We start from the raw sequence: 72,089 nt of genomic DNA, 5'->3' as shown, positions 1-72,089 counted from the left end.
CTACTTTGACGAACGATGCAAGGGAGCCACGGTGGAATTCTAAGGAGAAGTTGTAAAGCTTCTTCTACGTCTGAAGGACTACAATTGCGATGCCTCCTAAGAAAGTCCAAGGCGTAGCCGCGGGAGGGTCATCTCCCGGTATCCATGTGGATATCTCACCACAAAACCAGGTTTTTTCTTCTTGGCTTTAATTCGGTTTTAAGTCGATCATGTAAAGAGAAATTGTTAGGGATAGGATATATTTGTCCGAGTTATTTGTAATGAAGGAGTTTAGCTTATTTGAATGAATGATAATGTATAGAACTTAGTTTCCTTCGAATTGCATCAAGCATTATAAATTACGGGCAAGATTATCCATTTACTATAGTAGTATATTTTAGTTAAAACCTAAAGGTATAGAAATTATATCTTGCACCATTAGTCTTATTCCTTTCGCAAACAACGAATCATTATAAATGGTTAAATTCATGAAAGGTTTCTTTCGTTGCTCAAATTACTAGGAAGATATCATTGCTAATTGCACATCTTAGCAAGGGAAATGTTTTGTTATTTGGCATGAGTTCATCTGCAAGGAAAAAGGAAGTTTAAATTGAACTGTATTGACTAAAAAGTAAATCGTCACAAGGATAGCAAAACCGTGACAAGACGATTAATATTACCTCCCAAAAATTATCCAAACCAATCTAAACATAGAAATATTCATACCCTAAGCACTTGACTATTTTCCTTATTGTAGGGTCAAACAAATTTGTAAAAATAAAGAACTAGGGCTATCCTCGAGATCCTTAAAAAGAAACCCTAGGCCCGACATACGTCAGCTTAAAGGATTTAAAACAGATTACTCCATCACAGGACTTGCGCAGCAAGTACGAAATCATTTAGTCTTGTGATTAATTCACAAGGAGAAAGGGTAAAAACCCTCATCAAGGATGGCAGATCCCTACGCAAGTTACCTTGCAAAAGGACGTATTTTTGCATATCCTCCTAAATAAGGAAAGTTGTAAACTGGAAACTAGCATATCTAAGGAACTTAGGGTTGACCAAGTTGGGTTAATAAGGTACGCCCTACACCGGAATGTAAAAGATCTTGCCAATTTACAAGACACCCTGGGAACGAGTGCTGATACACTCAAAAGGAAAGAACACTTCCTTAGCAGTTTGCTAAACAACTCGGTTGATTAACAGAAATGTTTGTGCTTGCTAGAGATTTTAGGGCTCTGTTTGAATTATGAATTACAAATTAAATGAGTACCTATACTTCAGGTTAAAGGCTAACCCGTGTAATCCCAGCTGACAAGATTAAAGTGTTGGGCTTCCATGAGAAGTATGGATTCCAACGGAAAGGGTATCCTGAACTTCCAATGAACTATCAATTCCTAAAGATCCATGACCCAAAACCATACTATTACACAGTTCCTGTAGACAGATGCAATACAACGTTGTTCTCCCCAAACTGAATGTAATGATTGGCTTATCATCACACTAAACGTTGTATTCAAAAAGGCTATGCCCATGTAAATACAAATAAAGACTTCTTTTTATCAATATCTAGCTGTGCATAAGAGTTGTAAAAAAGTTAAGTAGCTTCATTATTTACGAGATAGCTGAACTAAAAATGAAAAATAAGCTATCATCGATTATCATATAATAACGTTAAGAAAACTTTTATCCATGTACAACCCCAGGTACAAGTTCCAAATTCGCCTCCTACATCAAGTACTGCGGTGACCCAGGAGAAGAAGTTCCTCCTCAAGTAGATAAAGCCACCCGAGTTCGACGGGAGAGGCAGATTCGTCCAGGCTGATGCTGAAATTTGGATTGAATCCATGGAGGACTACTTTGAAGCAGTTGGTACTGCACCTACCAATCAGGCCATGCTCGCCAAGTTAAAACTCACCGGTGAAGCCAGACTTTGGTGGAAGCAATGGTGCAAGGATCAAGGGACTTCAGAGGGGTCCATTACCTGGGAGAAGTTGAAGAAAGCCGTGTAGGGAAGATATTCACCACTTGCATATCGTATGCAGAAAATGAATGAGTTCTACGAGCTAAAACAACTAGGACTCACTCTTGACGCATACTACTCTAAATTCGTCTCACTTTTAAAGTATGCGCCACAGATGGACATGACGTAGCAGGTGTCCAAATTTTGTGCGGGCTTAAATCCACCCGTAAATACCTGTCTCGAATCTATGCGTCCATCAGATCTTTAGGATGCACTCATTCGAGCGGCGCCTATAATTCAGGAGGTGCAAGCTAGACCAAGGGATAACAAAACTTGGTCCTATAGTGACCCGAACAGAGGAGCATTAAGACCTCAAATGAAGAGGGTTCAGGGTCACAATCAGGGACAAGGGAAGAAAGCAAGGACAAATAGCGTCAACAACTTTGTTCCTACTCAAAGTAATGGCCAAAACCTTCGTTGTTTCCACTGCAACGAACCCGGTCACTTCAAGAGGCAATGTCTCAAGCTCAGCGGAGGACATCGTCAAACGCCTTTTCAAGGTGCAAGCCACGGTCAAGGAGCCGTTACCCGTGGAAGAGGAAGAACCGCTTGCATTGCCAATAGGCAAAGATGCGAAGAAGAAGAAGAGGAAGATCCGACTATGGAAGCTGAATTCGAAAAAGCGACAGTCCATGCCACTTTACACAAGAAAGGTCGAATCGCCAGTTTTCGGTGATTCAGACACCATCAGACTATCAAGGTAAAGGTTTCAAAACCTTGATTGATTGTGGTAGTACACATTCCTTTATCTCACCAGCATGTGCAAAAAGTTTAGGAATAACCACAGTAGAAGCACCTACCCTGCTTGTGGAGTTGGCAAACGGTCGTGAGGTAACTTGTACCAGGTAAACTGCTAAGGTGGAATTCTTTCTGGGAGGAAAGAAGACTTCAGTCAAATTCAGAGTCATGAATTTAGGTATCCATGATTGTCTACTCGAGATGGATTGGCTTAAGCCCAACGATGCCCACATCCACTGTGGAAAGGGTCAAGTTTCTTTTCGAAACTCTGAAAGGGAATTTGTCACAACTCAAGGTGAGGTAGGAGTGCCAAGAATCCAATTAGCCAAAGTATCTCGGATCATAAAAGGAGTCAGAAAAGGATTACCCATTTACCTAATGAAACTCAACAAGTTAGATCAAAAGCAAGAGTCTCATGAAGGACCTTCTTGGCTAAAGGAATACGCTGACGTATTCCCTGAGGAATTGATTGAATTTCCGCCTCAAAGAGAAGTAGATCATGAGATTAGGCTAGTACCTGGAGCTGCACCAATTGCAAAGAGACCTTATAGAATGTCCATACCGGAAGAAATTGAGTTGAAGGAACAACTCAAGCAACTGTTAGAACAGGGTTACATCCGGCCTAGCAACTGACCGTGGGGAGCTCCAGTATTATTCCAGAAAAAGAAAGATGGGACACTTCGACTATGTATTGATTACCGAGGGCTGAATCAATCAACAGTCAAGAACAAGTATCCTATTCCTAGAATAGATGAGCTTCTTGATCGTCTTCAAGGTGCAAATTTCTTCTCCAAGTTTGATCTCAGGTCAGGTTAGTATCAGATAAGGATCAAGGAAGAAGATATTCCAAAGACGGCTTTCAATACAAGATTTGGGCACTTTGAGTTCCTGGTTATGTCATTCGGGCTTACAAATGCACCTGCCACCTTCAATAGATTAATGCAAGATATCTTTAGACCATATCTTGATGATTTCGTACTTGTCTTCTTCGATGACACTCTAGTCTATTCTAAACAGGAAGAAGATCATGAACCTCAACTTCGGATTGTCCTTGAGACAATGAGGTCTCATAAGCTGTATGCAAAAATGAAGAAGTGTGCATTCTTCAAGCGTCAGATTGAATATCTGGGATTCATAGTATCATCAGAAGGAATATCAGTAGACCCAGCCAAGGTCAGAGATGTGCTTGAATGGCCAATACCAGTATCCGTCAAAGAGATACGTAGCTTTCTTGGATTGACAGGATGGTATAGGGTCTTCATAAAAAACTATGCTTTGATTGCAGCACCTCTTACAGATTTACTAAAGAAGCAGACTTCCATTACATGGTCAACTTCCGAACAAAATAGCTTCGACAAATTGAAGCAAAGTTTGGTATCAGCACCTATTCTAAAACTTCCTGACCTCAATAAGGAGTTCGAGGTAGTAACTGATGCTATCATTCTTGCCTTGGGGTGTGTACTTATGCAGGAAGGTCATCCAGTAGCATACTCTTCAATAAAATTGAAGAGTCATGAAAAGAATTATGCCACGCATGATCTGGAATTACTAGCTATCATCCATGCTCTAAAGCTTTGGAGACACTACCTGTTGGGTAACAAGTTTACTCTAGTAACCGATCATAAGAGTCTCAAATGGATTTTTACCTAGAACGAGCTCAACATGAGACAACGTCGGTGGATTGAAGTATTGGAGGAATATGATTTTGAAATCAAGTACCGACCAGGGAAGGAGAATGTAGTTGCCGATGCACTCAGTCGTCGCAAGGCATTCCTAAATTCCCTAATCTTGCAGAATCCATCAACGGCCAGATCTCTAGCTACAAAGGTATCTATGCCAAACAACCCTATACTTGAACTAGCTAGAGAGGAAGCATGCCATGATTTGGCCTACCAAACAATGATAAAGGAAATATCTACCAAGGAGCAGAATTAGAAGTTGCAAGCTAAGTATCAGGAATTTTCCATTGATAATGGACTTGTCTACTACAGAACAAGGCTGTGTCTACCAACAAGCCAGTCACTTAAGCAGAAGATATTATGGGAAGCTCATGATTCTCCTTTCGTAGGACATCCAGGCTATGCTAAGACTCTTAATGTAGTTAGGAAGAGCTATCATTGGGAGAGGCTTAAAGGTGATGTTCTCAAGTATGTCACTGAGTGTTTGTCTTCCAACGTATCAAAGCCGAACATGTCATGATGCCAGGGAAACTGCAACCGCTTGACATTCCCCAAATGAAATGGGAATTCATCAGTATGGATTTTGTTGTGGGCTTACCCCAAGTCCAAGGAGGATACAATTCCATTATGGTTGTGGGTGACATGCTTACCAAGGTTGCACACCTGATTCCAGTAAAGACAAACTATAAAGCCTCCGACATTGCAAGGTTGTTTATCAAGGAGATATTCAAGCTACATGGGTTACCTAGAAGAATCATTAGTGATAGAGATTCTCTCTTCACATCACACTTCTGGAGAGCTATCTTTGAAGCTATTGGGACTCAACTCTGTTTTAGCACCGCTTACCATCCCCAAACGGATGGCCAAAACAAAGCGAGTAAATCAAATCATCGAGGATATGCTTAGGGCATACTGTTGTCGAGGAGCCGAAGAGGTGGATTCAATTCTTGCCTTTGCTTGAATTTGCCTACAATGCTTCTTACCAGTAGAGCATTCAGATGACCCCTTTTCAAGCATTATATGATCATGATTGCAGAAGTCCCCTAAACTTTTTTGATCCAACCCTAAGAGTTGAAGCGTCAAGACAGATGTTGGAAGACATGGATGATCAAATAAAGTCAATAAGACAAGATATACAAGCGGCCAAGGATAGACAAAAGGCATACGTAGATTTGAAACGTTAAGAAAGAGTTTTCGAAGCAGGAGACATGGTCTTCATTCGTGTACACCCTAAAAAGAGTTCTCTATCCCTAGGAGAATGCAAGAAGCTAAGTCCAAGGTATTGTGGGCCGTACAAAGTCCTCAAATGCCTAGGGCCCAATGCTTATAGATTGCAACTCCCTGAGAGCCTAAAGGTTCACAATGTATTCCATATCAGCCTCTTAAAAAAATATATACCGAACCCTAATCATGTACTTGATGACCAACAAATTGTAATGCCTAGTCAAGGAATCATTGAACTAAGGCCGGATAGAATCTTAGACGTTAGGGAGAGACAGTTAAGATCTAGAACCCTGAGAGAATGCCTCGTCCAGTGGAAAGATTATCCCTAAGAGGATGCCACTTGGATAGATGAAAGCTCTCTCAACCATCAATATCCCCAATTTATCTCGAGATGAGGACATCTCGATTCCTCCAAGGGGGAGAGAATGTAATGTTCCGCATGAACTGTGTCAAATAAAAAACGAATTGGATAAATGAAATTTTTTTTAATTATTCCCCCCTATTCCCCCCAGCTGACTGACGAGCTGGAGGGGGAGGGGAATAGAAGGAGTGAGTAAGCTCCTTGCTGGAGCTTCCTCATCGCTAATCGCCATGGAGTCGACAGGTAGGGAGGGAGGATCCCCCTCCCCTCCCCTACTTAAATCAGGGAGGCCGTCAGTCTGCGAAAAAAGGAAGAGAGGAGTGGATACTCTGACGTTGGGCAGCCGTGAAGTAGAGTGAGAGGCTATTAGCCCTGAGGGAGAGAGGAAGGAGGGTCGTGAGAGGTAAGAAGAAGCCATCCCTCTGCTGTGTCGTGTCGCTGCCGAGCGGAAGGAGAAAGGCCATCAAGACTCCTAGTCGCTGCTATGGAGAAGAGGAAGAGCGTGAAGCCGCCAAATTGCTGTTTGTCAGTCGCCACGAGTTCCTTCTAGAAGCTTTAGAAGCTTTTAAGGGGGGGGCTCCGTAAGCCCCCTTCCCCCCCCCGGTTTTAATCCCTCTAAACCCCCTTCTTCCCCCGGTTTTAATCCCTCTAAACCCCCTTTTTCCCCCGGTTTAATCCCTCTAAGCCCTCTTCCCCCCCCCCCCCCCCTCCCCCCCCGGGTTTTAAAAACCTTTAAACCCCATTTTACCCTCGTGCTAAAACCCCTTACTTTCACTTTGAAGTCACTCCCCCTAAAAGCACGAAGACCTTAAGGGTCTTATTACTTTTCCCCCCGTGTCTTATCACCCCTCTTATCCTTAAACCTACAACACCTCCGTGTTAGATCCTTCCCTAGCCCTTCCCTTATGGCGTATTGAAACCCCTTACCTCCAAGTTAACCCAAGGTCTTTCGACCTCACTTATAATCCTTGCGGTTACTATATTTCCTTGGAGTTCGCTTCCACACCTTGTGTCTTTTCCACACCTTTTTATTCCCGTTCGTGCGAGCTTACAAAGGCCATTAAGCTTTCCCCATGGCTTAAATGGGCCTTAGTTGTAAAAGATTCTAAAACACCCTTTCGAATTCCCGAATTCAATGGGGGAGTCTTCCAAAAACTACTTTGACGAACAGTGCAAGGGAGCAACGGTGGAATTCTAAGGATAAGTTGTAAAGCTTCTTCTACGTCTGAAGGACTACAATTGCGATGCCTCCTAAGAAAGTCCAAGGCGTAGCCGCGGGAGGGTCATCTCCCGGTATACATGTGGATATCTTACCACAAAACCAGGTTTTTTCTTCTTGGCTTTAATTCGGTTTTAAGTCGATCATGCAAAGAGAAATTGTTAGGGATAGGATATATTTGTCTGAGTTATTTGTAATGAAGGAGTTTAGCTTATTTGAATGAATGATAATGTATAGAACTTAGTTTCCTTCGAATTGCATCAAGCATGATAAATTACGAGCAAGATTATCCATTTACTATAGTAGTATATTTTAGTTAAAACCTAAAGGTATAGAAATTATATCTTGCACCATTAGTCTTATTCCTTTCGCAACGAATCATTGTAAATGGTTAAATTCATGAAAGGTTTCTTTCGTTGCTCAAATTACTAGGAAGATATCATTGCTAATTGCACATCTTAGCAAGGGAAATGTTTTGTTATTTGGCATGAGTTCATCTGCAAGGAAAAAGGAAGTTTAAATTGAACTGTATTGACTAAAAAGTAAATCGTCACAAGGATAGCAAAACCGTGACAAGATGATTAATATTACCTCCCAAAAATTATCCAAACCAATCTAAACATAGAAATATTCATACCCTAAGCACTTGACTATTTTCCTTATTGTAGGGTCAAACAAATTCGTAAAAATAAAGAACTAGGGCTATCCTCGAGATCCTTAAAAAGAAAACCTAGGCCCGACATACGTCAGCTTAAAGGATTTAAAATGGATTACTCCATCGCAGGACTTGCGCAGCAAGTACGAAATCATTTAGTCTTGTGATTAATTCACAAGGAGAAAGGGTAAAAACCCTCATCAAGGATGGCAGATCCCTACGCAAGTTATCTTGCAAAAGGACGTATTTTTGCATATCCTCCTAAATAAGGAAAGTTGTAAACTGGAAACTAGCATATCTAAGGAACTTAGGGTTGACCAAGTTGGGCTAATAAGGTACGCCCTACACCGGAATGTAAAAGATCTTGCCAATTTACAAGACACCTTGGGAACGAGTGCTGATACACTCAAAAGGAAAGAACACTTCCTTAGCAGTTTGCCAAACAACTCGGTTGATTAACGGAAATGTTTGTGCTTGCTAAAGATTTTAGGGCTCTGTTTGAATTATGAATTACAAATTAAATGAGTACCTATACTTCAGGTTAAAGGCCTGAAGGGAGAGGCAGCTTCAGTTACCCCCGACTGCTTGCTTGACCCTAACCAAGGGGGTTGTTGACCGCGCACGGAACGTGGACCGAACCCACCGTGAGAGGTCTCTCCGTTGAGTTCTACTTGGAGTAGGAGGACGCTTGGGTGCCAGGGGGGGCTCTGGCCATAAATCCCTCGCCTTCGGGGTCCTGCACAAGAGGCTAACGTGACTCAGGATTGGATCTCGAGGCCCGCATACTAGTTGATGGGCGGAAGCTTGGAATAGTGATCCCTGGGGATTACTGGATAGCCTTCGGGCGGATTATGGACAAGCCTACGGGTGGAACTCCTTGTATTTCAAAGATAAAATGATGAAATGTTAAAAGAACTTGCTTGATATTGTTTTTCTATGTCACGTGATAAGATTACGTGAAGGAACCAGTGCTTAACAGGGTTAATTAAGGAAGCTGTTTGTTATATGTCAAATTAATGTGTTAGATAATTACATAACTAAAACAAACCGAGGAAAGTGCGGAGGATGGGCCATGGGTCCGTCCTACAGTTGGGTGGTCCTGGTTAGCCGGAAACTTTTCTCAAAAATCTCGAAAAACAACGGGATGATGATCATCATCAAAACGAATAACGAGAATGATGACCTAGAGTTATGTCTTACCCGATTTACGCTGTTTTAGGGGAACGGAATGGGACTATGCCTTATGGCAGAGAGGTTGAGCTTTGCATCGCTCTCGTTTCCCATTCTCCTTGAACCAAGTGCAGCGTGAATCCGCTTCAGGCCTGGCATTTCTGCGTAAAGTAGTTCGCTCGGGTCTGACACTAGTTGCTGTTAGCTAATGACAATCAGGAAAACCCTAATTTCGGTCGATCCTAAGTGGGAACGGCCAATATACTTCTGCTACATGGCAGACACGGAAAGACCTAGATCGCAAAACCCATAACATTCCATGGGAGTGTCGGGCGGAGTTTTCTAGATATCCTTTCCGATGGACTGCTAAGACGTCTCCTGGATGATACTAGGGGACACGTTACATTGAGTTTGACCCATTCCAAAAAACCACAAGTAGGATTTAGTTTCTCTACTTAGTGAAAAACATGCATCGCCATGCAAGTAGATGTATAAGTTGAAGAGCACCCCTAGTTACCATGAACTAGTACATAAGGCCCATTTGGCCACAAAGAGTTTTAAGCAGGAAAATGTAGTTGATTTTGATGAGATATTCTCTTCCATGGACAAAATTACTCCCCTTCACTTAGTTTTGGCCCTAGTTGCATAGTTAGATTAGGACTTTATATCAGATGGATGTTAAGATGGTGTTTCTACATGGGGAACTATATGAGGATATTTATATGTAGTGGCCTAAGAATTTTGTGAAAAAGGATAGGAAACACCTAGTGTGCAAGTTGAGGAAGAGTCTCTATGGACTTAAGCAAGTACTTAGGGAATGGTATCATAAATTTGATGCCTTTATGCATTCACAATCTTATTCCTTGAGTGCTATGGATCCATGTCTCTATAGGAAGAATGCCTGTGATGGTAGGGGTTGTCTTTCATAACAATAGCAAGTTTGTAACCTTATTATTTTGGTACTCTATGTTAATGATATGCCGATTGCTAGGAGTGCTCATGATGAAGACTTATGTCGAGGAGCTTTGAGATGAAGGACATGGGGCATGCTTCTCATATACTTGGTATAAAAATTATGTGCAATCAATGTAAGGGACTTCTCTACTTATCACACAAAAGAAGTATATCCATAGGATACTTGAGGGGTTTCATATGCAAGGTGTTAAAACCATTGGCATCCCTTTAGTTCTCATGTAAAGGTCAATTAGGAATGTTGTTCCTAGTTAGATGATGAGAAGGCCAAGATAGCCAAGGTTCTGTATGCATCTACAATGGGGGCAGCTTGATGTATGCCATGGTAGCCACTAGACCTCTGACATAATATTTGTAGTGGGATTTGTGGCTCATTACATGGTGAGACTTGGCCGATGACATTATGATGCTGTGAGGGGTATCTCATGATACCTTAAGGGCACTACAAGATTGTGCCTTTGCTATGGCAATCAAGATATTGGAGTTGTGGGTTACACCGACTCAAACAAATAATGTCAGACATGTAAATAGTAGGAAGTTCATATGTGGCTATATCTTCACCTTTGTTGGAGGCACTATTTCTTGGATGTTCAAGGTACACAAATACATTGCCTTGTCTAGTACTGAGGGTAAGTACATGGCAGCCACAATTGAGGCTTGCAATGAGGCCCTATGGTTAGGCCATTTGATTTTGCAAACCTTGGTATTACTTCTATGACTCCTACCTTACATTCGGATTCTGTGAATGCCATTGAGTTGACATACAATTAGGTCTTTCATGTGAAGCCTAAGCACATTGAGATGCATTATCACTTTATCAGAGTGGTGATTGAGGACAAGCACATAGATCTTGTTAAAGTATCTACAGACAATAATCTTTCTGATTTGCTTAATAAAAGTCTCTAAGTCAAACATTATGCCTTCCTTAAGAAGTTGATGGGTGTAGGATGAAACGATGTCTTCCCTCATCCAATTGTACTCATATGTACATATTGTACTTTTCTCCTCACTTCAAGCACATTCACCTTTAAGTGGGAGGTTGTTGGGGGTTAAAGGCTACATATGCCTAGCTACCTATATTTACCTTGTACTTTATACCCACACACCTATAGATTGCTGTAGCAACCACCCATCACCTATCATCTTGATTCCTTATTCCACACATTGTTCTTGCTCTCTCTTGTTCAAACCTCCATAGCTCTTGCACTTGCTTTCGCTTTTGCACATCTCTCACTCCTACTCACCCTTTCATTTACACCTACACACAACCTTATTTCACCCATGTTCACATGCCACACCATCTCAATAAGTACATCATGCAACTCATGATCAAGTATATGGTAAAGGTTAATCCATTCTTTTAAATTTAGAAATTGAGTATCTTAGATTCAAACTTGAGACTAGAAGGAGGGCCAAGTTTAGAGAAGCAAACCTTGATTATGAGTTATTAATCATTGGGATCATTAGGCTTCTTACAGGTGGTGCATGGTTTGTGGAATTTTGGTAGCTAAGGATTTGGTTTCTTTATGGTTCATTGAGGTACAAGGTTTTTGTCACTTGATCAATTGTTTTTATCTTGTTGATTAAGATTTTTGAACCTATTTTTGGTGGTGATTAATTTTTCTTGTACATAAGCATTTGATTTGGGTGTATCTTCACCTTTTTAGTCATTCCTAATGGATTGGGATTTATATATTCACAGGTCAATCTAATTGAGATTGTCTTCCCATTTCCCTATCCCAAACATCAATGTCCTATTATTTCTTTCCAACATTTGAATATTGAGTAATCTAGGCCTAAGGAGGATTGCTCATGGCTTGTTAGAGAGAAGATTTCAGAGGCATCTCCAATTGGAACCAATAGCCCTCTTTTATAGGTTAGGCATGTAAAATCCCTCATATTCTTTCTTAGCTATAATTCAACCTAGGTCACAAAATGCCATTTTTTCTTCTAATCTTTGCATAATTGAAAATCTCAAAAACTTATCCACTAGATTGATAGAAGACACTAGGGGAGATATGGACCAAAGAGACCATCATAGATCAAAAAGTTTATGACTAATCCAAAAAATGACCAAATGAAAGGAAGGTTGGGTGCACATTGGTGGGTACCATCTATTCACAACTACTTTTTTATTTGCTAAAAATTTTCAGCTTTGCCCCATCTGGACCACCTTTAAGGGAGGGACAAGCTAGCTCTTTAAAAATGTCATTTTTGAATGAGAGTCTAATTAAACCTTCCCTCAAATTATTCATATGATAAAAATATATTTTATTACCATAGAATAGAACACCCATTGCCTATTACAATCCATACTCCTTACCTCATAGCCATATGACCTTCCTCAGCCCTCATCATCCACAACCCTTAACTCACTTGTCACCCAATTTGACTCCCCCTATGGCTTTCACTTGGCCCACATGTGGCCTACACTAACCATTAGCTTATAATTCATCTTAGTTGGCCTATGACAACTTAGCCACCACACTCTTGTACTTGACTTGCTAGCACTTGGATGCTAGCACTTAGCCATTGGATGCTTTGCAACTTAGCCCACTAGGCACCAAGCTTTGTCTATTGCAACCCTCTTGGCCCACATGAGGCCTACACTAACCATTAGCTTATAATGCATCTTAGTTGGCCTATGACAACTTAGCCACCACACTATTGTAATTGACTTGCTAGCACTTGGATGCTAGCACTTAGCCATTGGATGCTTTGAAACTTAGCCCACTAGGCACCAAGCTTTGTCTATTGCAACCCTCTTGGCCCCTAGGGCTCAAAATTGCCACATAGGCTGCTCTTGGCTGCTCACATGCCATTCTTGGCCCCTCAATTAAAGCTTGACCTCCTCAGCCGCCTTGAGGAGTCTCACAACAATGACTTAGCTAACTAGCCAATTATCTTGGATAATTGGGAGATTATGCATAAGCTGTTGAGTCAAACACTTAGGGCTCCTTGCCACTTCAACTACCACCTCATGTGGACCCATATGATCCAAGCCTACTCAAATAGATCCACTATCCATTCTTGACCCTTTGTAGGCATCCTTGTCCCAACAAAATGGGGCTCAACCACTATGTTGGTCTCTCTATAGCTTGAATGTGCTTTGGACACCCTAGCTGAACCTCTCACAATGTCCTCAACCACTAAAGGCTACCACCTAAAAATACTACTTTATCTGCAACTTGCTCCACTCATGCCTCATGTAAAGTTTATCTATTGAATTGACATATATTTGGACCTCAAAGGCTTGTAATAGCTCTCAATCATTGCATGTTGAGCCTTAGATGCCCTCTAGGCAAAGGGACAGTGTGTATCACTTCATAGTAGTATTCTTAGCACTATTGGATCTTGTCAATTGCATAACTTCCATCTTTTCTATGGTTGCTCTCAAATTTTCAGCCTTAAAGGTAGTCCTAAGCACCTCAAAGGTATGTAGAGCCTAAAGACCTCAAGGGAAATATCAACATGGCCATATCTTTCCTTATTGAACCCTATGTGAGCATGAAAGTCTAGAAAAACATAAAAATCATTTTCTAGGCTACCCCTTTGCCATTGCACAAGTGTGCATTGAGCCATAGTACTACGTTTCCTTGAAATATTATGCTAACTTGTGATTGATTGTTTTTCATTTTCAAAAGTCCTAAAGGAAATTCAATAGCGCACTTTTCATATTCTCCAAGTGGATAACTTGAGAACAACTTGGCATACTTCACTACATTTCTTTCATGTGCATGATAGAGTGAAACTACTGGAAACAAGAAAATGCTCCTGCACTCAAGGAAGATAAGGTACTCTTACAAACACCCACAACTGCACTAAGGAACTATCTAAAAAATGTGATAGTGAAGCTGGTAACTAGGTTAGTACATAGTGGATTGGCACACTTCTTTTATCTAGAACTCAAAAGAAACACCCCTTGGGGTTTCCATTGAAGATCCAAGAAGCACATGTTGGTTTACAAGATCAAGAATCCTAGGAGAAAAAAGTAGGCACATTGAGCATAGGAAAAGCCACTAGGATCTACTTGGAATGAGTTTTTGCTTAACAAAGAGACCCTTTTCCATGAGAAATGGTATCTCAAGAATACGACATGAACAAGTGGGAAAGAGTGTACCCCAAAGGAGCTCCAGTACCTTACTCACAATCTATTGGGGGTAAAGGTGCCTCCGCCTAGCCGCCTGTGCATTACTATATTGACAATACCCACCACTGCACATTGTAGGTGGAAGGCGCCCATCACCATCACTTTATTATTTATTCTTTTAGTGATAGTTTGAATAAAGGAAGGCCCAGTCACACATTGTGACTGTTGGAGTTTCCATTTTCTCTCTCTCTCTTTCTTGCTCTAGCTCTCCCACCATAGCTCTTCCAAGCAAGCTTCGATCCTTCTCACCTTTCAACTAGTATCAGAGCATGGATTCATGATTACAGGAGCTTGGTTCATGGATTCTTCAGCTTCCTATTGAATCCCTACATTCATTGGGTCTCCTTCCCGGTAGCCATTGCCGACTCTCTCGATCTCCCATCACTCCTCGGCTTCCCGAGCACCTACTTGCCCCTTTGGGCACCCTTAGGGCATTCCAACAAAGGTATTTCTTCATTTGCTTTTTGGTTTCATACTAGTTACAAGTCTATAGTTTGAGAAGAGAAAGGGGGCAGCACCATTGAAGCTCCCGTGCTCCATATCTTGATATAGGATTTACTAGGGCACCTCAGTCTTGTTGTGTGCCTTCTTTGGCACCCACTTGAGCTTCCTACCACTTTGACCAGCACAAAAATGTGATCAATTATTTGATCTCCTCCAACTCATTCCAATCATTGGCAGCCTCATTTGGGCACTATACACTTGGTTTATGCTTAACATTTGATTTTGAGCCTTGGCATTGAGCATTGATGTGATTTACTTCAAGTTTGGGACTATTATACATAGTTTACAAGCAGTCCACAATAGTGCTACATTAGCATTTTATGTCTTAACGACTTTGGCGTTGACATTGGTTGCTAGGTTGGTCTCGAATGCTCCTCAAATGCTAGGGGAATGTATGCCTATGATATGAGATGCTTTTGGGGATGAATTTTCTCAGTCATTGACTATTTTACATAGTCCACAGGAAACCCAAAACAGGGCAGCCCCTTGTCATTACACTTTATGCTCATGCTACCTAGTCATTTGATGCCCAATTATGCCCGGTTGGTTACATATGGGAAAGTATGCCTATGGTTTATCTATGGATTTGAGCTTGGATTGATCCATCATTTGCTTAGTTTTGGATGTTTATTTGTTGCTTCAATATTTAGAGTTGAAGCTCTTTTTCTTATGCTTGGATATGCCTATTGGATTTGGGCTATGTCTTGGATATATACATTGATGTAGTGACTCTCGACGATTGACATAGAGCTTGGATTTGCTCTCGAATCATTGGTTGATCTTGATCTCGCTTCGCATAGAATTTGGATCTTCCTCTCTGATGTACTTATGGCATGTACTTTGCTTATGTCTGACCGGTCTTGACATGCTTGGTCTATGCCACTACTACATGCCCGTTACATTGTTTGGAGTTGGATGCTACTAAGCCTTGCTTTGGCTTGTTGTATGGAGCTTACTTTGGCTATTTCTTGGCTTGCCAGAGTTATAGTTTGTATGTACTTGATGTCTATGGATGCTATGTACAGATGCTACATGGCCTATATGCTCATGAGGGCTTATTGATGCTTGATCTTGGATCTTCTGGCACTGGTGCTATCATATTCCCTTGTTGAGCTTCTTTGCTTGATATTTACGGATTTTTTGTGCCAGTGGGAGCATCTTGATATGCTTGATAGAAATTAAACAGGCGGTTTATGCTACTTGAGCATTCCGATACTTGAGATTGGGATCTTCACTTGGATGTTGCATGGTTGATATGCCGTGGTCCTTACAAATGTACTTGGGCTGATTTGGGCTTTGCACTCCCTGAGCATACACCTATTTGTGTTAGGTCTTGCCAGTGTTGTGTACACTTTGCCCTATTACATCGAGGGTGTGCCAGCTTACTAACGGATTCATTTGACATGCTTGGGTGTTTGCTCGATGTCTGTATGACTATCACTTGCTGTTGATTTATGCCCGCTTGATGATGGTTATGCTTTGATAGTTAGTGGTTGACTTGGTGCATTCATTTTACCTATAGTTTGCTCTCATTGTACCTGGCTGTAATTTATTATAGCAAGCAGTTATGCATGGATTGACGTGGAATTTTCATGTTGAATCATCCTGATTTTATGTACTTTTTATGGTACTTGGTGGGCAACATCATTAGCTATCAGTTCGTGGTCATTTTGTCTTGTTTTTGGTGGTGTTTTGGCTATTTACAGTAGACAACAACAAGCAATTTTCAATTGTTTGTTCCATTTTGGGCTGTAATATGGCATCTTCTTCCATTGATAGTGATATCTTCAACATCATTAAGCTTGATAGTATGAATTATGCCTATTGGAAGAGCCAAGTTTGGCAAGTATTGGTGTAGAAATCTCAAATCAAGCCACTAAGGATGCATGGCGAGTAGCCTAAAACTACGACTGATGACAAATGGGATGAGCTTGATGAGTTATGCAAGTCCACCGTCATCTTGTCTCTCATTGAATAAGTGCATTACAATGTGGTTGAGGAAGCATAGAGTGCTTGGAAACTTTGGGATAAGATAAAGAACCTCTATGACAAGAAAAGTCCAGCAAGTCAAATGTATTAGCTGAAGCAACTTATGGACCTGCGCATGGAGGAGAATATGACAATGTCTGCTCATTTGAGCTAGTTCTGTGCTATTTTCAAGAGCTTGACTTTGCATGGCATTACCTTTAATGATGAGGTTACTCCATTGTTTTTTCTTGGAACTCTGAGTGAGTCATGGGATGTATTCCGCACTACCTTATGTGCTCATGCTACTATTTTGAACTTGCCTTATGTGCTCATGCTACTATTCTGAACTTGCATGATGTAGAGAGTGCTCTTTTGTAGGAAGAGATCAACCGTAAGAACTTGGATGCCTCTCATGTATTGCATGCTTTGACTATTAGAGGCATAGATGGTAATGGAAAGAATGACCATGGGTATGGATGTGGCACAGACTCGCTAGGTCTAAGTCGTGTAGCAAGTCTCGTGGGAGAAATGCTAATGTGACATGTCATCATTGCGGCAAGAAGGGCCATATACGCCCACAGTGTCATGAGTTGCGCAATGAGAAGTGCAAAGAGAAGGGGAAAGACAAAGTACAGGAAAAGTCCTCTGATCGCAACATTATGCCTATGAAATCTAGTATGAAAATCAAGGAGATAAATGTCATGCAGAGGCTGATGACTCTGATGGGGAGTACATACTCGCAACTAGTTCTTGTGATGCTACGCCGTTGACCGAGGTTCACTCTATGTATGCATAATGCTAGCTTTTGAATTCTGGGGCTTCATTTCATGTTACACCATGCCATGAGTGGTTCCATTCCTATTGAACTGTCTTTGGTTCAGTTCACTTGGATGATGACAGCAGGTCACTTGCTATTGTTGGCATTGGGAATGTACAACTACAGTTCTCTACTGGCAGTACTTTTTTGTTATAGGATGCATGTCATGTACCTATGCTTACACACAATCTTATGTGTGCAGGGCAACTTGATGATGCTGGATTTCATGTTTCATTTGGGGATTCTGCCTGGAAGATCACATGTGGTAGACTTGTGTTTGCTAGAGGTGCTGAGGCTAGCAGCCTCTATCCTCTTGTAGTTGATGTGTCCTCTATTGACCATGTTTTGTCAGCCAGTTCCATCCCACTGTATCTCTTTGGCATGCCCGTTTGGGCCATATGTCATTGAAGGGAATGAAAATGCTTTCTCGTTTGCAATATTTACCACCCCTTGACTATGCATGTTTTGATTCATGTGAGCATTGTCTTTATGGTAGACAAACTAGGAATACACATAAGAAGTCTAGTAGAACATGCATGAGTGAGCCCCTGGCATTGGTACATTCGGATGCCTGTGGGCCCATGCCCTGTCAATCTATGGGTGGTGCAAAGTATTTTGTAATGTTTATTGACAATTTTTCGTGTAAAGTCTGGGCTTATCCCATTAAGCTTAAGACAGATGTCTTGGCTGTGTTTCAAAGATGGATTGCCTTGGTTGAGAACTAGACTGGGCATAGGCTAAAACACCTTAGGTCTGACAATGGGGGAGAATATGTGTCATGTGCCTTTGAGTAGCTATGTGATGAGAGGGGTATTAAGCGTCAATTGACCACCCCCTATACCCCATCCTAGAATGGTTTGGCTGAGCGGATGAATAGAACCATCTAAGAGTGTATACGCCGTGTGCTTAGCCATGCAAGTCTACCATAGAGCTTTTGGGTAGAGGCAATCAGTATAGCTGTGCATGTCATAAATAGATCACCTTCTAATGGTTTGGATTTCCAAGTTGCAAAGGAGGTATGGAACGTCTTATGCGCATCTACATGTCTTTGGATGTGAGGCATTCTACCATGTGCCCAAGGACAAGTGTAGTAAGCTGGATCCTAGAGTATCAAATGCATTTTCCTTGGCTATGGAGATGTAGGCGAGATGGGTTATCGCCTCTAGGATCCGCGGACGCAAAAAGTCATCCACAGCCATAATGTAGTCTTCCATGAAGACAAGATGCATCGGCAGTCTGAGTGTCAAAAGACATGGATCTAGAGCATGGCTATGGTGGATAGAAGATGAAGATTAAGTTCATGATGACATAGGTACAAGACTTGACCAAGTTACTCAAGTGAATTAGGTTCCAAGATGAAAGCTTGGACTCATAAACACAATCTTGAGTATAAGATTGACAATGACCAAGACACTAATTGAGATGGAAAGGCATCATGATATTGTATTCATCATATATGAAAAAGTGGTAGTCAAGTACAATGCTTTATAGTTGCTGGATGGGTAGTAGTTTTCCCTCTCTGTGCATATGGGATTCTTATAGCTTACATGTATTTAGCCCAAACTGCCTCATACAAAGAGGCTACATTAGGTGTGATTTCATTTATCTCAACATTGAGAAGATGGTAGATATTCACATGGTTATATTCTAGGAGGAGCTACGTGCTCCTGCATAGCTAGTTAGACAGCCTGTAGCAACAGTTGGTACACATGGCCAAGGTGTTGGACAGAATGCTAGACATGCAACAGAGCCTGCAGTGAGACGGTCTACTAGAGCTAAATGTCCACCTGATAGATTTGAGCCCTCGATGCGTTATGTTTTGGTTACAGATGCAGGAGAGCCTCTCACCTATGATGAGGCTATGTGTAGGGGTGACATTCACTCCTAGGAGAGGGCTATGCAGTCTGAGAGATGGATTTCCTGCATAAGAATATGACTTGGGATTTGGTTGCATTGCCTTAGGGTAAGAAGGCTTTCCCATGAAAATGGGTGTACAAGTTGAAAAGTACCCCTGGGCACCCCAAATCGGCTTATAAGGCAAGACTTGTTGCTAAGGGTTTTAAACATGAACATGGAGTTGACTTTGATGAAGTATTTTCTCTTGTGGTCAAGATGACCACCCTACACTTGGTTTTGGCCTTAGTCGCACAGCTTGACTTGGACATGTATCAGATGGATGTCAAGACTGCATTCTTGCATGGGGATTTGCATGATGAGATATACATGGAGCAGCCTAAGGGCTTTGCAGAACCTAACAGGGAGCACCTAGTGTGCAAGATGAAGAAAAGTCTTTATGGCTTGAAGCAGGCACCTAGGGAGTAGTATCATAAGTTTGATGCCTTTATGCAGTCACAGGGCTACAGTAGGAGTGCTATGGATCCATGTCCTTACATGAAGAAATCTCGTGATGGCTCATTGCTTATTTTGGTACTTTAATCACATTAATTGCAACCACTTTGGCCATGGCCTTGCTTATTACCCCAAGAAGAGTTATGTACCCTTCTCAACATATGAATGTTGGATTCCAGAATAGAATAGAGACTCTACATTGGCCTTATTAACCCCACCTAACCAAGGACCTATAGCTCCAGGTTCGAGATCAATCATTTTGGGATACTGAGACTAGCAAGGCCAAACATATTATACCCTCTTATGAACACCCCTATACACCTTGTTGAATAACCATATGAAGAGAAGGACTACATAAATGCTTACATTACCTACAATAGAAAGAGAAATGTACTCCTCATGACTATCACTTGATTCCAATCATGAGATGACCATGCAAAATGAGGAATTTCTTGGATTGTGGTGAATCTAGGCATATGATAAACAATTATTGAAGCAATAAGATCTTCCTCGAGAAGATAAAGCTAACCAAAGATGCAATGAGTGCAACATTACTCATATATATCAAGACCGCCTAAACATGAAATGTCATATGGCACCACATTTGAGTTCACAAGGCCTAACATTTCAATAAGGAAGATCAAGGCCATAGAATTGCCATGATGTTAAAGAGTTAGTACTACTTGCATTCCTTAGGGTCAAATTCATTACAGAAAGGAAGAACATCTTAGATGCTCTCATTGAAAAGGGTTTTCATTTCAATATTGTAACTTATGATGCATGGACCTAACTTGAACAATTTGAACTCATATGGATAACAAACATAACTATCATGCCTTACAAGGATCCCCATACTCCTTATTAATATTTTTTTACATGCTCTCCAAATCGCAAAGATGTGGGAAACAAAGACTTGGTTGGAAGAAATTTCAAGCATGTGACCAATTGTGATATCACTTATGAATCACAATGCATATAATTGAGCCTACCAAGTGTTAGGATCATCATGGCTTTTAATAAATGCAACCATGCTTATCCTATCATTGGGAAGGAAAGAATTTTCTTGAAAATAGCCATGGTGCTTCCTAGTGTAGAAAGTACAAAAATGTTCAAAGAGTTTCTCAAAGCCCAAGAACACAAAAAAAAACTTGGTAAAAAGAAAATGAGAAACAACACTAAAATAAGATCAATGTGATAACTCCCAAGCCTATCAAAACTAGACCTTAGATGACTTCATCAAGGACCTTTAATAGATAAAAGCCCACCATCATAGGTATCAATGAATACTAAAATCAAAGCCACATTGGATCCCCCAAAGTCCTATTGTGTGCTCAAGGCTACTATACAAGTAATAGATGGATATCATTACCCAAGCCGACATAATCACCTCCACTAATGATTTCTAAAGTCACATCCCGAGCAAGGGACATGAGTGGTAAACCTAAACACAAACCAATGCCACAAGACAAGTCAATTGAGGAGTCAAAACCAATTATGCTAAAATTTTAAAAGCTAGTGCTTGTCCATTGGAAGAAGACACCAAAGCCTACAACTACCAAAGCGCAAGGACCTAAGGTGGTGCCAAGCTATAAGACGAATCAAAGTTTTCTAAGAAGCCATAAACTGGGAGACAAGAAATAAAATAGGTGCATCTCCATGATATTTCTTAATCCGAAAGGATAGATAAAACAAGGAAAATAATAGATACATCTAGCATAGATGAGCAATAGCCTAAGATAATTGCAAGTTCATCCAAATGTCCAAAGATAGATGAGTCTAGGAAACCCATGTTACCAAAATAGAAATAAAAAACACAACAATGGAAACCCTCTAGTCCAAACTAAGAAATTGGATCCTAAAGGGAAATCAATAGAAAAACTAAAGGTTGACAATGATTATCTCAAAACACTATTGAATCCACATTTGAGATCTCTAGTCTTAAGCTACTAATGCACTCAAGATTAGGACATGAGCAAAGCTCCTATTCTTTAAAGTTTTCAACATTCTTCAAAAGATAGCTCTCATCCAGTCATTCTCCTCTCCTCTATAAACCATCAGTTTACAAGAAAATAAGCAAACTAGTGATTCCAAGATTGTAATACACATCTTGGGCTTCATATTATTGTAGTTGGTATAATTTGGAGTAAATATGGTCTCAATATCCTTGCGTAGCCCCTTTCACTTCAAGAGCTCAATCTATGCTTCAGCCCACCTCAAGCTCCAACCTCCATAGCAAGAAGAAGAAGACTTAACCTTAATCTCATCATTGCCAATCTAGGGCCCTATACATTGGCTTTGCAGATATAGGGGAACCTTGGCCTTTTGCAAGCCTTCACTTCTCTTCATAGTGACTACCCAATCCTTTTATCAATTTCATAATTGGTAAGGAATTTCGTGCACTTTTGATAGTTCAATCTACCTCCAAACTTCTCCACATATTTACCCAAGGCACACATTTCCACTAATTTCTAGGCTTTCCACCCTCCATCTATGATCTATCCTAGGATTTGAATCTATCTGTATCTTAGATTTCCCATTCCTTAGGATGTCTACATTCATATTATACTTTGCTAGTCTTCTTCTGTCAAGGGAATTTGGGGATTTCTATGCTTTTTGTAGATGACCTTCTCATCACCTTTGCCCATTTCTTAATGTATTTGTGCTAGTTCCATAACCTTGCACATTTCATTTTAGATGTTTATACACTTGTACAAAAAATGTTTGTTGCTTAAGAAGGTCAGACATGCATGCTCATTATCTTCTTCTTTTTACTCCCTCCACTTCCCTAAAAGTTTGCAATGCTTCCTAGCTTGTAGGGGGTATTATTTAAGGTTTTTTTTTAATGGCTCAAGAGTTCGTATAATATAATGAAAGAAAAGGAAATAAATGAAATGAAAATTATGGAACACAAGATATGTATAAGAAGAGTCAGATTAATTTAAGATTATAGGATCTTGCTATAGCAACCAACCATAAAAATGAGGTTTGTATTTCATAGCAGTGTAATGATCTAGTCACTTGGTCTTATGCCCACATGAGTGATATAGGTGAGGACATCTATTAGGGAATCTCCCAATCTCCATGTGACTAGAAATATGTAGTTCTCCTCACATTGTATTGGATCTAAAAATGGGTGGAGTAGAATGTAGTGCTCTAATGGTTGATTCCGTTTTATGGCTAACACTTAGAATGACATTGGGGTAGCATAAGTGGGATTTTACTCATCCAATTTTATGGCTTAACACTTTTCACAATTAGTCGTCATTTGACATCCAATTCTTTCCCATTATGCACAGAGAGTAAACCACTTTTGTGAAAATGGGGACTTGGATGAGGCTAGGCTCACTCTAAGTCTGCTATTTCTTCTCTTCTTCATTATTTCTATGTGGCTACATTTGAAGGAGATTATCAAGAGGCCATTGAGAGCTTGCTCTCTAGTTACTTGTGTTGCTATTAATTATTTGGAAATAGAAGCATGCTTGGTGAAGATGAATTTGAATTCTTCCCAAGGATAATGAAAGCTTCTAATTGCCATTGCTATTTCTTCATCTAACAAGCCTAAGTCAAGATGTTCATAGTTGTAAGCAAATAGGGTGAGTATTATTAAGGCATTGGATGCTATTGACTATATTGTCACCCATATTGGTAGCTATATCTATAGCAAGTTCTAATATTGAGGTTCTAAAATATGTAGGCAACAACTCCACGGGCAGTTTAAGTTTAGTGTGACATACCTTGCAAATTCTTACTTGACCTCATACAAGGATTTGCCTTTTAGGGAGGTGGATTGGTTATGCTTCCTTTAGTTGATGATTCTTGTGTGTTTCTTTGAGCTTCTAGTGGTTTCTTCTATCCTTGTTTTAGAAAGTCTCAAATAATGCCATGTCAAGCAGCTATTTTTTGTTGTATTTCTTTGTCTACATCTCAAACTTTTTCGTTTATGCCTTGGTCAATTTTTCTTCAAGAGTTGCAATATCTTGAAGTTCTATTTCTATGCTAAACTAGCAATGCTGAATTTGCATCTTCAATAGTTTAGTGATAAAGTATGGCTCCACATGTTTTGGGACACTAATGTCTCATTGAGAATGGATTACTTCCAGGGCTTTATGTACGAAGCATTATGCTTCGAGTTGATTGGAAGGAAGTGATGTCTACAATGAAGTCTAAATTCTTAAGCACTTGTGGTGGAGGGGGTTCCAAGCTCTAGCCTCTTGTCTATTGTTCTCCAGCCTACTAGAGGTGTCTAGAGTGGTGGCTATGTCTTCCTTAGAGTCATGGTAACATCTCAACTAGAGAAAATGACATCACACTTAGTACACTCAAATCAAGTTTAGACTTTAGTAGACTAGTCACAATTCTCATTAAGAGTTAATTACACTCTGCCCTTACATAGGAGATCTTGATATAAATGAGAATCTTGTAGAATTTTAATTTGTAGACACACAATGCCATGACATCCACCCCTTTAAACATGCACATCCTCTAGCATATGCTAAATGATCATTCTTCTACAAGTTCAAAACCTTCCTCATTCTCCATAAGCTTTGTATTATCTTCTTCTTCAATATCTTGTTCTAAAGGTGGTCAATTTGAATCACCTTGTAGAAAATTGTTCATAACTTTTATCCATAATTGGGATTGTCAAAAATTTTAAAGCAAAATTGTAGCCCTAGTTCGAATCTACAACTTTTGTGAAGAGACTAGGATCAAAGTCTCAACAATTCACTTTTTTTGCACACAATCCACTATAGACATTAACATTCTAGAACTTGTATCTTCCACACACAGACTCAATTAGTGACTAAACTTGGTAGGCCTATTCCTTAGGTGTAAAATCTAATTGTGGATGTGTGGCCCACCATAAAAACCTCTCTTTTTGTACCATATTTTGAAAATACCAAATCTACTTGTAATTACTAACTGCAGTAACATACAAATGTGCTTGAAGCAACTATAGATATAAAGGTCTCAAACCATGATAACTTGCTCTATATGGATTTATGGATGGAAGATTGGCCCTAGTGTGCTCAAAATTACCTCAAGCATGTGACTCTTGAGATGTGAGAATGATGAGCACTATGTCTTAAAGAAGGTCTTCGTGGTGATGCATCACCTTAGTGTGTTCTTGCCTTGGTTAAAGAGTTGCCACTCAAGTTTAAACTCAAGTATGTGGGTGGCAAGTGTATGTCTCATACTCCAATGTCAAGAGATAAGACCTTTTTGTGAAATCCAATAGGGCTCCAACCTGACTAAGATGAAAATGGTTTATCTCATGAGATTGGGGGACCCTAGAGGTGATTGCCTAAGATGAAAATGGGCTATCTCATGAGATTGGGGGACCATGGAGGTGATTGCCTAATTTTTTATGATAGTTTGCAAAGTGATATAGCTCAAGGTTGTAGTCACCAAGTGATTTCGCAATGTTGCAAGCTACCCCCTTCAGCCCTAGAGTGTAATCTCACAAATGCCTCATTGATCTCCAATGTAAGGAAGTAAATCACCAAGTCATGCACATGTCATATTATCAAGAGTTGAAAAGGTAAGCTATGTGCTAGACTATGTGTACCTTGGCACCAATCCATGTTAATCAAATAGATGATCAATTTGTTGGAAGAGAGGGAGAGAGATAGAGTGGAACAAAAGATGAGCCTCAGCTCATTGTTGTTATTCTTCCATTATACTAACTAAAAGAGACTTACACACATAGGTAATCCTAACCAAGACTAACTATGGTTGAGTCACTAACTACACTGACTTATTGAATGTCACACACGTGTACAACTGTATCCAGCTAATGTTGATTGCACACATAAAGATAGATTGACTAAAGAGTAATTGGAGCTTGATATTCTAACACTTCTCCTCAAGCTCAAACCATCTAATAAACTCCAAGTAGCTGTCTAAAGTATATGAACTTTTCTTTACCAAGAGACTTGGCTACATAGATTTCATCTTTTGTACATTCTCATGGCCAATCCGCTTATGCCATATCTCGACATCCCATATAGCACCACTATCATGTGCAAACATGGCTCCTTTCAATTATGGAGTTGACGCATCAAGAGTAAACATTCTATATCTCTTCGACCTCTAGCAATCAATTTTCAACCATTACCATATTCTTCAACAAAGCATCCATCTCTATTAAATCTCACCTACAGATTCTGTTCTGCCATCTATTCAAATAACAAAAGATTCTTGGTTATTGTAGGTACATGTAGTACATCATGTGTGCTTTTTTTCTTACCATTAGGCATCAACAAAGGTACAACTCCTTTATGCTGAATAGTATGTTGGGTGTCATCTCGAGTACAAACATATCCATGCAAACCTGCAACCATCTCATCAAACCATTCTCCATGGGGTGTCATATGATTTGAAGCCCCTGAATCAATGTACCCTCTCTCATCTCTGTTCTACCTAGATGCATTCTTAGACACATGCTGCATGGCAAACAACCTGTCACCCTGATCATTAGGAAATCCGCTAGATGAAGCATAATTTCCATGCTGTCTACCCTTAGCTTTCATTTTAGCCTGCTTCTTATGACAATCTTTGGCTATATGCCCATATCTACCACAATAATGACAGTCCTTGTCCCTGTTGGACTGATCATTTGACTGCCAGGATCCTCCTTTGCCTCTGGGGAATCTCCCCCTGTCTTGAAAACTGCCAAATCCATGTTGGCCCTGTGTATTCATGCCATGCTATTCATTCTGTTGTTGCTGTCCATAAGTGTTTCAAGTGTCTCCTTGACCTCGAAAAGAGCCATGGCCCCTGCCACATTGGCTAGAGTAAAGAACAGTGTCTCTACTTTGAGACGTACTAGAACCTCTATTTAGCCCAAGCTTAACTTCCTCATGCAGCAACAAAGCAATCAGCTCATCCCAATCAGAGGATTCAACTCTCATAGAAATAGACGTATCAAATGCTTTATACTCTTTGCCAAGTCCATTCAATGTCACTGCAATCATATCATCCTCAGACACTGAAGATCCAATGGTGGCAAGTTGATTCGTTATGTTCTTGATCTTTGTAGTGTAGGCTTGAATACTTCTACCATTCCTAGACACGTTATTGAATCATTGCTTCAGCTGAATCTTTCTTGCATGTGTTACATTTCAATAATTCTTCATGAGTATGTCCCATGCATCCTTTGGGCAACTGCATCTAGTAATCTGTATAACCATAGCATTTGATATACATAAGGAAAACCAGTGTAGCACTTTGCATGCTCTCTCAGTCCATAGCTTATGAGCCCTTTTCTGATCATTTGTTAGATTCCTTTCAGGCATTTCAGGTTCAACCTCATCTCCTGTACATAAGTCCCAATAACCTCTGCCAACCAAAAAATTCTTCATAAGGAACTTCCATAAAGCAAAATTTTTGTTGTCCAGCTTTTCTCCCACAATTTGAGTGATATTGTCAGTGCCTTGAGCATTTTTCATAGTTGCAGCTTAGGTATTCATTGATGTATACAACCTATAATAATTTGACTCCTTTTCCGACAGTTTAGGATCAGTTTCTTGCTATTCATGACACTTTCTTGCAATTCACGACCAGTTTTCTACAATTCAGGACTAGGTTTTTGCAATTCAGGACAATTTCTTGCAATTCAAGGTAGTTTCTTGCAATTCAGGACAGTTTCTTGCAATTAATTTTCTGCACCAAAGAAACAGGGTATTTCAGCCCTTTACAGCCTTAGAAACATCCACAAACATGTAGGATAACCCGTAGGTATTTAAGTCAATACATAGACTCTGTATCTTTGTCTCATGTATTCTTATTGCAGTGAAGAGGATATGCAGTCTAAAACATGCAAGCTGACATTTAGGCACCTTCCTGACATTTAGGAAATCAACTCCTTTGAGATCCTGAGTGATAAATGATGCTATTTTCTTCAAGAGTGTAGAGAGGCAATGTCGTATACTACATTTACTATAAATGACCAGCCAAGTAGATGTCAAGCCATTGTTTCATCTCCAGATTTCAATCCTCAGTTGATCCAATGCTCTCTTTAGTCTTCCAAGCATTCAACATACATATGCCAGGTTATAAAAATGACATGTAATGCTTCAGTAAGAGACAATGCTTGTTGCCTACATTCAGTGATAGCTTCTTCCAGCCATTAAAAACTTCCAAATCTAAATATTTTTCAGCATAAAATCCCAGCTCCAATGCATGACATCAAGTCCATATGATTTCCCAACATATACCTATGCTTCAATGGTACTCCTGAACAAGTTTGAGAGCTCCAAGATCATGTCAGAGATGCATACATGCTGTAGGTTGTCTGTATACAACATACCAATGTTATTTCAGATCTATAATCAGTTCTTCAAGCTCCCAGATGAGCTCTCAGTCAAGCTCTCAATCAAGCACTCAGTCAAGCAATGATATTATCACCTGCTATTTATTGCAGTAAACAACCACTCTGCACAAATCTATGTTGAATATCTCAAAATCTATGAGGAATTTGAAAAAACTTTCTTATGCAAAGTTGTAGAATACTTTGAAACGGTTAGGAATAGCAGGATTTTTCTCCAAAAACCATTTTTGTAGCAAGATATAGCTTTTGCAAAAAAAGGGATTGCAGGCACAATCTCCTTTGATGATGTTTTCTTCAGATATGATGTCTTGATGTCAAATGGCCATTGCCAAGCCTTCATGCTTCAAGCGTTTAAGCTCTGATACCATGCTGGAAGAGAGGGAGAGAGACAGAGTGGAGTAGAAGATGAGCCTCAACTCATTGTTATTCTTCTTCCATTATACTTCCATCGTACTAATTGAAAGAGACTTACACACATAGGTATGACTAACCAAGACTAACTGTGGTTGAGTCACTAACTACGCCGACTTATTGAATGTCACACACATGTCCAACTGTATCCAACTAATGTCGGTTGCATACATAAAAATAGACTGACTGAAGAGTAACTGGAGCTTGATATTCTAACACAATGATGGTTCATGACTGGTTCAAACCTACAATTTTTAGTTAAAAATGTGCAAATTTAGGTTTTCTAAGAGTTGTGGTTGTGGAAAATCAAATACGTACAAACTATGAGTTAAAGGGAGCCTGTATTAGCCCGCTAATGCCCCGAAACAAGCTTGCAGTTGGGCAAGAAGCCCCAACCAAACCAAATCACTTAAAAAGACAATAACTTTTAGGGAAATAGCTAAACTTCATATGTATGCAAAATCCTCAACCCAACCAAATTCAACCCACCAGTTATGCACCAAACTATACCCATGGAAGAGCTAGTTAGCACCTAAGAAGAAATTGTTTCTTGATCCTATAAAGCACATGGATCCAATAATTCAAATTATCTTAAAAATCAATGAGTTATAGGTTTTGGGAATTCCATCTCTACATATTTTAATGGTTGAATCAATTTCCCAAGCAAGGGTTTCATTGGCAAATAATACTACTTGCTAGTAGTCCCATGTCCTAGTAGTCAGACCTCGTCTTTCTATACTCTTTGGATATTTGTTAGCATATCAAATTTTAGAAAAAAAGTAAAAATATAAAAAATAATAGAAAATATTATCCATTGTCCAATCCTGTCAAGAGCAAACCAAATTCCCTGATGCCAGGAGGCATATTTCATGGTGGATTCTGTGCCACGGTGGATTCCGTAAACTTTGTTGACCGGGGCTCATACACAAAGTGGATTCTTTGTGCGAGAAGTTGATGGGGATGCCTATCCTTTTCGAACGTTTCATTAATTTAATGTGTACATGGGTGATTCCATAGCGGGTGATTCCGCAAAATGCATATTAAATTAATAAACTTTTATGAGTTTAGAGTGCGCACTCGTAATAAATTAAGGTTAGGATTGATTTCTAACCAGTTGATTTATTTATGTAGCTGAAGACTGCTAGGTATTCACTTTTGTCTGTTTAATTGTATTATTTTACTAACGATTGTGAATGCTTCAGTTAATGTGTAGAGATAGCAGGAGTGGTGGAGGAAAGCATTGGAGGATAGCGAGTATTCGATTTGTCACTTATATTTTGATGGGCGCATACCTTAGGCATGGTGCCTATATTTTGTCACGCCTATTTACTGAGGCATTGGATATTTATTATTATTCTGTATGCGCATGGGTGCATGATTATGTTATTTCTACTTGGACATTGTATTGGGCATGCCAGACTCTTTGGGCACCGCCCACTAGCTTTATTTCTATTTTGTGCTAAAGCAAACTCAAAAGCTAAAAGCTTGCTATTTTGTAATTTGGGCTATTATTTGAGCTTGAAGATGATTAATACATAAAATACATGCTTTGTGGAGCGCTCACACAAGGCATGGGGGGAGATTGCACCCAATTGGTCTCTTGTTCATGTCGTTCATGCTTTTTACATTGAATTTTGTGCAAAAAGTAGAGTTCTTTTGTTCTTGGGGACCTTCTGGCATTCACTACGCAAGCGTACAGCATCCGATCTGCGCACCAGTGGTATCAGAGTGAAGCTGAGATCAAGAGCTTCCAATCGCTACCCATCTTGTGCGAAGGCGGAGCTCCTGGAACGATTGAGCTCTACGGTCAATCTTGTCGTGAACGGTCGATACAGTTGGATTCCTGGAGATTAAGAACCTCTGTTTCCATCATCAGACTGCGAAGAACCAGCTTGCAGAGGCGGAGGACCACTCCTACATCCTCTTCTTCAAGTCGTCAAGAAACATAGATTTACGGTGGATTTCGTAAACTTTGTTGACCGGGGCTTGTACACAAAGTGGATTCTTTGTGCGAGAAGTTGATGGGGACGCCTGTCCTTTTCTGGCGTTTCATTAATTTAATGTGTACATGGGTGATTCCATAGCGGGTGATTCCGCAAAATGCATATTAAATTAATAAACGTTTATGAGTTTAGAGTGCGCACTTGTAATAAATTAAGGTTAGGATTGATTTCTAACCAGTTGATTTATTTATGTAGTTGAAGACTGCTAGGTATTCACTTTTGTCAGTTTAATTGTATTATTTTATTAACTATTGTAAATGCTTCAGTTGATGTGTAGAGATAGCAGGAGTGGTGGAGGAAAGCATTGGAGGATAGCGAGTATTTGATTTGTCACATATATTTTGATGGGCGCATACCTTAGGCGTGGCGCCTATATTTTGTCACGCCTATTTACTGAGGCGTTGGATATTTATTATTATTCTGTATGCGCATGGGCGCACGATTATGTTATTTCTACTTGGACATTGTATTGGGCATGCCAGACTCTTTGGGCACCGCCCACTAGCTTTATTTCTATTTTGTGCTAAAGCAAACTCAAAAGCTAAAAGCTTGCTATTTTGTAATTTGGGCTATTATTTGAGCTTGAAGATGATTAATACATAAAATACATGCTTTGTGGAGTGCTCACACAAGGCATGGGGGGAGATTGCACCCAATTGGTCTCTTGTTCATGTCGTTCATGCTTTTTAAAATTGAATTTTGTGCAAAAAGTAGAGTTCTTTTGTTCTTGGGGACCTTCCGCATTCACTACGCAAGCGTACAACATCCGATCTGCGCACCATTCCCTCTCTATAAGCTTGTTAGCACCCTTGATGACTAGCTAGTCATGGTTGAGCTATCTGCCATGAGTTTCTTAATCCAGTACATCAAAATTTTCAAAGAAAAATCAATAAATTTTCAACAATCCTCATGTAATTTTTGCTCTTCCAGATTTACCTCAACAATGTAGTTTCTTTCCGAACACAAATCAATCATGTTTTTGTGCTTATTTTAAATGCTTTTTAGTTTCAAAGATTGGTCTCAACAATACTCAAACACAATATTTTACAGGGTTGCTAGTGTTGAGTGCACCTAACTAGTTGTAGCAAAACGCTCACCATGATATGCTTGTTAATATCACGACAAAAGTAGATGAAAAATCAATACATAGTAGTAAAAACATGTTTTTTTTTCTAATTTCTTACTCTGTGAAAAGTATCAAAGCTAAAAAACACATGATAATGCCTATGTTGCAAGAGACAATAGTTGACATGTGATGATGCATTGTCTTTGTAGATTTCATTAAATTTAAATGAATCAAAAAGTAAAAATTTCTTATGTAATTAATATTTTTTGGAAATCAATCCTACTCTAAGAAAAGAAAAAAACAACATATGGCTATGAATTGGTTCCCTTCCTATATGCCTTCCTAAGCTAACCCATGTGAGGTTTCCATATCAATCTTGTCATGTGATGGGACCTAAAATGGGCCGACACTGGCTATAGCACTAGCCGGACCTCATGCTCATGACACACAAACACCCTCACGGCCTCCCGGACCAGGAGCGTCTATCTACTGCTAAAGGACAAACTGCCCTAAAGCTTAATTCATGCGTTGATAGTTCATAGTCCAACGTTTTCCTTAAACTCCTCGGAGGGAGATCCTAAAGTACATAGGCATAACACCTCGTCACACACACATAGGAGTCACTCCACCGAGCCCCACTGCAGCTCTCCTACATCGTAGGGATTGGCCCTTTGATGCGCTGCTAAACATATAACACAAACGAACACAAACTCCTCTCAAGGTACCAATATTTTACGTTCCAAGATGTATCATTCCTCACTACACTTTCCCCTTATGACCCAACGACTAACCTATAGCTTAGGACATCCTCTTACGCTCATCATTGGTCACAACCTAAGGAAGACATGCGCCATGCATCCAAGAGGTTTTTCTGATACCTTTTAATTATTATGCTTAATACAAATCGTGTATGACTATGTGATCAGACAAAAGAAAAAATCAGCATGGTGCATGGTGCATAAAGCATTATTTTCCATGAATTTTACTAGCGCATGCTGCATTGAAAGGAGGCACCGAGCCATATGCTCATGCTACCATCCTCTTTATTTAAACCGTTTCTTATATGCCAAGTGCAATGCATAAATCAAATCTTTTCTTTATCTTTCAGTGTTTCAACCCCTCTTCATCCAGCTCTTAGTATTTTGTATCATTGATCGGTTAGATAGGGTTTCTATGCATTTCTCCCTTTTAAAAGAACGATAAATACACACAAAACATAGAAACGGGGACAAACTGAGGCCAACCTCATGCTTTTCCATCGTTATACATTGCACAAACATAGATATAATTTTCCCTAATTTTCCTCAGCCCGTTTTCTATTTTTCCTAATTTTAAAATCTGTTTTTCCCATTTTTGGGTATTTTTTCCTATTTTTCTTTAATAAATAATGATTGAAAATGAAGGTTGATTGTGGGTTGTGGCCCTTAGGTTCATTGACAGCAAAAACTCAGATTTAGTTGGTGTGACATATTATATTTCTCATTTATATAGCAAAACCCCCAATTTTACCCTTAAAACGCGTGTTTTTCATGTATTTTGACACTAATTTCGGCCATATAGCCTTATATTTTCTGATTTTCGGGTTGCAAACAGTTGAAATTCATAGCAAACAATATCATACTGAACTTTCATTCCATATGAACAAGGTTTCATAAAGCAAATAGCATAAAAAGATCATTTTTCTTTATAAAAATAGCATTACCGCTTATTTTCAAGTCTCGGTTTCTTGGTCTTGATTATGGTACTGATTTCTAGCATGAATTTAATGCTCAGCATATTCAAGAATAGCACTCTTCAAGTCTTCATCCATCCGGAAGTAATCCGGTCTCATTCGGACAAGCTTTCCTCCACCATTCTTCATTGTCTTCTTCCACACAAGAACAGCCCCTTAAGGGAGAGAGAGGGAGGAGAAAGAAAGACTAAAATAAGAAATCTTCATCCAGGCCATAATTGCGTGAGCAAGAGGCGGTGATATGATCAGCATACAGGAGGGAATCAAGGGCCAATGTCGGTCAGGGGGGTTGTTTGCAGGCTGATGATCATCATCCATCAAGATGGGGCGAAAACTGCGCTAGGATGCTGCTGCTGTCTTTCACGCCATCTCTCCTCTTCATCCCACGTTTTTTGTCCAAAATTTCATGTTACATAAAAAAATTGGGGCTCCCAAAGGTCACTAGCCACTTGGCCTAAGTTTTGTCCACCCCTTCGCATCTTGACCGGTTCCTTGGCCATTTCCCCGTCCGGGCTCCAAATCGAGCTCTGAAAAATCCTGGGCATGTGGCTCAACATCCTGCATTGACTGGCAACTCCTAAAAACTTGCACGACGGTTTGAAAAATTATCAGAAATCAATAAGTGTCGCTCGGGCGCCTTTTAAGAGTCGTATTTCACTTAGTGCTTAAAATCATCCTAGCTGGAGCCGCCACCTTCAATGTTGAATATTTTTCTCCTAAATTTAATATTTTTTGGCAAATTTTAGGTACATCCTGAGCTCAAAACTCCACTCTCATTGGCGACCATGGGATAGGGTGACTCAGCCCGTCGAATCCCACAACAGATCTGCACAAAAAACAACCAAAGGAAGCATCAAGCTGATACAAAATAGATATACTAAACACAGCACAATGCTCACCCTACCCCCTGACAAAACCAAGGCATGACATCCACAAGGAGTAGGCCTATCATAATCTGATAGAAGGCCCGAAGCTAGTCACTAACCGATTGCTTCAACATGACTAAACTAAAAAGAACTATCAAAGAGGTTGCCCTAAGTGGTGGTCTGAACTACCTACCTAACTAAGGACAATACAACCAGGAGCTCCTACTAGGCGAGGACTCCTATAGCCTGATCAAGAAGTATTTTCTTTCAACACATTTATTCTTTTAGGTATTTTATATTTTATACTCGGGCATGTAAAAAGGAGGGAGCTGAGCGTAGTGACCCAAGGAGAACAGGGCATCGGCCTCAAGTCCTGTCTCGGTACCCAAGAACCTACCAAGCCCTTGCAAGGCGACTCTTAATCCTTTTCTAACGCTCACTTTTATTTTCGCTCCAATCTTCCTTACTTTCTTCTTTTCCAGTAAGAAGCCACCCTTAGGAAGACAAGGCATCGGCCCTGGGTCTGACTCATCCCCAAGAACCTACCAGGCCCTCGCAAGGCGATGATCAACTGCTCATAAATTTGCTTTTCTTTTCTATTCTATTTTTATAGGGGGTTAGAACCCCTTTTTACACACCTCTGTATATATTTATTGTCTTTAAGATATTCAGGGTTTCTTTTCCCCTACCATCATTATTTTTCTTCTAACAGGCTTCTCTAACTGCCTCACAACTACCAAGAACTCCTAGAACGGTTGCCTAGCAGGCTAGCAGAACAGGGTCACTACGACCACCTTCTAAAACAAGTCTTTTGATGTCTGGCAATGTCTTTACAGGAGGCAACGACTACTCAGACCTCCCTCAAACATACTGAACCTAAACCTGGGACTTCATGCCTTGGTTGCCGGTCCCCAACAAGAAAAGAAAAACCCCTACAAGCACACAAACATATATAGCATAAAAACCACAGTACTCATAAAGGAGAAATATCACCTGGATAGGTCCACGAGAAGCGTCCGCGCAACAAAGGCTCCTTCCAAGCTCTTCTTCCGAACCTATCTAGCACAAAACTAAAACAAGAAACCATTAACCGTACCTGCACTAAACAGACAACTAGCCCTCTTGGCCTAATGAAATAAAACACTCAAAACCTCGCAACACTGGCCCTCTTGGCCTAACGAGATCAAACAAAGTAGCACCTACACATCCCTCCCCGAAATAACACAGATATACAATAATAGACTCCTTTCCAAGGAGGGAAAAAACCAGGGCTTGTAGCCCTAAACTAAATGCATAAGGTTATGACCCATCCCTCCTGCATATGTAGCAAGAGGCGTACGCATAACATGTTGTCTAATTAGCCTATGGGTCCAGGATAATAACAGTAGATTGGTCTCGGCTAATCTTTGCATCACCCATATTAACCATCGTCTGCCATGTATTGCATGCTCGGATAACATTCCAGGTCCTGTTTCATCATTGATAACAATATCCAAACTAGGACCACAATTGAAGAAGAGGTCTTCCTCATAAGCAAGATTTGCAAAAGAATCTGCAAACTGATTCCAGTAACGTGGAATCAGCTGAAAAGACACTCTCTCAAACTCCTCAAGTAGGGTCATGGAAGTTCGATGATACATACAAAGAATGGGATTTCACACTGTGTATGTCTCATCTAGCTGATTCAGGATCAACTGGGAATCCCCTTTTACTAACAACCGCTGAATACCACCTTGTTTGGAAATATGCAGTCCCATAATCAAGGCTTTATACTCTGCCATATTGTTAGTGAATCCTACCCCGAGATAAGCAGCTAACTTCATCGTCACTCTATGTCGGGGATCTCAGATTACTACTCCAACACTCCCTTTTTTATTAGGGCCCCTGGACGCTCCGTCAAAATATAATGTGTACGTCCATAATGGGTTTACACAGCCGACCATCACAAACTCCTCTATTTGTAATTATGATAGTCAAAGTTTAACATGTTGAGAGGATGAACTGACGGCTTCATCCCACCTTCTTTATTGAACTCAACAGGGATACTTGTCAACAATCATAAGCAGTGATGGCAGAAGACTTTGATCTCCCACACAAAGGTTCCATCCTCTTGCTCAATCACTTTGTATCCTTTGCTCCACTAGATAAGTTTCCCCTGATGGTATCTCTACTCCAGATATGGGTGCTCCAAATAAGGGATTAACCGCCCCATCAACCAGCTTTTAGCTCTTTTGCAGGTCTCAAATCAGCCCCAGCATGGACCTGTAATGCATTGTCCATATTAGCATACTTAGAAATAATAAGGTTTAATCTTATTAAGATTAACCTTATTTTTAAACTCTACTCCTTGTAGATCAGCTAACAGAGTCGTAGACCTATTTTTCCCTAGCCTCACAATCTTGTAGGGGCCATCCCATTTAGGTTCCAACTTCCCTGGAAACAGCTCCCTACGCGCATCGCAATATAGGACTAATTGCCCTTTTTTAAAGGTATACTTCTTCACTCTAAGGTCATGCAACTGCTTCATCCAACATTTAGCTACCTCCTGGTGTAATAAGCTCTGTAACTTCAGCTCATGCAGGTGGGCTAGGGTCGTGAAATGTTCAAAAAGGGAATCCTCATCCCCCAAAGAGTGGTTAATTGAAAACCGTATGGTTGGCAACTTGATTTCAAGGGGTAACACACACTCTTCCCCATAAACCAATTTAAATGGAGTATGGCCGGTAGCTCGCTTGAACGTGGTATTGTACGCCCATAATGCCACATACAACTTCCTGTCCCAGTCATGTTTCTTCTCAGAGACTACCTTAGACAAGATACCCACAAGCTGCTTATTAGTACTTTCGACTTGCCCATTTGCTTGCGGATTATAAGGGGTCATTTTATTATGCTTGATTTGCCAAGCTTCAATTAAGCTTTTGATCACTTTATTCAAAAAATGGGTTCCACGGTCTGACACTAATTCTTTCAATGGACCAAAATGGCAAATAATCTGCTCTAAAAGGAAACTTGCAATCTCTTTTGCATTGTCCTGCCTCGTCGCCTGCGCTTCTGACCATTTTGTAAAATAATCAGTGGCTACTATAATGTATCTCTTCTGAGTAGTAGACGACGGGGTGATAGGATCCACAAAGTCAATGCCCCACTTCTCAAATGGAAGGATAGCCATGATAGGCATAAGTGGACATTTCCTATTCTCTCGGCTATCATGTCTTTGACAAGTATCACATCTCTTCACGTACTCAAAGGAATCTTGGAAGATGGACAGCCACTAATATCCAGCTTGTAAAGCTTTCTACACCGTCAACCATCCTGCAAAGTGCCCTCCATATGCAGAGTCATGACACTCCTCCAAGATGAAAGGAACTTCGTCAGACATCACACATCGGTGGTAGATATCATCAACACCCTGCCGATATAGTGTCCCTGCGATCAAGGAAAACTTCAAAGCATGTTGTTTGATTTTTCTCTTTTCAGCTTTTGATAGACTAGCTCCCGTCTCTCTTGTTGATAGATAATACGTAATAGCAGCATACCAAGATGGAATGGAAGCTGCATCAAATTTAAACATTTTCTCAATGTCACTTCCTTCAGCCAAAGTCTCTTTTGGCTCCCCGAAATCCACAAGGCATTCCACAATACCCTGCAGCCTAGGTGGCTTACTCTTAATCTCATAATCAAACTCCTGCAAAGTGATTAACCACTTTGCCAAACGATCAGGCGGTTGCAGCTTATTCATAAGCAATCTAAGCCCTTCTACCTTCGTATAGAAAACTACCTTCTCATAGAGGATATAGTGCCTGAATTTCTTAGTCCCAAAGACCATAGCAAGACACAATTTTTCCATGTAGGTGTAATTGATCTCCGAAATGCCCAGTTTTTGACTAGCAAAAGCTATCGGATGATACCACTTTTCCTCCCAAATTTGGGCTAAACAGTACTATGCATGGTGGCTGCTGAAAATATTTAGAACACCTCGCCTCTTTTAGGTGCTTTTAAAATAAATGCTTTCACTAGCTCCTATTTCACATCCTCGAAAGCTACCTTACAAGGGTCGCTCCATTTAAATAGACAGCTAAAGGATAATAGGTTCGTTAATGGCAATGCCCTTTCTGCCAAGGCATTTATAAACCTCCGATAGTACCCTGTTGATGACAGAAAGCTATGAACCTATTTCAGAGTGCGTGGTGGACTCATAGTAACTATAATCTTGATCTTTTCAGGGTCAGTTGCGATTCCCGCTGAACTGACCACATGGCCTAGCAATAGCCCATAAGGTACTCCAAAAACACAATTCCGTGGGTTAAGAGCGATACAAAATTGTCTGCAGCGCTCAAAAGCACTTTCTTAAAATAATCAACATCCTTTCCCTTACAGTGGCTGCCCCCAGGTCATCAATAAAAACTTTCAACTCATCTGGGGAGATGTCACCAAAGGTCTTGTCTGATGTTCATTGCCATGATCCAGGTGCATTGCACAAACCAAAGGCCATCACATGGTACGCAAAAGTACCAAAGACAGTAATAAAATTTGTTTTCAACTTGTCTTCTTCTGCAATTGCCATCTGGTTATATCCTGCAAAGCAATCCATAAACGAATATATCTCCCTACCCACTAATTGATCCAAAATCTGGTGAATAAATGGCAATGGGTAGTAATCCTTAACCGTTTGCTTATTCATCTCTCTAAAATCTACACACAATCGGATCTGGTTGTTTTTCTTCTTCCTGATGACAACTGGTGAACACCATTCTGTGTGCTATACAAGAAAGATTAAACCAACTTTCCGTAACTTTTGTAACTCCTCAAACAGCCCGTCTCTCAATTCAAAAGTCATACGCCTTACCTTCTGACGCACAGGACGATTGCCATCTTTTACAGGAATAGTATGAACAGCTAGGCTGGGAGGAATGCCTCTCAGCTCATCATAACTCCAAGCAAAGATATCGCTGAACTCTTGAATCAAGGACACATAATCCTCCCTTTCTACTGAACTGAGCATGGAACCTAATTTAATTGGCCACAAATCATTCGGCATGCCGAGGTCTAACTCAATCACATTTGCGTCTCTTATCCTATCTTAAGGCTCTATCGACTCATTTAGAGTTATTTGATAGATATCCTCTGTAGTGGACCCCTCTTTAGATTCATCGCTGGATGATGTCTCACTACTAGATAGATCATCTGCTGTTTCTAATTCAGTAGAAGATAAATGAGCTCTCTCACTTTGAGGAGACTCAGGGTAAGCATCGACTATTACTTGATTAGCACCTCTACCTAGAACCACACGACCGGCGGGTATATCGACTTGACAGTCTATTCGTAAGATCTAAGGCCTTCCTAGCAAAACTCGATAGCTAGGACGTCCTGCAAATCTTATCACCCTAAAGTCCAAGAAGCATTCTACACTTGCAACTGTAACATGGACTCTAGTAACGCAACCTTCTGGTTGTCTTAGACTATCATCAGCCATTCTAAAAAGGGTGGAGCTATCTTTTTGGATGCCTAGACCTAGCCTCTCCATCAACTCTAAACTCATGATATTGACGGAGGATCCAGTGTCTAAAATAGCTGTTGGGGTAAAGGTGCCTCTGCAGTGCCGCCCCGTGTATTACTACACTGACAGTACCCGCCACTGCACACTGCAGGTGGCGGGCGCCCGTCACGTCACTTTATTCTTTACATTCATGTTTTAGTGACTAGTAAATAAAGGAAGGCCCGGTCACACATTGTGACTGTTGGAGTTCCCATTTCTTGTCTCTCTCTTTCTTGCTCTTGCTCTCCCTCCATAGCTCGTGTGCAAGCTTCGATCCTTCTCACCTTTCAACTGGTATCAGAGCTTGGCTTCCTCTTGCTTGAGCTCAACTCAGTGCTTCTCTACCTTTGCATCGACTCCCTTCATGCATTGGATCTCCATCCCGACAGCCATATCCGATCTCCTCGAGCTCCCGTCACTCCCCGGCTTCCCGAGCACCTTCCCGGCCTATTGAGGCACCTTCAAGGCATTGATACTGAGGTATTTGATCATTCTTTCAGGGTTTTATTTCAGTCTACAGGTTGAAACAGCAAGGGTAGCCATGGCTTCAAACCCTTGAAGCTTATTCCCCTCATATTGTGCCTTACACCTATCAAGGCTCAAAGAGGCTTGTCATAGGCCTTTGATAGGCCCTTCTTGAGCCCCCCATTACCCCCTTTTCAGCCCATGTGGAGTAGCAGCAAGTTCAGCACCAAGAGGGCAGATTGCACCATTTTTTTCCATGCTGTTAGCACTCGTCTACTTCAGCTCCACACTTGGCCATTGCTTCTTGCTCTCTACCTTGATCAAGAGGGCTATAGACTTCATGTTTGATGTCATTCAAGCATTGGGCATTGGTCTTGATCATTCGGGGCTAATTTCTTCAGATTTGGGACTATCATAAACTGTCATAACAGGCTGAAAACAGGGCAGCACCATTGGCATTAGCATTTGTTGCTTATACTCCATTCCGGTTGTGCTATTTGATGCCCGTATGCGGTCTACATGATGCCTACTGCCTTGGGAATGTATGCACATGATTATGCCATGATTTTGGCCTGAAATATTGGCTAATTTGGGACTGTTATTTACTGTTATATAGTGCTGGAAACAGGGCAGCCACACTTGGCATTGGCATTTGATGCTTATACTCTACTCCGGTTACCTTGTTTGATGCCCGTATGCGGTCTACATGATGCCTAATGTCTTGGGAATGTATACATTCAATTTGCCCATGATTTGGCATTGTTTTTGGGCTGAAAATTGATAGTTTTGGACTGTTTAGAGCTGCTGTACATGAGCGGGTTGAAGCTCATTTGTCACATGTATTGCTTCTTTATCAATACCGGATGTATGCTATGGGTTATGTCATGATGTATTACACTTTGGGGATCGACTTCGAACTCATGATCATGATTCTGGAATTCTTTTGAGCATCGCATTTGCTCCGTTGTTATTGGTTTGTCATTGGTAGTTTGGTCGACTTGACTGGCATTTGGGTCGCTTATGCCTATTGTCTGTACTTGACGGATAAGCTCTATGCATTACATGCTTTGGTCCGTGGTTGATGCCTCTTAGTTCGTCCATGCTTGACAGATATTTTGGAGCTCCGATTTGGATGTTTTGAGCACTTTCGACTCACAGGGATATTGACTTTGGCTTGCTACTGGATGTATTGACTTGACAGAGATCTTGCCATTGGGATTATGTCTTGCTTAGTGGTTGCTACATCAGTTGCTTCATGTATGTCATGCTCTTGGGAAGCGTATGACGCATTGACTTGGTCACTTGTCACTGGTACTTTGTCTTGGGTTGCTTGAGCCCTTAACTCGATTGTACACCTTTTGTGCCAGTGGGAGCATCTTGCATGCTTACTTGACCTTGAGCAGGGATTACATGCTATTGGAGCAGTCTATGTCATTGAGCAATTATGGATGTATTGAGACTTTGGGATTATACTCCGACAATTGGATGTTGCATTGAGTATATGTCTTGGTTCACAGGATGCTTATGAGCCGAGTCTCAATTTTGGATTCGCTTTCTTTTGAGCAGACACCTATTTGTGTCAGGTTTTGGCAGTTGGTTCATGTTTTGCCTAGATTGTTTGGGGTGTGCCTCTTACTGGCAGATACCATTTGACATCTCTCGGTGTTATGCTCATGTATTTTCACTGTCATTTGGCTTTGCTTTGTCCTCTTTATGCCGGCTTTGGACCTAGCATTGTTTAGTTGACATTAGATCTAGTTTTGGGACAGTTTGCTCTCATTATTGCAATTCTGAAATTTATTACAACAAGCATTTATTTGTGGATTGAGCAGTATTTTTTATGTTGAAATATCCTGATTTGGTGTACCGCACCTAGTACTAAGTGGGCAGCATCTTTTGGCACACTTTCCTCGCCATTTGGAGCTCATTTCAGTGGATTTTGGGCATTTTCTGCAGTAAAACAGCCAGGAGTTTTACATTGTCTGTGCATTTCCAGCCTGCATTATGGCATCCTCTTCGACTGATAATGCCATATTTAACATCACAAAGTTGGATGGTACCAACTACTCTTATTGTAAGAGTCAAATTTGGCAGGTCTTGGTGCAGAAATCTCAGATTAAGCCACTTCGGTTGAGTGGGGAGCAGCCTGAAACTATGGACAATGACGACTGGCTTGAACTTGATGAGCTATGCAAGTCCACGATTGTATTGTCTCTCACTAAACAGGTACATTATAATGTATTTGAGGAAGCACAGAGTGCATGGGATCTATGGAATAAGATCAAGAATCTTTATGATAAGAAAAGTCCGGCGAGTCAGATGTACTGGTTGAAGCAGCTTATGGATTTGCGCATGAAGGATAATGTGACTATGTCTGCTCACTTGAGCCAGTTCCATGCTATACTGAAGAACCTGACTTCGCAGGATATCACCTTTGGAGAGGAAGTAACTTCTCTTTTCTTGCTTGGGACTCTGAATGAGTCATGGGATGTATTCCGCACTGCCCTATGTGCCTCTAGTACTACTCTGAAACTGAATGATGTTGAGAGTGCTCTTCTGCAGGAAGAGGTTAATCGCAAAAACTTGGATGCCTCTCGTGTTTCACATGCTTTGACAGTTAGAGGTAGGAATGACAGGAATGATATTGGTAATAACCGTGGCCGTGACTCGCAGAAGGATCGGTCTAAATCTCGTGGAAAGTCGCGTAGTAAGTTGCGTGGGTGCAACGCTAATGTCACTTGTCATCATTGTGGGAAAAAGGGCCATATCAGACCACAGTGTCATGAGTTGCGCAATGAGAAGCGCAAGGATAAGGGCAAAGAGAAAGTGCAGGAGAAGTCCTCTGATTGCAGCATAGTATCTGCGAAGTCCAGCGTCAAGATTGAAGAAATTAATGTCATGCAGACCAAGGATTCCGATGGTAGTGATGAGTTCATACTTGCAGCTAGTTCTTTTGATGCTTCACACTTGACTGAGACACCTAGTATGTATGCACATTGCTGGTTATTGGATTCAGGTGCATCCTTTCATGTGACGCCTTACCGTGAGTGGTTTCACTCTTACCGTACTGTATCTGGATCAGTCAGACTTGGAGATGACAGGTCTCTTGATATTGTGGGTTGTGGAGATATTCAATTGTAGTTTTCCACTGGCAGTTCCTTTTTGCTCACGGATGTACGTCATGTACCTGCGCTTACGAGCAGTCTTATGTCTGCGGGATAGTTGGATGATGTAGGGTTTCATGTCTGTTTTGGGGATTCTACCTGGAAGATTACCAAAGGTAGACTTATGCTTGCTAGAGGCACCAAGGCTGGCAGCCTCTATCCTCTTGTTGTATTTGGGTCTTCTATAGACCATGTTTTGGCAGTGGGCTCTATCCCACATGTATCACTTTGGCATGCCCATTTAGGGCATATGTCTTTGAAGGGAATGAAAATGTTATCTGGTTTGCAGTATCTTCCGCCTTTGGACTATGCACGTTTTGACTCGTGTGATCATTGTCTTTATGGTAAGCAGAATAAGTCTACGCATAAGAAATCGGGTAGGCCATGCATGATGAGCCCTTGGCTTTGGTGCATTCAGATGTTTGTGGGCCCATGCCGTGTATGTCTATGGGTGGCGCGAAGTACTTTGTTACCTTCATTGATGATTTTTCTAGGAAAGTGTGGGCTTATCCCATAAAGCAAAAGTCCGATGTCTTGGCAATCTTTCAGCGTTGGCTTGCTCTTGTTGAGAACCAGACTGGGTATAGGCTGAAATGCCTTTGGACTGACAATGGGGAAAATATGTCTCACGTACTTTTGAGCAGTTTTGTGATGACAGGGGTATTAAGCGTCAGTTGACCGCCCCTTACACCCCCACCCAGAATGGTTTGGCTGAGCGCATGAACATGACTATTCAGGAGCGTGTCCGCTCTATGCTTAGCCATGCAGGCCTACCATAGAGCTTTTGGGTTGAGGCAGTTAGTACGGCAGTGCATGTCATAAACCGATCGCCTTCTAGTGGATTGGATTTCCAGGTTGCAGAGGAAGTTTGGGTTGGTAAGCCACCCTCTTATGCGCATCTCCGTGTCTTTGGATGTGAGGCATTCTGCCATGTGCCCAAGGACAAGAGGAGTAAGTTGGATCCAAAGAGCATTAAATGCATCTTTCTTGGTTATAGTGATTCAGGAGAGATGGGCTATCGCCTATGGGATCCAAAGGCGCGAAAAATAGTACGCAGCCATGATGTAGTCTTCCATGAAGACAAGATGCACAGGCAGCCTGAGAAAGTGGTTGAGACCCGTAGAGTGATCTTTCAGGAGGAGCCTAGAGCTCCTGCATAGCCAGTTGGACAGCCTACAGCTGCAGCGGATACTCATGGTCAGGGAGTTGGACAGGCAGATGGGCAGGCAGCAGAGCCTGCAGTGAGACGGTCTGCTAGAGATAGCCGTCTCACCTTTCAATAGCATGTTCCACCAATATTCCATCCACATAAGTTGGAACCCTAGGGCAGTTCTTTTCAGCATGGTCAAACCAATCCTCCCCTACTCGTGCTATGCCCAAGGGTTCTACAATATACCCAATACGCAGGATCTTCTTGAATACCTTGCGTACTCCTGGAGATAATTTGATCAACTGTAGAAGGTTTACGTCTGGTTTAACTTCACAAAGAGAACTTGCTAAATCAAAGTCATGATTGTCAAAATTGTGGGAGAGGAGGAAGGAGTCTCACTTGTAGCTTTCTTGCTTGCACAATGGGGGAATACACACAAAGGTGGAGGTTGAAAATAGTTTTCCTCTTCTTAGTTGTGTAAGCCAAAAGAACTCAAGTACAAAGAAATAGAAGAACCCTATATATGGGTCTCAAACCAAACTCAGCTAACTAAGGTGGCATACTAACTGAGCCACGAACTAGAGTAGATAAGGATAGCTATCATGTAGCTATTATTCATGGGCGGTGTACCAACCGCATCTACAACTAACACGTCGGTGACATAAATGCACAACGGTCACCCTGGCATATCACGAGTGGAGCTCGATATCTCAACACTCCCCCTCAAGCTCAATCCCAATTCCTGCACACCAAGCAGGTCTCTGAACTTGCGCAGCTTCTCTGTGCCCAATGCCTTCGTGAATATGTCAGCTACCTGATCCTCTGTACTGACATAAACTAGATCAATAAGACCTAGTAAAACCCTCTCCCGCACATAGTGATAATGCACCTCAATGTGCTTTGTCCTAGCATGATAGACTGGGTTATTTGCCAAGTGTATACTACTCATGTTGTCACAATAAATGACAACTGGCCCATCTGTAGGTTGATGCATATCATAAAGTAGCTTATGCAACCAAGCTACCTCACATGCAGCCATTGCTGCGTCCCTGTACTCAGCCTCTGTGCTGGATAAGGCAACTGTAGGCTGTTTCTTGCTGCTCCAAGTGACTGCAGCACTCCCAAAAGAGAACACATATCCACTAGTAGATCGTCTATCAGAAATGCTACCAGCCCAATCAGCATCAGTATATCCATGCAATTGTATCTGAACCCCAGTCTCATAAAATAGTCCATACTGCAATGTGGACTTCACATACCTGAGTATGCATCTAGCCGCATCCAAATGCGGTTTCCTTGGAGCCTGTATAAATTGACTTACCAATCCAACAGCATAGCTCAAATCTGGCCTGGTAATAGTCATATAAATCAAACTTCCTACTATGTGTCTGTACATAGTAGGGTCTTCTAGAAGCTCACCTGCATCTGTGCTCAGCTTCACATTCTGCTCCAAAGGAACTGAAATAGGCTTACATCCTGTCATCCCATATTTGGACAGCATGTCCAATCCATACTGCCTCTGCAAGAGTTGTATCCCACTTGGTGATCTAATCACCTCAATGCCCAAGAAATAATGCAGCTCTCCCAAATCCTTCATCTCAAACTTCTGCTTCAATAGCATTTTCACATGAAGGATATCTTCATCACTGTCACCTGTCATAATCAAATCATCAACATAAATGACAAGTAGCATAATATCTTTCTCTGTTTTTCTCACATAAAGTGAGAAATTTGCCTTGGAAATCTGAAAGCCAATAGTGACAAGATATTGTCCTATCTTGTTAGACCATGCTCTAGGTGCTTGCTTCAAGCCATACAAGGCTTTCTTCAACCTGCAAACAAACTCAGGATAAACAGCATGCACATAACCTGGTGGCTGCTCCATATAGACCTCTTCTTGCAAATCACCATGCAAGAAGGCATTCTTTACATCCATCTGATGTAAAGACCATCCCTTTGATGCAGCCATAGCAATGACTGCTCTTACGGTTGCCATCCTTGCAACCGGACTGAATGTTTCTTCATAGTCAATGCCATATGTTTGTGCATACCCCTTGACTACTAATCTTGCCTTGTATCTGTTCACAGAATCATCTGCATTGTGCTTTACCTTATAAACCCACTTACAGCCAATTGCATTTTTACCTTTAGGCAAAGGTACCAATTCTCATGTAGCATTTGCTTCCAAGGCATCCATTTCTTCATCCATGGCTTTCTCCCATTTTTCTTTTCCCATGGCTTCCTCAAAGGAAGTGGGTTCTGGTTCCTGTATCACTTTAACCATATATGCATAGTGAATGGCTGTAAATCCATCATATTTCAGCGTATCCACAGGATACCTAGCTTTGGTAGACCTGCGCAAAGTAGGTTCACTCCCAGGTTCTCTCAAAACATCCCTGGTCTTCCTTACTCCAGGTGTAACAATAGAAGGAATACCCAACTCATCATCAATGCTCTGTTCTGAGCCATTGGATTCACCATCCACATAAGAGTGACCTGCATTCACATCAAACATGGGCTGATCAACCTTCTCTTTTCCTTTTCGTGATACCTGCATACCACTATCTGCATTGCTTTGAGAAGATTCTCCTTATCTCAATCTGCCTGTCCATGGCGAAGAATGTGAACCACTGCTAGAGGACGCTCCAGGTCCACTAATATTTTGTGACTACTGCTGTGAATTCTGTGTAGCATTACCATTTTGTGCATCTACATCATAAATCACATTTACTGGTTTATACCAGCTACTCATCTAATCAAAAACAACATCTCTGCTCACTGTAAACTTAGGAGTAGAAGGGTTATAGCATCTATACCATTTTTGCTGCAGAGAGTAACCAATAAAGATGCAATTCTCAGCTTTTGGATCCAACTTGGATCTCAACTCATTTGGCACATGTACATAGGCAATGCAACCAAAAATTTTCAAATGAGAAATATCTGGTTTCCTACCAGTATACCTCTCCTCTGGAGTCATTCCATGTATTGCTGCAGTGGGAGTCCTGTTCATTATGTAGACTGCTGTAGCAACTGTTTCAACCCAATAAAAATCTGGCAAGTCTTTTTCATTGAGCATGGCACGAGATACCTCTCCAATATGCCTGTTTTTTATTTCTGCAATTCCATTTTATTGTGGGGTATGACTACATGAATATTGTTGCTTTATGCCATGCTCCTGCAGGAACCTTGCAAACTCATTTGAGAGGTACTCTCCCCCTCCATCTGACCTTAGGCATTTTATCTGCATGCCTGTTTCTTTTTCAACGATAGCTTTAAGAGTTTTGAAGTGCCCAAAAACTTCACTTTTCTTTTTCATAAAATACACCCAAACTTTTTTGCTATAGTCATCAATAAAAGTGACAAAATAATGACAGCCCCCAAGAGATGCAGCTTTAGTAGTCCACACATCAGAGTGGATTAATTCCAATGGCTTCTCACTCTCTTGAACATGTCTAGGAAATGGTTTCCTTGCCTGTTTTCTAAACTAATAGGCTTCACATACCTTATGCATTTCTGCAACCTTGAATTTGGGCAATCCTGCAACAATATTTTGGGCCTGCATTGATTTAAGTCATTGTACATTAACATGACCAATGCGTTTATGCCAGATATCAATATCTTCAACTACACCGGTCCCATGTGCAAACATTGCTGCACTCAATTCAGGCATGTCTGCATCCAACGTAAACATTCTGCTCTTCTTCTTTCCTTTTGCTATCAAGAGAACTTTATTTTTCATATCCTCAACAAAGCATCCATGAGGATTAAATCTGACCTGCAAGCCCTGCTCAACCATTTGACCAACAGAAACCAGATTCTTGGTGATATTCGGGACATGAAATACATCGGAAAGGTATTTGTTTTTCCCATCCTGCATAGACAAATGAATTTTTCCAATCTACACAATAGGATGTGCAGTATCATCACCAGTCTCCACAAATCCTGGTTTTTCCATTTTCCTTGCATCCTCCATCCATTCTGCATGACCTGTCATGTGGTTTGATGCACCTGAGTCAACATACCATACATCATTGCTTTCTTCTGCACTTGTCACAGAATTGTTCATGTGCTGCACCATAAACAAATGCTCATTTCTGTCATCACCCTGTCTACTAGAAGATGCATAATTCCCTTGTTGCAGTTTTCCATTCATGATGTCATTCTGTTTTTTATAGCAGTCTTTAGCCATATGACCCATTTTACCACAGTAGTAGCATTCAACATTACTGTTTGCATTTTGGCCTCTTTGCCATCCACCACGACCTCTTTGGCTCCCCCTGCCTCTAGAGTTACCACATCCTCCTCCATAGGACTGGTTTTCTTGAGTTTGCTGCATATTCTGACTTCTACCACGGCCTCCATATCGGCCTCCTCTACCTCTACCTCTACCTCTTCCAGTATTTGAGTAGAAAACAGCTTCTTTTGAAGTTCCTCCTGAAGAAGATTCACCACCATTTCTCTGCTCCTCAGAAATTAGAAGAGCAATCAACTCCTCAAAATCAGGAAATCTTTCACGGACGGAAATTGATGTTCGAAACTGTGCATAATCCTTTCCTAGACCATTCAAGGTCACTGAGACTAAATCATCATCTTCCACTGGCGACCCAATGGAAGCAAGTGTATCTGCAATCTTCTTCACCTTCATGTGGTAGTCATTGATGCTCATACTTTCTCTTTGCACATTGTGCAACTCTTGCTTGAGCTGCATTTTCCTGGCTTGCGTATTTGTGCTATACATTTTTGACAAAGTATCCCATGCCTCCTTTGGCGTACTTGCATCTTGAATATGCACAATCATAGAGTCTGAAATGCTGATAGACAACCAGTACATAACTTTCATGGCTCTCTCATGCCATGCTTTAAATGCCTGCATTTGCTGTTGATTGGGAACATCAGGAAGAACTGGTTCTTCTTCATTTCCTGCAATAAATTCCCAATATCCTTTTCCCATAAGGAAATTCGTCATTCTAAGCTTCCATGCTTGGAAGTTGTTCTTGTCAAGCTTTTCAGTGACAATCTGTGAGAGAGAATCAGACGCCATTACAGAACACTGCAAAAAATTCTCACTGCAAAGAACACAGCTTCAGCCTCACAAAGGCAAATCTGCAAAACTGGCAAAAGTGGTATTTGACTACACAGTCACTTCCTAGTGACGATATTGCATAAACAGGAACCAAGGATGATTCCGAAACTCCCAATGTCTCTGCGCACAAGCATACGATGCAATTTATATAGTAACTTTTCACCGACCTGTAGAACAGTGGTCGCACAGCATAAAACAGGGCCTTTTCCTGAGTGCGTGCAGAAAACTTCTGCCTCCAAAACAGGCCCCAAAATGGCCTCAAATAAAAAAAACAAGGTCGTCTTGCTTCACTGCGAAGGGCGTCTCAACCTGAGACAATGCACTCCTGCACTTTCTGGCTGTGCTATCTGCAGAGATCTGCTCCCAAAACAGAAAATGAAAGCGACACTGCTCCTCTTACCAGAACACGGCGAGCTTGGCTTGCTTTCTTGAGCTCCTTACCACAAACAAGGCTCTGATACCATGTCAAGATTGTGGGAGAGAAGGAAGGAGTCTCACTTGTAGCTTTCTTGCTTGCACAATGGGGGAATACACATAAAGGTGGAGGCTTAAAATAGTTTTCCTCTTCTTAGTTGTGTAAGCCAAAAGAACTCAAGTACAAAGAAATAGAAGAACCCTATATATGGGTCTCAAACCAAACTCAACTAACTAAGGTGACATACTAACTGAGCCATGAACCAGAGTAGATAAGGATAGCTATCATGTAGCTATTATTCATGGGTGGTGTACCAACCGCATCTACAATTAACACGTCGGTGACATAAATGCACAACAGTCACCATGGCATATCACGAGTGGAGCTCGATATCTCAACAATGATAAGTAGCCAAAGCTCTCTTTTCACGCCAAACCATCCTCTCTTTTGGTCTTTGGATCGGTTTGGGTGCTTCTTTCTTGGCTCTTGCCTTCTTTCTTGGCACTTCTTTATCCTTCTTAGGGTCGCCTTTTCTGTCAACTAGCCTTAGCAGTCCCCCTTCCATGCTAGGATTCTGGACTTGCATCCCCTTATCCCCTTGTTTAGGGTTTCCCTCGACCGGTTTTGCATTATCTTTGTCAACCTCTTTAGCCTTTTGGCCTCTTGTCACAGCTCTCAAGTTAGAGGTTTCGGCATCATTGACTCGCATAGCCTCAATAAGGCTGACTCCGTTGACTTGTGGCAACTCTTCTATAGTTGTTTTTCCCCTCTGTAATATTTGTCTTGGTGTAGCATTCTGCTGTAAGTTATTTCCTTGCGCTCTATGATTCACTGGGCCCGGCTGTTTACTCCCTTGTTGGAGAGAACTAATCTTACTCCAACAGGTAGCAGCTAAATGACCCGACTTCCCACAAATGTCACATTTAACATTTGGACAGTTTCTAGGAAAATGTTGTTCACCACACCACTTACAACTGAATCTTGAGGGTCCACCCTCTTCAGGGCGTCGACTCCCTATTAGATTCTATTGTTTCTTCAAGAAATTAACATCGATAGCTATTCGTCGATATTGTTCAGAAATCATATTAGTATAATGCATCATCATGTCCTTAACTTCGCCAAGGACATTAGATGCACTCGACTCATAGCCTCGATTGTCGACCCGTCGTTCCATTGGCCTAACAATCTGATTTGGCATTGGTTGTTGACCCACAGGAACAACATTGGAATTCGCAACTTGGCCTCCAACATTTGGTGGAGCCAACAGACTTGCCATAGGCATAGTCACACTGGGAGGAGCTGGCAGCAAAGGTACATTCTGAACCATACTTCCTCTCCCATTAGGGTTAGTCATAGGCATCCCTTGACTTCCATTCGTTAATGGTAGATTGCCTCTAGGTACTAAACCCCCATTAACATTTATTCAAGAGAAGTAGGCCATTTGTAATCGTGCTTCTACTCCCTCTGCCCACGTAATAGCAGTGTCTATATATGCCAAGGCCACACTGCTCAATTGTACTTGAATATTAAAATCCAACCCATGCAAAAAGTATTGCAATTGGGCAGCCGGCGGAATGGGAATGTAAGTTTGTGACTTACGAAACACTTTCTTCAGCTTCTTGGCATATGCTTTCACATTCTCATGAGGGTCTTGGCGTGTTACATTCAAGACACGCAACCAATATTGGCCACCTCTTTCAGGGGCATATTCTCCTTGGAAAGCTGCATAAAATTGATCAATTGTGGTTATGGTTCCAGACTCTATATTGTGATACCATACCACAGCCCTTCCTTTTAACGTCATATTAAAGAACATCATGAGATGTCTCTCATCTTGGATGTGATAATTGAACATCAATCTTTGGAACTCACAAATGTGAAAGTCTGCATCCTCTTCCGCTAACCCATTTAAAATGGGCAAGGGAACTCCTAAAGCTGGTAAATCCAGCGTCCCTACAGGAATTGCAATGGGTTGTGCCATGGTGACAATCGGATTAGCAATAGGAGCTTGAATGGGTGAATTCACCCCCCCACTTGAAGTGGATAGACTTGGTGGAAAAGAGAAAGAACTTACGCCTCCTCCTGCACCTAACAGACTATGTGGAGCAGTTGGGTGACTGAGATCACTGCCTCTTATACGTACCGGGCTACTCCTTTGAGGAGAATAACGACTTACAATCTCCAACCGCTGTCTAGCCCTCTTAGCACGTTCTACTTTTTGGATTTCGGCTTGACGGTCCTTGCTAGAGGACATAAACCAACTTTCTTTTGGTCCCTAGAAACCCTAGGTTTGAAAACCACCACTTATAGGCGGCTCCCGGCAAATGCACCACTGATGGGACCAAAAATGGGCCGGCATTGGCTATAGCACTAGCCGGACCTCATGCTCATGACACACAAACACCCTCACGGCCTCGCGGACCAGGAGCGTCTATCTACTGCTAAAGGACAAACTGCCCTAAAGCTTAATTCATGCGTTGATAGTTCATATTCCAATGTTTCCCTTAAACTCCTTGGAGGTAGATCCGAAAGTACATAGGCATAATGCCTCGTCACACACACATAGGAGGCACTCCACCAACTAATAGTCGGAGCCCCACTACAGCTCTCCTACATCGCAGGGATTGGCCCTTTGATGCGTTGCTAAACATATAACACAAATGAATACAAACTCCTCTCAAGGTACCAATATTTTACGTTCCAAGATGTACCAATCCTCACTACACTTTCCCCTTAGGACCCAACGACTAACCTACAGCTTAGGACATCCTCTCACGCTCATCGTTGGTCACAACCTAAGGAAGACAGGTGCCATGCATCTAGGAGGTTTTTCTGATACCTTTTAATTATTATGCTTAATGCAAATCATGTATGACTATGTGCTCAGACAAAAGAAAAAATCAGCATCGTGCATGGTGCATAAAGCATTCTTTTCCATGAATTTTACTAGTGCGTGTTGCATTGAAAGGAGGCACCAAGTCATATGCTCATGCTACCATCCTCTTTATTTAAATCGTTTCTTATATGCCAAGTGCAACGCATAAATCAAATCTTTTCTTTATCTTTCAGCGTTTCAATCCCTCTTCATCCAACTCTTAGTATTTTGTATCATTGATCGGTTAGATAGGGTTTCTATGCATTTCTCCCTTTTAAAAGAACGATAAATACACACAAAACATAGAAAGGGGGACAAACCGAGTCCAACCTCGTGCTTTGCCATCATTATACATTGCACAAACATAGATATAATTTTTCCTAATTTTCCTTTGCCGGTTTTCTATTTTTCCTCAATTTTAAAACCCATTTTTCCCATTTTTGGGTATTTTTCTCTATTTTTATTTAATAAATAATGACTGAAAATGAAGGTTGATTGTGGGTTGTGGCCCTTAGGTTCATTGACAACAAAAACTCAGATTTAGTTGGTGTGACATATCATATTTCTTATTTATATAGCAAAACCCCCAATTTTACCCTTAAAACCCGTGTTTTTCATGTATTTTGACACTAATTTCTGCCATGTAGCCTTATATTTTTTGATTTTCAGGTTGCAAACAGTTGAAACTCATAGCAAACAATATCATACTGAACTTTCATCCCATATGAACAAGGTTTCATAAAGCAAATAGCATAAAAAGATCATTTTTCTTTATAAAAATAGCATTATCGCTTATTTTCAGGTCTCGGTTTCTTGGTCTTGATTACGGGACTGATTTCCAGCATGCATTTAATGCTCAGCATCTTCAAGAATAGCACTCTTCAAGTTTTCATCCATCCGAAAGCAATCCGGTCTCATCCGGACAAGCTTTCCTCCACCATTCTTCATTGTCTTCTTCCACACAAGAACAACCCCTTAAGGGAGAGAGAGGGAGGAGAGAGAAAGACTAAAATCAGAAATCTTCATCCAGGCCATCATTGCGTGAGCGAGAGGCGGTGATATGATCAGCACACAAGAGGGAATCAAGGGCCAATGTCGATCAGGGGGGTTGTTTGCAGGCTGATGATCATCATCCATCAAGATAGGGCGAAAAATGTGTCAGGATGCTGTCGCCGTTTTTCACGCCATCTCTCCTATTCATCCCACTTTTTTTGTCCAAAATTTCATGTTACATCAAAAAATTGGGGCTCCCAAAGGTCACTAGCCACTTGGCCCAAGTTTTGTCCACCCCTTCACATCTTGACCGATTCCTTGGCCATTTCCCCGTCCGGGCTCCAAATCGAGCTCTGAAAAATCCTGGGCGTCCGGCTCGACATCCCGCATTGGCTGGCAACTCCTGACAACCCACATGATGGTCTAAAAAATTATCAAAAATTAACAAGTGTCGCTCGGGCGCCTTTTAAGAGTCGTATTTCACTTGGTGCTTAAAATCGTCCTAGCTGGAGCCGCCGCCTTCGACGTTGAATATCTTTCTCCTAAATTCCAATTTTTTTGGCAAATTTTAGGCACATCTCGAGCTCAAAACTCTACTCTCATCATGACAAGAAAGCACATCTTGCTTGAGCTCATCATATTATGCCCATAGTCTATGGTTAGAAACTTGACAAAATAGATTTCATCATGGTCTGAGCTATAGAACCAAAATGTATGTGCACTTTGTGTACATGCTGGATTTAGATGGAAGCATAAATATTTATCATGGGTTCTCTCTAGTCAATATATCCCATAGTTTCTCACCCTACAAGATCTCTTACCATCTACTCCTAACCACTCAGCCACTATTAGAAAAAATTTGTAACCTACTAAGCAAGGAAAATGAATCAAACAAATAGTTGAAGTAATAAAATTCACCAATTGTTGTAGTCTAGGAGTAAGTTGAAGAGCTCTCAAGCTCCGACAATCCTATTGATTGCATGCCTACAAGCTTTGCATCTTTTGATCCAAGAAACTTCATGTAAGGTTGTATCAGGCTCTAGGAGTCCTCACCTAGGAGGAGCTCCTAGTTGAGTTGTCCTTAGATAAGTAGGTAGTTCAGAGCACCACTTAGGATGACCTCTCTGATAGTTCTTTTTAGCTTGGCTGTGTTGGAGCAGTTAGTTAGTGATTGGCTTTGGGATTTCTGTCAGATTATGCTAGATCTACTCCTCGCAGATTTCATTCCTTGGTTTTGTCAGGGTTAGGGTGAGAGTTGTGATGAGTTTTGTTGTGTATTTTCTGTATCAGCTTGATGCTCTTTGTGGTTGTGTTGATGTGCAGATTTGTTTGTGGGATTCGATGGGCTGAGTCGCCCTATCCCATGGTCACCAATGAGCGGTGGATTTTTTCCCCAAGAAAGTACTTAAAATTTGCCAAAAAATCCAAATTTCAAGGGGAAATTAAACTCCGTCAAAGGTGACAGAGGAACTTGGGTCGATTTTAAGTGACAAGCAACAGACGAGTTTCAAAATTGCTTTAAAGACCTACCGAGCGACAGTTGCAGAATTTTCATAATTTCTCAGGATGTCAGATGGGACTTTAGGAAGTGGCTAGCAGTGGGGGACTTTGAGTCGGTCATGCAAAATTTTTTGGGAGTCAAATCGGATGCCGGACGCGGAAATGGTAGTGCTCAAGGCGGCAAAGATCAAAAGAAGCCAAATGTAAAAGGGACTTAAAGGGTATTACGGGGTGTGACCTTTGGGTCCTCCACCCCCCTAACTTTCATGTGAATGGGGGGGGGAGGGGGGGCATTTTTTTGGGAGAAGGGTGAAAAAAATTACCATGGCGGCAGGAGGTGATGAAAAATGAAGAAAAGGTGGGGCTATAAGCCATATTCCAACTCAATGTAACCCCCTGAACTGATCTTGGCATCAAGTTGAAGAAGATTTTCGCTCTTCATCACCACTCTTACCTTCAAAAATGATTTCTTGGATGGTCTGAACCAATTTTAGTCTTTCTCTCTCCTCCCTCTCTCTCTTCCAAATGGCAAATCATGTGGGGAAAATAAAAAAGAAGAGGGGCTAAAGGATGCTTGTTCGGCGGTGATCAGATTTCTCCAAGATCAAGAGGAGGATGAGGAAATGTGTTCAACACTGAAGAATGATCATCGAGTGATCTGCTAGGAGTCCGTATTAATTATCAAAAAACCCGCAACATGCATATAAGCGGTATGTCTCATTTTTACAAAGGAAATGTGCTTCTTTTTTATGTTTGATGGTCTAAATGAAATGCATATGGAACAAAATTTGTTTGGATCTTTTTTGCATCATGATTGAGGGCTTTACATAAAAGAAATGCAGAACTGTAATGATAAATAGTCGCAATAATTACATTCCAACCCTAAAAACGTATTTTTAGAGGAAAATGAAGATTTTGTTGGTTTCGGGTGGGGAAAAGAGATGCACATGGAATAAAATTTTGATTAAAAAATCTTTTAGCTGTCATAATCAATCAATAATCATAGATGAGAAAATATCATATTTTTATGAATAAATAAATAGAAAAAAAGAGAAATATAATAAAAATAAGTTTTCGTGCTTCAAAAATTAAGGAAAAATATTATTAATGTTTGTGAATGTTTGGCAAGGTTGAGGCATGAGGTATAGTCTCAACTCATCCTTGTTTGTATGTTTTAGTGCATTTTTATTACTTTATACATTGAAAATGACTTTTTAAAAAAACCCTATACATATGCAACGGTGCAACATAACCGGTAGGGGGGAAAAGTGTAATATCTCCACACAATAAAAGTTAGTTGGTTAGTTTGAAATTTAGTTAGTCAATTAATAAGTTAGTAAGGTTACTACCTAAAGACAAATCAAGGTAAAAACTGATTAACATTAATAATTAAGGATTTTTATTTAATTAAAAATATTTTATTTAGAAAAATCGAGAGTCATAAATCCGATATTTTTCTCGGATTGATAAGGACCGTGGCCACCCTTCACGTAAGTTACAACGTGAATGAGACTTATGAGCTATATTAATCACTAGTATTAATGTGCATAGTTTGGATGGTCCAAAAATATTAGATTTTGGGCAAAAATAGTATATTTTAGATATTTTAGATATTTTAGATATTATCCTAAAAAAGATATGGAGATTTTTAGAACTGGATGTCCTTTAAAAGAAAAGAGAAGTGATGTTTTAGTTAGTTTTGGAGAATTTATAAAAATAAAAATAAAGAAAAGTGATTTGCAAAATCGCGGCGCCGCGATCGCAGTCCACAAATAGAAAACAACACTTCGAACAGAGAAAAGAAGAAGGAGTGAACTAAAAGCTTTCTAATCAAGTGTCTTGGGGTTTTACCCCCCTTTCGAAGCCAATGGAACCATCAGATTTATGATCTGAGCATCAGATCACTGATCTTTCCAAGATCCCCCTCCACAAAGAGCTCCACTTCTCAACCACAAGCCCTCTTCTCTAATTCACTATAAATATGAGGCATGGGAGAGGCATAAGTAAGCATAGGGATACCCCGAGAGGTTGCGAGAGAGAGGTAGAGAGAAGGATACCCCTCTAAGAGATTGTGAGGAAGAGCTTGAAAGAGAGCTTGAGAGAGAGAGAGAGAGAGAGAGAGAGAGAGAGAAGAGTCACCCCGAGAGGTTGCAAGGAAGAGAATTAGCTCAATTCCCTCTATCTTGATCCTCAACTTAACCATTTTTTCTTACGCTCTCCCATCTTGAATCTATTCCATCTTCTTAATCTCTCGAGTCTACTTGCAGACGGTGGTCTCCAAGTGAAGAATGTCACATACGGATGACAATCCTGCAACTAGCCAACAAGGCTTCGGGCAAAGGCATCACTATCAATCCAACTGCGGTTCCGGTCGTAAGTAATGTATTTTCAAATTGATAGATGCTTGCTTTGATTCTCGTGTGAGATATGTTAGTCCTCATACTATGATGCACGAGTATAGGTCATCTGAAAGGATAAATTTCATCTCACCTACTAGGAAGATGGAGTTTGTGAAGTGCATATATCAAGGGAAGATAATTGCACCTAGTTACATATGACTTATTTGCTGGTAGAGTAATTACAAGGAAGAATTAGTCAAGGGTTATGAATGACATAGTTGTCAAAAGAACGACATTAAAAGATTGTGCATACAAGTGCTAGATTAAAGCATAATCAAGGGTTACAAATAGCATAATTACTAAAAGAATATGACATTGAGAATCATGAATAGAAAGTACTAGTTTAAAGCTTAAGAGGCCAAAAATTAAGAAGAACTAGATTCTAGCTCAATGCAAGGCATGTTGGCGTCTAATTACTTGAGATCATCTCGTACTTATCTTATCAAGTATTTACATATTATGCCCATGACATGTTTGATATATGAGGATAATTTTCTAGTTGCCTCATGACTTGACTAAGAACTAGTACAAGAAATTAATTATAAGGGTTAAAACTCAGATGTCTTGAGATCCATCGGATAACGATGACTTTTGTCAATCCAAATTTAGGATTGGGTTATCAATCAAGGTAAGCGACCTATAGAACTTACATCATGAATAGTGTTTGAACCCTTAACATATGCCCTAGCTAAAGGAAGGAAGTGTTATGAATTTTTTTTGCATAGTATTGCTCTTACATCCTAAGGGGGAGAGCAAATATATGATGGAAATGTTATATTGTCTATTCTTGCATTGGTTGAAAAGAATGCAATTAGTTTTGTTGGTTGATCGAACAACATCCTAAATGCTTTTACATTCAACTGGTTGTTAGTTGTTGTTTGGATGATTATTCCAAGTGCTTGTGATTTATGGTAAATGCATGGCAAGGGAATGTGATGACAAGTTGCCATGGGAATAAAGGAATGTTTTCTTGGAAAATGATATTAGGACTGAATGCCTTGTTTGTGCTTGATTCTTAATTAAGGAAGGATATATTGCACGGGTGGATCACCTCCATGATCGCACCACGAATTAACCCGAGAGGGCACTGCTCGATTCATGGGCCAAAGGTCAAGTGGTGAAAAGGCCAACCACGAAAATGATGTTTCGCTCCTAGATAGCTTGCGGGTCAGTTGGAGCTCTAGACACCCCTTGCTAGGTCTAGAATGGAGTTGAAGACCTCTGTGGCCCCCAACATCTGGGCATGTTGGGAGATCCTATTCTAGATAAAGGATTCAATTTGTGGTGCCATGTGAATTGGACCAGTTACTTCTGCAAGGCAGAAGAGATACTTCTGTTGGACAGAAGCGATACATAATTTCTCCTGTATAGGCAGGAGACAAAGATTAACTTGAAGATAAGTTAAGGATGTCAATAGATTGCTTTGCTCTATTTTCGTGTCTGTGCTATAAGTTATACGAACGAACCTCGTTCGCTAAAAGGGCTTAATTAATGAAGCTGACTTTAAGTGTCACACATAAATGTGGTAGGACCTAATTAGTGTGAGAAATGTGGGATCTAGAGCATGGCAAAGGCGGAAGCTATGGAGGATGGAAGGAGAAGTGTGGACTCATGATGGAAAAGACACTGTTTGTTACACAAGTGAATTAGGTTCCAAGATTGAGACTTGGACTCATAAACACAATCTTGTGTATGTGGACAATGACATTGACACTTCACTAAAAGGAAAAGAGTACTATCATTTCATTAAGAAAAGGAAGCAAGTACAATGCTTTATAGGAACGTAGGAAACTGCAGTAGGCACCATTGTGCATATGGGATAGGTTAGCCTACATATCCTTGACCCTGAAGCTCCATACAAAGAGGCTGTTTGAGTGAGTGTGATTGCTGATTCTCAACACTCCTCCTCAATCACAACTAGAAAGGCACAAAGTGTGTAGAAGTTGTAATGAGAACCACCTGCAAAGTGTGGGCATACCACAAACATGGCAAAACACCAGAGGCTGTCGCAGAAAAGGCTAAGTGTGGGTACCACAAACATGGTGGACATCCAGAGGCTGTAACAGGGGCCTCACAAAGTGTACAGGGATTGTAATGCCAAGTTACATAAGGAGTTTTACAAAGCTTATGGCAGGAAGCATTAGGGCAAGGAAGTATAAGGCTTTTAAAACAGTCTATCAGAGTTATGAGAGTAGAAGGACTGATGAGTCTTGTCCTTCCGATCCTGGTGGTCTTCATCTTCATCTTCTTCTTCATCTTTTGGTCCGTGGTCTTCTTCTTCTTTCACAGCTGCAAGATAGGCCTTTTGGGACCTCTTCCTAGCATGAGATGTGATAGAGGGTAATACTTTCTAATGCAACTTATGTGAAGAAACCTATGCCCTCTCCTTCTAGGGTTTTAAGTTTCACATTCCCTGTTCTCATGATATTGCGAACCTTGAAAGGTCCCAATCCCTTGAACTTCATTTTCCACTTGTGCCCCTTGACAGAGTATAGCAAGACTAACTAAGTCTCATTTTCCAAAGTCTCATTGTTTGAAGTATTTAACTCTTATGTCATGCTTTTTCACAGATTAAGATATGGGTTGCAATGAGAGAAGTCTTAGATAGGTGTTCCAACTCTACTAACTAATTTGTCTACTTCTTGAACCTCCCATCTCTCTTGGCCTGCTATTCTCAAGCTTGGAACAAAGAATTCCACTTGCAAAATAGCTTTGATTTTGTAGGTCAATCTGAATAAATTCTGTTCTATGGATGTTTTGTAGGATGTCCAATATGCCCATAAAGCTACTATGAGCTTCTTGTCCCAATCGGTGCATGAGACAGAGATCACCTTTGTTAGAACACCCACCAAGATCTTGTTTGTCGATTTGGTTTGACCATTGGCTTGAGGATAATATGAAGAGGACTTTCTATGGCTTATTAAGGAGGTGGATAACAAGTGTGAGTGATCACGTCATTGATGAAGTGTGTGCCTTGGTCACTAACCAACTCTATGGGGGGCAACCGAATCGTGAGATCACTTGCTCCTAAGGGAACTTGGCCACGGTCCTTCATCATTCTTGTGAGTTGCTTGAGCTTCCATCCACATGGTGAGGTAGTCTGTGGCAACAATGATATACTTGGCTTGGGAGTATTGTGATGTAGGGTTGATTGGACCAATGAAGTTGATCCCTCACTTCTTAAATTGTTGGTGTACGATCACTGGGGTCAACTCTATTTTGTCCTTAAAAGTAGGGACTTTGGTCCATTGGCACTCATCACAATGCTTCACAAACTTACCTATATCATAGAATAGTGTTGGCCACCACAATTGGGACTAGAGCACCTTGTGTGTTGTAGTGTCTCCACCACCACACTGAAGTGCCCTCCAGTTATCCTACCATGTGCTTCCTTGAGCACATAATATATTTGTATTCTAAACACATCTCCTTAAGAGTCCATCCTATCCTGCCCAATACAATTGACCTGCAATCAATTGTTAGGGTTGGATCTTCAAGATTAGTCTTTTTAGCCTAGCTTTCTCTATGGGTCGTTTCAGTGATTCGTTCTCAAGGATGTGGGCTATGTCATCCACCCAATTGTTAGAAATCAAGCTCAGCGTCAATGTGTCTTCATCTATGACTGACATCTATGACAGCTAGTGTGTACAGCTCTCTACATGTGACTACATTAAATAAGTCGGGTTAGTAGTTAGTGACCTGACTAGAGTTAGTCAGTCTAGTCTACATTTACACTAGGTCACTTTATCTTGTAGTGGGAGTGTGCTTTTCAGTAGAGTGTGTGGAAATGAAGGAATGAGCTTGAGAGCCTGAAGGCTCATGGATATGGAGTCTTTCCCTTTCTCTCTCTCTACTCTTTGAACATGGTATCAGAGCTTCATCCATGAGGCTGTGGGAGAATGGGCATGACAACTTGCAAATGAAGCCATAGTCAAAGGAAGGAATCAGCGTGGACTGCCTTCTAAAAATCGTGGACTACCTCCTGCAAATCAGCAACCTGTGTCTGAAAATCGTGGACTGTCTCCTGAAAAAAAACAACCTGTATCTGAAAATCTGCGCCTGCTGATCTGAATGGACAGCAACCTGTATCTGAAAATCTGCGCCTGCTGATCTAAGTGGACAACAACCTGTCAATCTTTAGTGGGGCACCTGGACAAGGTTCATAGAGCATGTATGCTCACTATTGAAGGTATTTGAAGTGTGCAAAGAGTAAATGCTTGTGCGGGAGCTCTGTTATGAGCTGGAGTGATAGACATAGACCTATAATCATTTCTGAACTGCTGTAAACATGAATGGATAGCATGCATTCAGTCATTACTGACACACAGGAGCCTTGTACCAGAAGGCATCTTTGGAGCACAAGAATGTGTCAAAGCATGTATACATTGGATCAAATGTCTTGGAGCTGAGATCTCTTGCTCAGAATACTCAGATCTAAAAATCAATGACAGGCTGAAAACTGTCATACACAGTCAATGTCAGAATACTCAGATCTGAAAATCAATGACAGGCTGAAAACTGTCATACACAGTCAATGTCAGAATACTCAGATCTGAAAATCAATGACAGGCTGAAAACCATCATACACAGTCAATGACAAGTACTTTGCATTACTGAAGCAATATAGGTCATCTTGGGGGTTCCATCATCTATATGAACTGGCCTATACATGCTGAATGCATGGAGAATTAAAGCAAGCAATGAGCATCATTGAAAACTGAATTTTGAAGCTGAAATAAATGCAGTTACACTGTCCTAGTTAATTACAAATAGCTCATGAGGTTTATGCCATTGGTCAATGAAGACAGGTTGTCTATGCCTACTCAGATGCTCATGTATTGAACTTGCCACTACAAAGTAAATGTATGACATGGTCAAAAGACATTTTGGAGCTGCTTGGAGCTTGGTATGTTGAATTCTGGTTGACTGCAACCTGAAACTGAATTTGTTGACACACTTAGTTTTGGACTTGAAATTGCTGCTGGTTACTCACAGTTTACAGTTTTCAGACTGCATGTATGTACCCTGGTAGTGAGGTTACAGAAGCTTAAGCTGAAGCAAACACATAGCTTATGTATTGACAATTATATCTACAGTTGAGACCACTTGTTTGTGGGTTGTTTTGGGGTGTCAGTGGGCTGAAATACCCTGGTTTTTTTCTGCAATTTAGTGCAGAAAACTGTCATAAACTGTTACAGACTGAACTTAGTCAGTCATACTTATTGGACTGCAGGGAGTCAGGCACTTGATAGACAGTCTATTGCATCATGGCTAATGCACATGGGACTGACAATATCACTCAGATAGTTGGAGAGAAGTTGGATAATAAGAACTTTACATTATGGAAATTTAGAGTGAAAAACTTTCTGGTTGGCAGAGGTTATTGGGATTTATGTACAGGAGATGAAGTTGTTCCTGAGTTGCCTGCACACAATCCAACAAATGAACAGAAAAGAGCCTACAGGCTATGGAATGAAAGAGCATGCAAGGTGCTGCATTGGTTTTCCTTATGTATATCTGATGCTATGGTAATTCAAATCACTGGATGTGAGACTCCGAAGGATGCTTGGGACATACTGATGAAAAATTATGGAACCATGACACATGCAAGAAAGATCCAGTTGAAACAGCAATTCAACAACATGTCTAGGAATGGCAAGAGCATCCAGATGTATACCACGGAGATTAAGACCATAGCTGATCAACTTGCTACTATTGGCTCAAGTGTATCAGAAGATGATATGATTGTTGTTGCTTTGAATGGCTTAGGCAAAGAGTACAAAGCTTTTGACACTTCTATTTCTGTCAAAGAAGAGCCCCCTAGCTGGGAAGAGCTAGTTGCTTTGTTGCTGCATGAGGAAGTCAAACTTGGTTTGAATACAGGTTCTAGTGCATCTCAGAGTAGAGACACTGTGTTGTACTCTAGCCAGCATGGCAGAGGAACTAGAGGTCGTGGTTCATTTTGAGCTTGTGGTGACACTCGTAATACTTATGGACAGCAGCAGCAGCAGAGTAATTGGCATGGTGCAAATACACAAGGCCAACGTGGATCTGGTGGGCTTAGAGGTAGGGGGAGATCACCCCGAGGTAGAGGAGGTGGATCTGGATCTTGGCAGTCTACTGATCAGTCCAACAAGGACAAGGACTGTCATTATTGTGGCCGGTATGGGCATATTGCAAAGGATTGTTACAAGAAGCAAGGAGATATGAAGGCAAAGGGCAGACAGCATGGGCACTATGCATCTTCCAGTGGTGCTCATGATGAGTCAGTTGATAGACTCTTTGCCATGCAGCATGTATCTAAAAATGCATCGAGACATGATAGAGATGACAGATGGTACATTGACTCTGGAGCGTCAAACCACATGACCCCGCATGGAGAGTGGTTTGATGAGATGGTTGCAGGTACACATGGTCATGTATGTACTGGGGATGATACCCAACATGACATAAAGCATAAAGGGATTGTTCCATTGATGATGCCTGATGGCAAGAAGAAAGGCCTGCATGATGTCTTACATGTACCGACCATAACAAAGAATTTGTTGTCTGTGGGTCAAATGGCAGAACAGAATCTGCAAGTGAGGTTTAACAAGGATAGATGTTTCATTGAGGAGTATGGAAATGGCTACAAGCTAATTGCCAAGGGCAGAAGGGATGGCAGGATGTTTACTTTGGAAGCGACCATTCTTGAACTTAAAGCAGCTATGTTTGCTCATGATGAGAGTGCCATCAGAGATGTAGAGATCTGGCACAAGAGAATCGGACATGTCAATGTACAAAAGTTGAAATCTATGTAGCAGAAAGAAGTAGTACTTGGATTACCTAAATTCAAGTATAATGATTTTGGTCATGTATGCCCTGCATGTCAGTTTGGGAAGCAAGCACGGTTTCCTTTCATGAGACATGTAAAAAACAGCACTGGGCCTTTACAGTTGGTACACTCTGATGTTTGGGGTCCTTCACATAATGCCTCCTTTGGCGGTGCATGATATTATGTCTCATTTATTGATGATTTCAGCAGATATACTTGGCTTTATATCTTGAAACATAAGGATGATGTGTTTGATGCATTCAAAGACTTCAAGAAACATGCTGAAAATGAATTGGGCTATTACATATCATGTTTGAGATCAGATGGAGGAGGTGAATATGTCTCAAACTACTTTGACAGGTATCTTGCTAAACATGGCATCAGAAGACAACTCACATGCAGTTATACACCGCAGCAAAACGGTGTTGCAGAGAGGAAAAACAGGGTTTTGATGGAGTCAGCTAGAGCTATGCTGAATGAAAAATGTCTGCCAAATGGTTATTGGGCTGAAGCAGTGGTGACTGTTGTATATGTGCTGAATCGAATCCCTACAGCAGGGATTCATGATGTCACTCCATATGAACGGTTGTATGGTCATAAACCTGATATTTCACACTTGAAGGTATTTGGCAGCATTGCATATGTGCATATACCGGATGAGAAGAGGAAGAAATTGGATCCTAAGGCAGTGAAAAGTGTGTTTATTGGATATGCACAGGAACGGAAAGCTTTTTAAGTGTTATGTACCTTCTACGCATGAGACACTCATAAGCAGAGATGTGGTATTTGATGAGTTAGCATCTTGTATGGGAATCCTATTGCAGTGCCTACTGATGGCTCACCCAGTATGAGTCATGCTGAAAATACTCCTGCAGAGAGTACTTCCATGACTAGTCAGACAGGTGATGTATCATCTACAGTGAGTCCTTGGATAGGACGATTACGGAGTCACACTACTGCCTCCACTGACATGGATATGTCAGTGAGGGGGAAAACAGATAAGGGAAAAGAAAAGGTTTTTGAAGATGTGACAGGTCCACTTACTACAGGTTATGATTCATCTAGTAGTGACAGCTTAGACAATGAATTGGGGATTCTGTCTGTTATGACGCCAGGTGCTAGACAGAGCCGTTATGTGCCGCATCATGAGAGGCAAGCTCACAGTGAGCGACAGCTCAGGAGATTAGAGAGGGTTAGACGACCTATTGACAGGTATACTTACACTGGATATTCAGCCTGTCATTATGCTTATATGACGAAAGTAACAGGTTTTAAAGAACCAAGTAAGTTTGATGAGGCAGTTTCAGATGAGAATTGGCGTGCTGCTATGGATGAGGAATATTCAACTTTGGCTGAAAATTGTACATGGGATTTGGTACAGTTGCCTGAGGGAAAAAGACCTATTGGATGCAAGTGGGTGTATAAGGTAAAATGTAAATCAAATGGATCATTGGAAAGATATAAGGCCAGGCTGGTTGCAAAAGGGTATGCGCAGCAGTATGGTCTTGATTATGAGGAGACTTTCAGCCCTGTAGCAAAGATGGCTACAGTTAGAACTGTGATTGCTTTGGCAGCAGCTAGAGGCTGGAAACTATGGCACATGGATGTAAAGAATGCATTTCTCAATGGAGAATTACAGGAAGAGGTTTACATGGAACAGCCTGAAGGCTATGTACATCCAGAATTTCCAGCACATATATGTCGGCTGAAAAAGGCATTATATGGGTTGAAACAAGCACCTAGAGCATGGAATGCTCGCATCAGCAGTTATTTACAGCAACATGGTTTCTGATTGGGAGATGCTGATCATAGTCTGTTTGCGAAGAAGACAGATAATGGCTATGCTTTTCTAGTTGTCTATGTTGATGACTTAATCATTACAGGAGATGATGAAAATGGGATTGCAGAAATAAAGACATGTTTACAGGCTGAATTTAAGGTCAAGGACCTTGGAGAACTGAAATACTTTTTGGGGATTGAGGTTGTTTCTACACCTCAAGGCATTTGGCTCTACTATAGAAGCAGTATGCTCATGACATGTTACAGAAATATGGTATGGCTGATTGCAAGCCTATGGATACGCCTTTGGAGCAGAATGTCAAGCTGCACATTGATATTGGGACAGAGATTGAGAATGTTACTATGTACAGACAGATGGTAGGCAGCTTGATCTATCTCACGATCACTAGACCTGACTTGAGTTATGCTGTGGGGCTGATCAGTCAGTTCATGCAGAAGCCTCGCAAACCACACTTGGATGCAGTCAGAAGAATTCTGAGATATGTAAAGGGTACCACAGATCATGGGCTATTTTATGCATATGGGAAACCCCTTGACTTGATGGGGTACACTGATGCTGACTGGGCTAGTTGCACGTATGACAGGAGGTCAACCAGTGGCTATGCATTTGGATTGGGTAGTAGCATGATCAGTTGGCAGAGTAAGAAACAGCCTACAGTTGCATTGTCCAGTATGGAAGCAGAGTATCATGGTGCGGCCTTAGCGGCCTGTGAAGCTAAGTGGTTACAGAAGTTACTGAATGACTTGGGAGTACACTTGGACGGCAAAGTCAAGCTGTACTGTGACAATTTGAGCAGTGTTATGTTAGCAAGCAATCATGTTTATCATGCAAGATCAAAACACATTGAGGTTCACTACCATTTCATTAGGGAAATGGTTTTAGCAGATCAGATTGACTTGGAGCATGTGAAGAGACTGAAGACCAGGTAGCAGACATCTTTACCAAATCACTTGGTAAAGATAAGTTCATTCACTTTAGACAGCTACTTGGAGTGATGCATATGATTTGAGTTTTGTTTTTTAGCTTGAGGGGGAGTGTTAGAAATCAAGCTCACCGTCAGTGTGTCTTCATCTATGATCGACATCTATGACAGCTAGTGTGTGTTGAGATATCGAGCTCCACTCGTGATATGCCAGGGTGACCGTTGTGTATTTATGTCACCGACTTGTCAGTTGCAGATGCGGTTGGTACACCGCCCATGAATAATAGCTACATGATAGCTATCCTTATCTACTCTAGTTTGTGGCTCAGTTAGTATGCCACCTTAGTTAGTTGAGTTTGGTTTGAGACCCATATATAGGGTTCTTCTATTTCTTTGTACTTGAGTTCTTTTGGCTTACACAACTAAGAAGAGAAAAACTGTTTTCAGCCTCCACCCTTGTGTGTATTCCCCCATTGTGCAAGCAAGAAAGCTTCAAGTGAGACTCCTTCCTTCTCTCCCACAATCTTGACATGGTATCAGAGCCTTGTTCGTGATAAGGAGCTCAAGAAAGCAAGCCAAGATCGCGGTGTTCTGGTAAGAGGAGCAGGGTTGATTTCATTTTCTTTTTTGGGAGCAGATCTCTGCAGATAGCACAGCCGAAAAGTGCAAGAGTGCATTGTCTCAGGTTGAGACGCCCTTCGCGGTGAAGCAAGAGGGCAGTATATGCTGCGGGACAGGGCTTTAGCCCTTGGCGACCTTGTTTTTTTTATTTGAGGCCATTTCGGGGCCTATTTTGGAGGCGGAAGTTTTCTGCACGCACTCAGGAAAAGGCCCAGTTTTATGTTGTGCAACCACTGTTCTACAGGTCGGTGAATATTTACTGTAAAAATTGCATTGTATGCTTGTGCGCAGAGACATTGGGAGTTACAGAATCATCCCTGTTGCCTGTTGATGCAAAATCGTCACTAGGAAGTGACTGTGTGGTCAAATACCACTTTCACCAGTTTTGCAGATTTTCCCTTATGAGGGTGAAGCTGTGGTTTTTGCAGTGACAGAATTTTTTGCAGTCTTCTGTAATGGCATCTGATTCTCTTTCACAGATTGTCACTGAAAAGCTTGACAAGAACAACTTCCAAGCATGGAAGTTTAGAATGACGAATTTCCTTATGGGAAAAGGATATTGGGAATTTGTTGCAGGAAATGAAGAAGAACCAGTTCTTCCTGATGTTCCCAATCAACAGCAAATGCAGGCATTTAAAGCATGGCATGAGAGAGCCAGGAAAGTTATGTATTGGCTGTCTATCAGCATTTCAGACTCTATGATTGTGCATATTCAGGATGCAAGTACGCCAAAGGAGGCATGGGATACTTTGTCAAAAATGTATAGCACAAATACGCAAGCCAGGAAAATGCAGCTCAAGCAAGAGTTGCACAATGTGCAAAGAGAAAATATGAGCATCAACGACTACCACATGAAGGTGAAGAAGATTGCAGATGCACTTGCTTCCATTGGGTCACCAGTGGAAGATGATGATTTAGTTTCTGTGACCTTGAATGGTCTAGGAAAGGATTATGCACAGTTTCGGACATCCATTTCAGTTCGTGAAAGATTTCCTGATTTTGAGGAGTTGATTGCTCTTCTAATTTCTGAGGAACAGAGAAATGGTGGTGCATCTTCTTCAGGAGGAACTTCAAAAGAAGCTGTCTTCTACTCAAATGCTGGAAGAGGTAGAGGCAGAGGTAGAGGAGGCCGATATGGAGGCCGTGGTAGAAATCAAAATATGCAGCAAACTCAAGAAAACCAGTCCTATGGAGGAGGACATGGTAACTCTAGAGGCAGGGGGAGCCAAAGAGGTCGTGGTGGATGGCAAAGAGGCCAAAATGCAAACAGCAATGTTGAATGCTACTACTGTGGTAAAATGGGTCATATGGCTAAAGACTGCTATAAAAAGCAGAATGACATCATGAATGGAAAACTGCAACAAGGGAATTATGCATCTTCTAGTAGACAGGGTGATGACAGAAATGAGCACTTGTTTATGGTGCAGCACATGAACAATTCTGTGACAAGTGCAGAAGAAAGCAATGATGTATGGTATGTTGACTCGGGTGCATCAAACCACATGACAGGTCATGCAGAATGGATGGAGCATGCAAGAAAAATGGAAAAACCAGGATTTGTGGAGACTAGTGATGATACTACACATCCTATTGTGCAGATTGGAAAAATTCCTTTGTCTATGCAGGATGGGAAAAAGAAATACCTCTCCGATGTATTTCATGTTCCGAATATCACCAAGAATCTGGTTTCTGTTGGTCAAATGGTTGAGCAGGGCTTGCAGGTCAGATTTAATCCTCATAAATGCTTTGTTGAGGACATGAAAAATAAAGGTCGCTTGATAGCAAAAGGAAAGAAGAAGGGCATAATGTTTACATTGGATGCAGACATGTCTAAATTGAGTGCAGCAATGTTTGCACATGGGACCGGTGTAGCTGCAGATATTGATATCTGGCATAAATGCATTGGTCATGTTAATGTACAGTGACTTAAATCAATGCAGGTCCAAAATATTGTTGCAGGTTTGCCGAAATTCAAGGTTACAGAAATGCATAAGGTATGTGAAGCCTGTCAATTTGGAAAATAGGCAAGGAAACCATTTCCTAGACATGTTCAAGAGAGTAAGAAGCCATTGGAATTAATCCACTCTGATGTGTGGACAACTAAAGCTGCATCTCTTGGAGGCTGTCATTATTTTGTCAGTTTTATTGATGACTATAGCAGAAAAGTTTGGGTGTATTTTATGAAAAAGAAAAGTGAAGTTTTTGGGCATTTCAAAACTCTTAAAGCGATGGTTGAAAAAGAAACAGGCCTGCAGATAAAATGCCTAAGGTCAGATGGAGGGGGAGAGTACCTCTCAAATGAGTTTGCAAGGTTCCTGCAGGAGCATGGCATAACGCAGCAATATTCATGCAGTCATACCCCACAACAAAATGGAATTGCAGAAAGGAAAACCAGGCATATTGGAGAGGTATCTCGTGCCATGCTCAATGAAAAAGACTTGCGAGATTTTTATTGGGCTGAAGCAGTTGCTACAACAGTCTACATAATGAACAGGACTCCCACTGCAGCAATACATGGAATGAATCCAGAGGAGAGGTATACTGGTAGGAAACTAGATATTTCTCATTTGAAAATTTTTGGTTACATTGCCTATGTACATGTGCCAGATGAGTTGAGATCCAAGTTGGATTCAAAAGCTGAGAAGTGCATCTTTATTGGTTACTCTCTGCAGCAAAAAGGGTATAGATGCTATAACCCTTCTACTCGTAAGTTTACAGTGAGCAGAGATGTTGTTTTTTATGAGATGAGTAGCTGGTATAAACCAGTAAATGTGATTGATGATGTAGATGCACAAAATGGTAATGCTGCACAAGATTCACAGCAGCAGTCACAAAATATTAGTGGACCTGGAGTGTCCTCTAGCAGTGGTTCACATTCTTTGCCATGGACAGGCAGATTGAGATCAGGAGAATCTTCTCAAAGTAATGCAGATAGTGGTATGCATGTATCACGAAAAGGAAAAGAGAAGGTTGATCAGCCCATGTTTGATGTGAATGTAGGTTACTCTTATGTGGATGGTGAATCCATTGGCTCAGAACAGAGCATTGATGATGAGTTGGGTATTCCTTCTATTGTTACACCTGGAGTAAGGAAGACCAGGGATGTTTTGAGAGCACCTGGGAGTGAACCTACTTTGCGCAGGTCTAGGAGAGCTAGGTATCCTGTGGATAGGCTGAAATATGATGGATTTACAGCCATTCACTATGCATATATGGTCAAAGTGATACAGGAACCAGAACCCACTTCTTTTGAGGAAGCCATGGGAAAAGAAAAATGGGAGAAAGCCATGGATGAAGAAATGGATGCCTTGGAAGCAAATGCTACATGGGAATTGGTACCTTTGCCTAAAGGTAAAAATGCAATTGACTGTAAGTGGGTTTATAAGGTGAAGCACAATGCAGATGGTTCTGTGAATAGATACAAGGCAAGATTAGTAGTCAAGGGGTATGCACAAACATATGGCATTGACTATGAAGAAACATTCAGTCCGGTTGCAAGGATGGCAACCGTAAGAGCAGTCATTGCTATGGCTGCATCAAAGGGATGGTCTTTACATCAGATGGATGTAAAGAATGCCTTCTTGCATGGTGATTTGCAAAAAGAGGTCTATATGGAGCAGCCACCAGGTTATGTGCATGCTGTTCATCCTGAGTTTGTTTGCAGGTTGAAGAAAGCCTTGTATGGCTTGAAGCAAGCACCTAGAGCATGGTCTGACAAGATAGGACAGTATCTTGTCACTATTGGCTTTCAGATTTCCAAGGCAGATTTCTCACTTTATGTGAGAAAAACAGAGAAATGTATTATGCTACTTGTCATTTATGTTGATGATTTGATTATGACAGGTGACAGTGATGAAGATATCCTTCATGTGAAAATGCTATTGAAGCAGAAGTTTGAGATGAAGGATTTGGGAGAGCTGCGTTATTTCTTGGGCATTGAGGTGATTAGATCACCAAGTGGAATACAGCTCTTGCAGAGGCAATATGGATTGGACATGCTGTCCAAATATGGGATGACAGGTTGTAAGCCTATTTCAGTTCCTTTGGAGCAGAATGTGAAGCTGAGCACAGATGCAGGTGAGCTTCTAGAAGACCCTACTATGTACAGACGCATAGTAGGAAGTTTGATTTATATG

The sequence above is a fragment of the Lygodium microphyllum genome, chromosome 20 (genome assembly GCF_053477565.2).
Source record: "Lygodium microphyllum isolate KBCC chromosome 20, Lygodium_microphyllum_v1.1.10, whole genome shotgun sequence".
Lineage (NCBI taxonomy): Eukaryota > Viridiplantae > Streptophyta > Polypodiopsida > Schizaeales > Lygodiaceae > Lygodium > Lygodium microphyllum.
This window is presented reverse-complemented; position numbering follows the sequence as displayed.